General features: G+C 41.1%; 1 protein-coding gene and 1 pseudogene across 1 annotated transcript; one reads left to right on the forward strand and one right to left on the reverse strand.

The window, feature by feature from the left end:
• Window positions 1-8,882: 8,882 nt before the first annotated feature.
• Window positions 8,883-31,230, reverse strand: LOC103126474 (mitochondrial import inner membrane translocase subunit TIM14-like; annotated as a pseudogene).
• Window positions 31,231-50,072: 18,842 nt separating this feature from the next.
• Window positions 50,073-51,134, forward strand: LOC132538626 (serine/threonine-protein phosphatase 2A catalytic subunit beta isoform-like). Its single transcript, XM_060191453.1, has one exon. It carries the CDS (start codon window positions 50,102-50,104, stop codon window positions 50,447-50,449), a length of 348 nt encoding a protein of 115 aa, XP_060047436.1. The 5' UTR covers window positions 50,073-50,101; the 3' UTR covers window positions 50,450-51,134.
• Window positions 51,135-72,089: the final 20,955 nt, after the last annotated feature.

Here is a 72,089-nt window from a genome sequence, read left to right on the forward strand (position 1 = left end):
TGAAGATGTCTGTAAAATTTATGCGGAAAAGAGTTCTGCCAATATTTTCTTCAAGTATCTGATAGTTTGTGGTCTAACATCCAAGTCCTTGATCCACTTGGAATTTATTTATGTATTTGGTGAAATACAGTGGTTCAGTTTCATTCTTCTGCATGTTTCAACCCATTGTTTCTAACACCATTTGTTGAAGAGACTCTGGTTTCCCCATTTAATAGTCTGAGCCCCTTTGTCAAAGATTAAATGTGCATAGGTATGGGGGGGCACCTGGATTTTTATACTTGATTTAACCCTGAACAGATTGTTTGGGTTCTCTTGGTGTATGTCTTTCTGCATCTCTACTTGCCTGCCTGAATAGGTGTAGATGAGTGTATACACACATGCACACACACTTATATACAAATATCTGAAGTTTGGTTAAAAACATCGAGTCTCATCTGGAAGAGATTTTTAGAGGTTGTTTGGCTATTCTTATTTTCTGGAGGAAGGAGCCAGAGAGGCCCAGCAGGAATATAACTTATTACTGGTTGAATTGTTGGTTTATGATGAGACTGGTGGTAGCACTGAGGTCCCTTGCTTTCTCAATCTGCTTCAGAATGCCATGTTATTGGAATTAATAAGTATAATTCCTTGTTTACGAGCTACATCCATTTCTGCGAGAAAAACTTGTGAACTGACAACCATAAAATCTGCAGTAAATCCACATGCTTCAACAGTGCCATTGTGAAAAATTGTCCTTTTCTTTCCAAAATGGACCATCCCATAATGTCATGATCTATTTGATTTATATATATATATATAAAGATTTTATGTATTTATGAAAAAGGTAGAAGAGAGAGAAAGAACCAGACATTACTCTGGTATATGTGCTGCCAGGGATCCAACTCAGGACCTCATGCTTGAGAGCCCAATGCTTTATCCAGTGTGCCACCTCCCGGACCAGCTATTTGATATTTTGTTAGGACTCATTATAATGAGTTGCTTATTACCTTTTGTTTCACAAGTATTTCTGGAGAGACCATGGGGAGGCTTGATGTTGGAATGAAGTAAGAACATGAGAAGCAGCAATTGGGAGACATCTGAGAACACTGATTGACCAGTCCCTGTTATCTGTAGCATCTGATTTTTTAAAAGATGAACATATTTTGGTCCACAGGTTTCCAACACAAGCAAGTTCCTGCCAACATGATCCTTGGACAAGTTGTTCTGAAATTTGAACCTGCTACTGAAAAGGGGTTAATTCCAGGACACACACACACTCAGCTTCAGTGGGGGGTAAGCTATAGTTGGCTATGTTAGCACCTCATTATACAACATTTCAGGGTAAAGTGTTTCCAGATGTGCTCTCAGTGAGTATCTAGTACTTATGCCTTTAACCCATTAGGAGAAAATCCACTTTCTGCATTTTGGAGAAGCCAGAAGTTAGCTAATTACCTAGTCATTCCCAGCTACTTTATTAAGTTGATGCAAAATTGGCTATAATTTGCAGTATGCTTCAAGTTAGCTGATTATAACAATGTAAAACATAGACATGTCTTTACACTGATATATACCTTTTTTTTTATTTAAGAAAGTATTAATTAACAAAACCATAGGGTAGGAGGGGTACAATTCCACACAATTCCCACCACCCAATCTCCATATTCCACCCCCTCCCCTGATAGCTTTCCTATTCTCTATCCCTCTGGGAGCATGGACCCAGGGTCATTGTGGGTTGCAGAAGGTAGAAGGTCTGGCTTCTGTAATTGCTTCCCCACTGAACATGGGCGTTGACTAGTTGGTCCATACTCCCAGTCTGCCTCTCTCTTTCCCTAGTAGGGTGGGTCTCTGGGGAAGCGGAGCTCCAGGACACATTGGTGGGGTCTTCAGTCTAGGGAAGCCTGGCCGGCATCCTGATGACATCTGGAACCTGGTGACTGAAAAGAGAGTTAACATACGAAGCCAAACAAATTGTTGAGCAAAATTGTTTTCAATATATAGGCTGTGTAATTGATATGCAGACTCTCTCAAAAGCCTAGACCAAGTAGATCAGAAGCAACCAATAGCACAGCTATATACAAGATACTGGGTATTATACAGCAAACCCTAACAAAAGGACTTTTCAAAGTTAACCCAATTAACAAATAATGTGATGATAACATTAACTATCGATTGTCTTTTTGAACCCTAAGACAGCAGGAGCCTCACATCGCCACTATAGAGCCTCTATTTCCCCCAGTCCTGGAACCATTAGATAGGGCCCACTTTCCCGTATGGCTCTCCCAATCCATATCAAATAATATTGCATCTGCCGATCACAACCTAAACAACACAACGATTGCCACCTCAACATGCTTCACTTCAGACTGTGTCCAGAAACTTCACGTGTGAAATGACAACCCTTCAGCTTCATTACTTGGGTGAGACCTTTCCTTTCATAGTATACTCTTAATTCCATCTCAGGTGGTTCACTTTCTAACAAAGTCCCAAAACCTAGATATACACCAGTTTCTGTGAGAGAGAGCATATGTTCACACGTATCCGTAAACTACTGCAAAATAGATACCTGAAAGCAGAAGTACACTAGAGTTTGCAGTGAGTACCCCCCCCAACACTTCCTCTCCACTATTCCAAGCTTTGGGTCCATGATTGCTCAACAATTTGATATATACCTTTTGTAATGATTAGACATTCATTTTGAGTACTGGTTTAGTGACCATGAAGTTCCTTTGTTCTGGAACTTTAATTTAGAGAAGTTAAGAGAACATGTAAATACTCTTCTTTCTTTTGATCACTAAGTTGCTTATGAGTCTTCTGAGTAACTTCATGGGGAAGTATTGCTTAGAGAGTTCCCTGCCTCCATGCTTTTAAAGATATGATTTGAAAATTTTCACTTGATAAAGTTTGTAAACCTGAATTTACAAAGATGAGTTGAAAGGAAAAAATGCTGAACGCCTTCTCTGACAAATGAGATTATTGGTAAAGATATGAGATTCTTGCGTCACTTGGCCTTAGAAGGCAGGGTGCTGAGGATGAGCATTTTGTTTTGTTTCATAGTGCTTCAGATTTGCCTACAGAAATTATGCCTGCTGTTAAATGCAAAAGTAAATAGTCCCTAAAGTTAAACTTGGACTGTATGTGACGTATTGCACCAAAGGAAAGGACTCTGGGGAAGGAAGGAAGGGACACTGGGGTCCTGCTGTGTCTCCTAGATGCCTGTCAAAGGGAGGTGAGAGGTTGTGCCTATGTGTTAGAGACTATACCATAAACCATTAAACCCCCAATGACAATTTTAAAAGTAAAAAAAAAATATATAGTCTTGCCTGGAAAAATAGCTCACCTGGGTAGTGTGCTACTGGCCTGTGCTTGACCTCAGTTCGGTCCTGGTCCCTATGACACTGCAGGAAGAAGCTTCAGTGTGGTGGTCGCTGTCATGCTCTCTCTATCTCTAAAAGAAGAAGAAGATGAAAGAAAGAAAGGAAGAGAGAGGGAGTCAGGTGGTAGCGCAATGGGTTAAACATAGGTGGTGGAAAACACAAGGACCAGAGTAAGGATCCTGTTTTGAGCCCCCTGGCTCCCCACCTGCAGGGGAGTTGCTTCACAGGCCGTTAAGCAGGTCTGCAGGTGTCTATCTTTCTCTTCCCGTCTCTGTCTTCCCCTCCTCTCTCCATTTCTCTCTGTCCTATCCAACAATGATGACATCAAGAACAATAACAATAATAACTACAACAATAAAACAACAAAGGCAACAAAAGAGAATAAATATATAAAAAAAGAAAGAGAGGGGCAGAGGGTAAGTAGTATAATGGTTATGCAAAGAGACTCTCATGCCTGAGGCTCCAAAGTTCCAGGTTCAATCCTCCGCACCACCATAAACCAGAGCTGAACAGTTCTCTGGTTAAAAATAAATAAATAAATAAAAATAAAAAAATTTAAAAACTAAAAAGAATGTGTTGTTAAAAAAAAAAGAAAGAATGGAAGAAAGAAAAAGAAAAGAAAACTCAAACTTTCTTAATTAATTTTTGCTTACTTTAGTTGACAACATTACATCATCATATGCCCTTTGGATGTGATTTTAAAATATGTTTTTAGAAGTCTAGGTGTTCTCCAGCTTTATAGGCCTATTTTCAACTCTGACACCATCTTCTCAGATGATACTTTTAGTCTACCTGCATGTTAGCTCTCAGGCTCAAGCAACATATCTAAAATAGGTTTCCTAGTTTCTTCCCACATGAAAACCCCTAGTTTCATCTGATCTGTTCCTACCTTTGGGTTCCTGTTTATCAAACAATTTGTCCTGCTTTATATCTTATCACCTTTCAGCCACGAACTTGCAGACCCTACCATGACACCATCCTGATTTCCCTGGGCAGACGACCTTACCAATGTGTCCCAGAACATCACCTTCCCAAAATCTTACCCCATTAGGGAAAGATAGAAACAGGCTGGAGATATGGATTGACCTTCCACCTTCAGCACTCCATAAAGAATTTTGGTCCATACTCTCAGAGGGATAAAGAATAGGGAAGCTTCCACTGGAGGGGATGGGACACAAAACTCTGATGGTAGGAACAATGTTGAATGTGTACCTCTGTTATTTTACAGTCTTGTTAATCATTATTAAATCTCTAAAAAAAAAAAAAGTCTAGGTGTTCTACCTGGCTTTAAGGGTCACAACATTTATTTGCCAAATAGTGTAACCTAGTGCATAATCCACTGGAGGGGAATATTGGAAAACATAGTCTTCAGAGTTGCTGTTTTGTTGAAAATATAGCAAGACAATTTAATATGGACTCTGCATATATATAGATGATCTAGCTTGATTCCTGTTTTTTTTTTTCTAGCTGACTGCTTTGGTTTTCATAAATGTAAAGGATGTAGAAAGTGAATAATAATTGGAGAGGATTAAATTAATTCCACTTGTAAAGAATCATGCTTGACTTATTAAGCAATAGGTAACCATGAGTTTGAATAAATAAATCTCAAATTTTATCTTTGCCATACCAGAGATATCAATATCTATTGTCAGTTTAAGCAATAAAGTGCAAATTAAAATAAAAATGATCCTTGGGATTAACTTTGCAAAAAGCCTTCTAGGTACTTCCATCCAACTGGGGCTAAATGTCAGAGAACAAGAAGAAAATATAGCAGGGTATGAATGCTAGAGCTTCAGAGCCTTAGACTGGGGTCTTGCTAGATGAGGATTTGCTTATAGTGTTATCAGTTGGAGATAAAGTCTCTTGGTGGTGTCTGTCAGCAGGGGCAGACTACAAAGTTTGTCTGTGGATTGCTCACCATTTGTAGTTTTACATTGTGAATGGGCTGCCTTGAAACAGAGAAGTGTTTTTCTCTAAATCACTGAGGGAGGCTGTACTGAGCCAGTTAGCTTAGGGCCTGCTGTTTGGTGTCTCCAATAGCCTTGTGATGATTAGCCTTTTCTTTAAAGCTTTTGTTCGTTGATAGAGACGAGAACTAAATAGGGAAGGGCGAGATAAAGAGAGACACTTGAAGAAGCAATGCTTCGCTGCCTTTCCCACTGCAGCAGGAGACAGAGGACTTGAACCAGAGTCCTCCCGCATTGGAACATGTTTGCTCCACCAGTTTGCCACCGCTGAGCCCCTAACCTCTGCTTTTGCAGCATTCCAGGCTGGGAGGGGGGCATTTCTCTTTTCTGTGGGGTATAAGAGTAACTGTAAGCCCTCACCACACCCTCCTCCACACCTCAGCCTGGTACAGTATATGCACTACACATGGAGTGTAGGTTCCAAGGGCATGTTTTTGCATTATATGCTTCCCCTCTGAAGATTATGCTAATTATTCTGTTCACTTTAGTCTGTGAATATAGTTGGAGTTAGAATGGTTGGTCCAGTGGTTTTTTTTTTTCCATTGAATTCTTTGGTTAATTGCAAATTTACTCTTGAAGATAATCCATACACATCTTGCTGGTAAGGCCAAAAACAGTTTTCTGTAAAAAGTTTTATTAAGACATAATTGTGTCTTAATTGTGACCCTGTTGAATGTCATCGAATCTAAAAAGTGAGGCGTAAAGAACCAGTACATTGGACCCGTAAATCTTATTTCTGCAGTGCCTCTGTTCCTTACAATTTAAGATGACACATTGCAGTTTCTTTCCAATGGCTTGCAAGCTGTAACTGAAAGGCTGAGTGTTTGGAAAAGGCCTTCGCTAAAAACTGGTCTGTTGACATAAGACCATGTCAGCAGTGGCCTCACAAGATTTGTGGGTTTTGACCTATTTTGCTTCTCATCCAATATTTCTTTTCAGTATTTTCCATGGTTAAATTCCACACTGGACAGATTGAAGCCACATTAAAGTTTGGGCTTCAGCTCCACATAGCAGAAAGTCTTGGTTCTTTGACATTAATGCCCCAGATTCTTTCAATACAGTTTTAATGGTCCTAAACTTTTTTTAAAAAAAGATTTTATTTATTTATTAATGAGAAAGATAGGAGGAGAGAGAAAGAACCAGATATCACTCTGGCACATGTGCTGTCGGGGATCAAACTCAGGAACTCCTGCTTGAGAGTCAAAGCTTTTATCACTGCGCCACCTCACGGACCACATGGTCCTAAACTTTATAGACCACTGTTGTCTTCCATAGAGAAAGTTACCTGTAAATAATTGTTTCTATTTTCAGACTTCTGTTGAATAATAAGCAACATGCAGATAGCACAGTGCAGTTTCTAAAGTGCTCTTTAGAGGTATCCTCACATGTAATCACCCTGGGCTCTTTTTTTTTTTTTTTTTTGCCTCCAGGGTTATCACTGGGGCTGCCTGCACTATGAATCCACTGTTCCTGGGGGCCGTCTTTTTTCATTGTTGTTGGTGTTGCTACTACTACTATTGTTATTGAATAGGACAGATTGAGAGAGGAGGGGAAGACAGAGAGTGGGAGAGAAAGAGTAGACCTGCTTCACTGGAGGCTCGAATTGGGATCCTTGAGCTAGTCCTCACACCTCACACTATGTGCCCTCAACCTGCTGCTCCACTGCCTGCTCCACCCTGATCTTTATTTATTTATTTGCCCTTTTGTTGCCCTTGTTGTTTTTATTGTTGCTGTTGTTATTGATGTCATCATTGTTGGATAAGACAGAGAGAAATGGAGAGAGGAGGGGGAAACAGGGGGAGTGAAAGATAGACACCTGCAGACCTGCTTCACTGCTTGTGAAGCGACTCCCCTGTAGGTGGGGAGCCGGGGGCTCGAACTGGGATCCTTACATCAATCCTTGCACTTTGTGCTATGTGCACTTAACCGCTGTGCTACCGCCTGACTCCCCACCCTGATTTTTTAATATGGCTATTAATGATCTTTTCCATTTTTATCTACTGTTGTTTTCGACAGGTTATGTTGTTTTCGCCGGGCTGGCTTCACGGGCGGGTAACAGACGACCAGGGACTCATGGTTGAGCTGTAGGCAGTATCTCTTTATTCATGCAGGACGCAGCACAATCTAAGACGAGCTAAGTTAAACTCAAAGTACAGTACTCTAAAACACAATGCTGTCTTTATATATACTTGCCAAGTAAGGTGGAAACAGGATGTGACATAGAGAGGGTGGAGAGAAAAGTGACTGGTGAAAATCAAAGTGTGACAAAGAGGGGGCAGATTAGGCGAGAATCCTATCACTGAACCACAAATGCCCTGGAGGGAGGGTGGAACTTGTTAACAGTGGTTATGTAAATAGAATGAAGTGGTTATGTAAATAGAATAGTGTTAAGCAGGGGGGATTTAAGCCAAATGAAACAGAAGGGGTCTCATGCATACCAACAATCTACTGGATAATTGAAGCTTACAGAACCAAGTATGGTACTACCCACAGCATGTAGGAAGAGAATCAGACTTTTCACTTCCACCCCGGTTCCATGGCTGCCAGTTCTTAGCAACATCGCCCCGCCAGATATTCGTCGGGATGCGGCATCATCTAAGTTCATTTCCCACGTCTACGCTCCACCGGACCTGCCAATATATGTGGATATCTTCGCCCACCCTGTCCAACGCTTGACGTCTCGTCACCCAATCTGGTCCCCTATGCCTACTCTGAACTTCTCTGTTCCAGACTCTTGGAAACAGAGCTGGCAGTCAGCTGAGGTAAAGAACAAACACCTCATCACAGACCCCTGCAAGCGTCAACCCGGCTTTGACCTAGCACATTATGATTGGGCCCTCCTCAATCGCTATCGAACAGGCCATGGCCGGTGCGCCGCTATGTTCCATCGCTGGGGAGCCAAAGATGACCCGAACTGCCCCTGCGGCTCCAGACAGACTATGACCCACATAGTCAACGACTGCCACCTCTCCAGATTCAAAGGAGGTCTCGAAACTTTACATCAGGCTCAACCTGACGCTGTTGACTGGCTATGGAAGAAGGGCAAATGCTAGAAGAAGAAACAGATTAAAAAGAAGAAATTATCTCCTCCTATATTTCCAGTGAGGCTAACCAGACTTATAATTTAAATTTATCTTTTGCTTGCTTAATTTTGTGTAGTGTAGTTTGTGAGGTGGGAAATATCTACATTGGTAGTTCATCTGTGAATTTGCCCCAACTTTTTCAGTGAATCTTTTGAAATGGGTTAAAATTTTTAGGCTTTTCAATTCAGACTAGACCAAAGGGAAATAAGCAAAACTTGGGCAAAATATACAGTGGTGAGTTTATCTGCTGGTTTTCAGAATAATCAGAGAACCTTGAGTTTTTATTTTGCTTTTCTTATCATGTGCCCCAGAAAATTTGACATTTTCACCCGTCCTCCCCCAACATGTTGAGGCTCAGGCTAATTTCATGCTGCTTTAAAAACATCCAATGCCAGGCATTCAGTAGGCATTTCACACATTTCAAATACATGACTGAATTCCCTGAACTCAGGTAACCACACTGTGTGTATTCTTTTCACCTAGAAGATGTTGACATCATCTGAAATGGTGTAGGCAAAGGAGTAAGGACTGAAATCTGAAAAGAAAAACAAAACAAAACTTTTACTCAACTGTTGACTGGCAGCTACTGAATCATCTTGTGGCAATAATCTCTAGTCTTCAGTTTCCTCACCTGCAAGTTTGGGATTTTATTATTATCTATCTTGCACACGAGCTGCGAGGTGCTGCAAGGATCATCTGAAATGGTGTATGCAAAGTAGCCAGCTCTAGGCTTGCTGCATAGGATGTGCTCAGGGGTTAAGCCCAGCAGTTGAAGACAGAGATAACAATTAGGGCTCTAAGTTATTATAACTTAAACAAGTTTCTTCTGAGTGCTTTTAGGTAGCAAACGTGAAAGAAATATGGAGCAATCCAGAGCCCTGCCCTACTAGGGAAAGACAGACACAGGCTGGGGGTGTCCAGTGGAGAAGCAATTACAGAAACCAGACCTCCCACCTTCTGCACCCCGTAAAGTATTGTGGTCTGCACTTCCGGAGGGACAAAGAACAGAAAAAGTTTCCAATAGAGGGGATGGGATAAGAAACTCTGGTGGTGGGAATTGTATAGAATTGTACCCCTCTTGGGAGTCAGGCTGTAGCGCAGTGGGTTAAGCACACATGGCAAGAAGCGAGAAGCACAAGGACAGGCCTAAGGATCCGTGTTCGAGCCCCTGGCTCCCCACCTGCAGGGGGGTTGCTTCACAGGGGTGAAGCAGGTCTCCAGGTGTCTGTCTTTCTCTCTTCCTCTGTCTTTCCCTCCTCTCTCCATTTCTCTCTGTCCTATCTAACAATGACGACGACATCAATTACAACAATAAAAAACCAAGGGCAACAAAAGGGAAAATAAAAAAAAGAATTGTACTGAATCACTAAAAAAAAAAAAAAAAAAGATCTTTGGTCCATACACTCAAAGGGATAAAGAATAGAAAATCATCCAATGGAGGGGATGGGATATGAAACTCTGGTGGTGAGAATTGTATGGAATTTTATTCCTCTTATCCCACAATCTTGTCAACCATTATTAAATCAATAAAAATAAATTATAAATTAAGAAAATATGGAGCTACCTACAATAATATTCTGGTTCTGCAAGATTGCTACATTTGTACTGAGACAATAGCTTGAAGTTTCTCATGATATGCAAAGAGTAATTTGAATCCCATACCATAAGTGTAATCAACGGTGAGGATTCTGCAGGGCAAGCAGCCTGGAGGTACTCCGAGAGCTGTGTAAGCTAGGTGGGATATTTTTCAGTTTCTGCTCCAGTCCAGGTCAGTGAACTGGTGCTAAATTTATCTCTTGTGCTTTTAGAAGCTGGAGCTCCTGCAGGTGCTACTTGCTGGTCAGGAGAAAAATAAATTATTAGCCATTGAAGGCTGGTGGTAGGAGTATACAAAGCAAAGTGTAATAACTGAGTCTCTTTGTTGTTGTTACTGAGGCCTTGTTCCTAAGTAAGTGATTCTACTGCTCTGGTGGCTTTTTTTTTTTTTTTTTGCCTCCAGGGTTATTGCTGGAACTTCGTGCCTGCACTATGAACCCACTGCTCCCAGAGGCCATTTTTCCCATTTTTGTTACCCTTGTTGTTATTGCTGTTGTTGTTGGATAGGACAGAGAGAAATGGAGAGAGGAGGGCAAGACAGAGAGGGGGAGAAGGGGAGAGGGGGAAGAGAAAGATAGACACCTGCAGACCTGCTTCCAGCCCCCTTCTGGTGGCTCTTTTAATTCTTGTTAGAGAAGAAAACATTTTAAAGATATAAAATATATGTAAATATATAAAAATAATCTTTACATATAAATTAGGAAAAATAGACCAATGTCCTTGGTTCCCCCCCCTACAGGGGGAAGTTTCATGAGTGGTGGAGCAGTGTTGCAAGTGTTTCTCTTTCTCTTCCCCTCATTAGTTCCCTCTTCTCTCTAAATTTCTCTCTGTCCAATCAAGAAAAGGAAGAAAAAAAAATCAAAGGGAAAAAAATGACCATGGGTAGATTTGTCATGCAGGCACTAATCCAAGTTGCAACAGCAGGCAATGGAAAATGGATAAAGAGTATGAATGGGTAGTAAGAACATCTCAATGGCCAATAATCATGAGGACACAATGAACTGGGAAATGTACAATTTAAATCATAAGAAGATTTTGTTTATTTATTTTTTAAATTTTTGCCTTCAGGGTCATCACTGGTGCTCAGTGCCAGCACTCTTGGACTCTTGGAAACAGAGTTGGCAGTCAGCTGAGGTAAAGAACAAACACCTCGTCACAGACCCCTGCAAGCGTCAACCCGGCTTTGACCTAGCACGTTATGATTGGGCCCTCCCCAATCGCTATCGAACAGGCCATGGCCGGTGCGCTGCTATGTTCCATCGCTGGGGAGTCAGAGACGACCCGAACTGCCCCTGCGGCTCCAGACAGACTATGACCCACATAGTCAACGACTGCCACCTCTCCAGATTCAAAGGAGGTCTCGAAACTTTACATCAGGCTCAACCTGACGCTGTTGACTGGCTATGGAAGAAGGGCAAACGCTAGAAGAAGAAAGTGCCAGCACTATGAATCCAGTGCTCCTGGTGGCCACTTTTCTCTCCAATTTTATTTAATAGGAAAGAGAGAAATTGAGAGGGGAAGGGGCAAGAGAAAGAGAGACACCTGCAGACCTGTTTCACTGCTTGTGAAGTGCCCCAGGTGCAGGTGGGGAGCTGGGGGGCTCAAACCCTAGTCCTTGCGTGGGTCCTGGTGCATGGTAGGATGTTTAACTAACCAGGTGTGCCATCACCCAGCCCCCAGAAGATATGATGTTGTATCCACCAGAGACCAAGTGTTAGAAAGCCTGTAGAATAAAGGGACATCTTAGGTACTGATCACAGGAGGGTTTCACTAACAGCTGCCATTATTCTAGTGCAAAAGTAGAAGCTAAGTAAATAGTGATAGATCATCAAAGAAGGAAGGAGGGGAAGGAGGAAAGAAAATGAAAGGAAAGGACTTGAGAGAGAAAAAGGATGGTTAAATCACTGTGTTCTTTGTTTTGTTCTGGCCATTGTGAGACTACTTTTTTTCTTGCCACCATGAACCCCAAGTCATACTCTACTGCAACTCTGGGAATCTCAGATTACCCCCCAGATCCCGCCCTGCCCCCATCTCTGAGATTCAGCTGTGAATGGAATTCATGATTTTCATAATGGGTAAACTGCATGCATTCTGTCGAGCACTTCCTTACTGAATTCACAGGGGTATAAAAACCATGCTTAATGGCATATATAAAATAAGATGCACTATTATGTTAAGGCTGATGTGGGATTTTGGGCACTATAGAATCCTTAGAATTCTATTGGCAAAGAGAGATGAGGCCTTATGCACTGATGAGATAAAATGCCTTTTTAGGGCATAAAATTAAAAAAAAAATCCACTGGCTTATGGAGAAGTGGGAATTCTTTTCAGGTAGTAAATATTCATATGCATCAAGGCAGTTCTTTTACATTATATATTCTTTTACATTATATATATATATAGGAACATAGGCAACATGGCAGCTCTTCCCATAGCTGGAAGAATGTGTGGTTGCCCTGACAACAGCATCTTTAGTTTCTGTTTCCAAGTACCACCTGGTGATCTCAGGTCTAACAGCTGTGCAGCATCTACATTTCCATCAAGGAAATAAAATGCATTCATGCATTATCTCGTGGAGCAGTTAAGAAAAGCTTACAACGTTGAGGAAGGACGGAAAGAAATAAAACTACATGCTAGCAGAGTCGATTGAGGCTAACTATAGATTTGAAGCATGCCCCATGCACCCAAGCCATATTAGGTCCTTTGAATGAAAGGCAAATTTTTCATCAGAACTCTATCATTCATATATTCATATATTGCAGTATCCCTGTATTATTTTCTTTTCCTTTACTAAAAATATGTGCTTCCAGAGGAATTGGCACTCCCCATCCTAATAAGCATTTCTTTCTTTCTCTCTCTTTTTTTCTTTCTTTCTCTCTTTTTCTTTCCTTTCTTCCTTTTTGTTGCCCTTATTATTTTATTGTTGTAGTTATTATTGTTGTTGTTGTTGGATAGGACAGAGAGAAATGGAGATAGGAGGGGAAGAGAGAGAGGGCGAGACAAAGATAGACACCTGCAGACCTGCTTCACCGCTTGTAAAGCAACTTCCCTGCAGGTGGGGAGCCATGGGCTCTAACTGGGATCCATGGGCTCTAACTGGGATCCTTCCGCTGGTCCTCGCTCTTTGCGCCGCATGCGCTTAACCCACTGTACTACAGCCGGACTCCCCCTAATAACCTGCTGTGCTACCGCTGGACTCCCCCTAATAAGCATTTCAACAAAATGGTTGTGCATATATCAGTGATGAAGGATGGAATTATATGAAGAAAGCAGCATCCTTGGGCTGGGGAGATAGCCTAATGTTTTGCAAAAAGGTTTAATGCCTGAGCCTCGGAGGTCCCAGGTTCAATCCCCAGCACCACCCTAAGCCAGAGCTGAGCAGTGCTCTGGTCTTTTTCTGCATCTCTCTCGTTAAAAAATAAATAGGCCAGGTGGTGGTGCAGGGTTGAGTGCACACTTTACAGTGTGCGAGCCCCTGCTTCCCACCTGCAGGATAGAAGCTTCAGAAGTGGTAAAGCAGCGCTGCAGTTATTTCTCTCTTTGCCCCCTCTTGCCCCCTTCCCTCTCAATTTCTGTCTCTATTATTATTATTATTTATTGGATAGAGACAGACAGAAATCAAGAGGGAAGGGGGTGATAGAGAGGAAGAGAGACAGAGAGACAGAGAGACATCTCCTGCCCTGCTTCACCACTCATGAAGCTTTCCCCCTGCAGGTGGGGACCGGGGCTCGAACCTGGGTCCTTATGCATTGTAATACATGCGTTCAACCAGGTGCGCCACCACTTGGCCCCAATTTCTGTGTCTCTATCCAATAATAAATAATAATAAAAAAGATATACAGAAAAAGAAAGCAACATTCTTAGTTATGTTTGTTTCTCAGTGCTGTCAATTGTACCCAAAGTATCAGGACCTTCCTGAGATCTAGTCATTATTATTATTATTATTGGTGAGATTAATGGTTTATAGTAAATATAGTTGTTGGCACATGTATAAAATGTCTTAGTTTTCTGAAAAACCCTTTCACCCCCAGCTTAGGTCCTCTCCATCATCAAGCACTAGGACCTGAAAGTGCAACCCACACCAAAGTCCTGAGCTTTGGTGCAATACAGCAAATCCAGTCCAAATTCTACTTTGTGTTTCCCCTTCTTGTACTTATTTCTCAACTTCTGTTCATGAATGAGATCATGTTAAAAGCCAAGTTCTTAGTAATTCCCAATTGGATGAGTCTTAAGGGATAATCTAACTTGGCAAGTTGGAGGGAGAGTTTAGCATTGCTAGGCTGCAGGAGTTCAGTGGGTATTGCCTCAAAAAAAAATGAACACCTTCAGATGTGTATTATTTTTGTTTTCATTTAGCTCATTCTCTTGATTATGATGGTTCTACGCTAGAGAAAAGCTGGAAATAGGAAAAATGTGGGAGCAAGCAATATATCGCTGAATATGATAGCACTATTAAGATTTATTTTATTGATTACATGAGAGAGTTTCATATGACACAGAGAGGAGAGAAGGAAGCCAGTGCACATTTGGAACATGTGGTGCTAGAGACTGGACTAAGAACATCAGGCATGCAAGCCCAATGCTCTACCAGTTGAACCATTTCCCCAGTTGCCACTTGCTTTTCTGCAGCACCAGTTATGATGGCTATTGCTTCAAAGGAAGGCTTTAGTTCTGATATAGCATTTTGAATTTCCTTGGGTTCTTTTCTTAGCCAGTGGCTTCATAATTCTTTTTTTTTTCTTCTTCTTCTTTCATCTGAGTGTGTTCATTCTCGGATTTCCTTTTTCTTTTTTCATTAACGTCCTGTTTTCATATACCTCTGTTTAGGATAACAAACAGGGCTTTGACAGTTTTCCTTCATATTGTCAAATATTTTCAAAGACATCAGGTTTCTTTTGGCTTCACCTTTGGACAGGGAAAGATCTATCCAGCTCTGTACAGATAGATGTCTTTAGTCCTGTCCACATGTACTTTGACATATTCCCTTAGTTCTCTTTGGTTCTCTGAACTAAAGACTGGTTGTATGAACAGTCTCTCAAGTTTTCAGGGTTTAGAATTCCTTCCCTCAATCAGTCCATAAATATCTGAGTGACTACTATCTGAAGGTGCTGTTGTATGTGTTAGGGATAGAGCACTGAACAACAGTAGCAGAACACGTATAAAATAAGTATTCAATGCTGAGTGTACATATTCGGTTTATGGTAAGATAGATAGGAAATGAGCGAAGTAATTATTTTACCTAGGGTGTCAGGGATAGACCCCCAGACTGAAACAAGTAATATTTGGAAGTTTGGTGGTGGCACACCTATTAGAGTGTTCATGTTACAATATGCAAGGGCCTAGATAAGAGTCCCTGGTCCCCACCCGCAGGGGGGAATTCTTCATGAGAGATGAAACAATGCTGTGGGTGTCTCTCTGTCTGTCTCTCTTTGTATCTCCTTCTTCTTTCTCATTTTATCTCTACCCAATACATAAATAAATAAATATTAAAACAAAGGTAAATTAAAAATAGAAAATAGTAATCTTTGCGGTAATGGAATTGGGGGGAATGAGCTCTATGATTACCTGGAAGAAAGCTCTTCCCAGAGGAACACTAAAAAAACAATATACTTTTAAATCATCACTAGGTTTTTGGCTTTTATTCTGCGTGGAAGAGAGTGTCATCCTAGGGTTCTTGAACAGAATGAAATCCCAGAAGCCCAGTGAGTCAATTGCTTTCAATGAGAGGGAGTGATGGAGTGTGTGGGGTGGCAGGAGAGCTGAGAACTGGCTGTTGGGTGTAGCAATGTAGAGGTCATCCTGACTTCACCAGGAGCCATTCTGATGAAGTAATGGGGGACAGAGCTGTTTGGACTGAATTCCAGAAGGAATAGGAGGAGCAGGACAGGATGCTGACTAGAGGCTACTTATCAAAGGAGTTTTACTCTTAAAAGGAAGAGAAATGGGGTACCAGCTGTGGGAGTCTGAGGGACCAGGAAGCTTAAAAAGAAGTTTGTTTTTTTTTTGAAGGATAAATTATTTCAGCACATAATATGCTAGGAATGCTTCTGTAAAGAATAACAACTCAGTGATACAATGGCACTGGAGCCATGGCTGGGGCAGTGACTTAAAGGTGAGAAGGGCTGGTCCCAGCGCTCAAAAGGCAACAGCAGGAGCTCTCAGTCCTGCCTACACGAGGGAGGTTGGGGTCTGGCTACTAGAGGCTTGGACCATTTCAGGAGCAGGGGCATTTACTCAGTGTGACTCAGCTGGATGCTGGTTGTCAGGTCATATGCTGATTGATGGTGCAGAGGAGAACTGGGCCCAGACATGTTGACTGTTTCTGCGTTCTTCCATATTGTTACCAGTTGGATTGAAGACACAGACAAGGATGTTTTGCTTCCAAAGATGTTCCATGACTCTCTCTTGCTTTCAGCTATGTTGGAGTCCACTCAGAGATGACCGTGTGAATGCACAGACCACCAGGTGCACATGGGCACCTTTCTCAGGTGGAGGGGACTCCAGGTATGTGCACTGCAGATGGTCTCATACTTGACTCACTGAGCACAGGTGCAAAGCACACAGGAACCTTCTCCTCTCACCATAGTCTTGGAGGGACTGTTCTTGGACTACACTCACTGCCTGTTTATCTTCTGATAATCTTGCGGTTAACACTTTACCTTAACTAGACGTTAATAACATACTTCCCATCTCATTTATGAATTTAACAAAGATTGACTACTGGTGCAGGCAGACACATATATGCATGCACATGTCTTCTTTGCTCTCTTTTATAGGAACTCAAAATGAAAAGATGGGAAGGTTTAGCCCAAAAACAACTCTTCCTGCTTCAAAAGACTCATTGCACTCTTTGCAAGGACTTGGGGTCACTGCAGGTAGACATTTAACATGCATATGGCAGTCTCTCTATTCATGATGTGTTTTCCTAGCCAATCAACCATTTTGCTTTAGGTGAGATGGACATTCCTGTGACAGTTCTTTTTTTTTTTTTTTCTCCAGGTTATCGCTGGGGCTTGGTTGCCTGCACTATGAATCCACTGCTCCTGGTGGCCATCTTGTTTCCATTGTTGTTGCTGCTGCTGTTGTTGGATAGGACAGAGAGAAATTGAGAGAGGAGGGGAAGATAGAGAGGGGGAGAGAAAGACAGACACCTGCAGACCTGCTTCACCGCTTGCAAAGTGATCCCCATTGAAGGTGGGGAGCCGGAGGCTCAAACTGGGTTCCTTCTGCCAGTCCCTGTGCCTCACACTATGTGGCTTAACTCCATGTGCTGTTGCCTAGCCCCTAACAGCTATTTTCTACTGCACATACATACTATGCATTCAGTCTCTGTAAATTATTGTGTTGTACTATCACTAGTCCATTCAAACTCCTAATTATTTTAAGATGTCATTTAAAATGTTCATAGACATACATGGATGAAAAGCGTGTTTCAAGTGCTAAAATCAGATACATATAACCAAGGAGTATATTTAGATGGTAGTCAAACATGTCTTAAAAATTCAAGTATAGGTTAAGAAGTAGAAAAAATAGTAAAGCTTTAGACTATTTGAGGAAAAGTAAACATTCCAAATAAGTGGTATAGATAAAATTATGCATGTAAATAAAATATTTTGGGTTAACTTACTTATTTTCCAAATAACCATTAAGTACTTATAATTGATATTTTAGGCATTATGCCAAGTGTTAACATTAAAAAATATATTTGTTTAGGGATTTGATAATTGAAGTGCTGTAAAATGTCAAAACAGAACACATACTCTAGCCAAGAATAAAACGGGCCACTTAATAGTCATTTTATCAATTTATCTTGGGTAAACAAAACATGAGAGTGTTAGTAGAATTTCCTGTAAAATGAATTGAATCTATACAACTTCTCCCACTAGTGTGCTGAACTTTTAGGATTAGCCTGTATTAAATAAGTAAATTTAAAAAAGCACATAATTACACCTAGAGGAAGGTGGCAATTACTTCTGAATTCTAAGAAAATCTAGATTCAGTGGCACAAAGTGCAAGGACAGGCTCAAGGATCCCGGTTCGAGTCCCTGGCTCCCCACCTGCAGGGGAGTCGCTTCACAGGCGGTGAAGCAGGTTTGCAAGTATCTATCTATCTTTCTCTCCCCCTCTCTATCTTCCCCTCATCTCTCCATTTCTCTCTGTCCTATCTAACAACGACATAAAGAACAACAACAATAATAACTACAACAACAGTAAAAAACAAGGGCAACAAAAGGGAAAATAAATAAATAAATATAAAAAATAAGAAAATCCAGATTCAGCACACATGAACAGGTATTGTAAGAAGAATCAGATAACTGTGACTTTTTCTTTTTAATTCACAAGGCTTTTTTTAAAATAATTTTTTAATAGTAAATAAAATGTTTTTGGAGCCTACATGGATGCTTCCATAGTTCAGAAGATTAGCCCTGTGGAAAACAATGAAAGGTGTTTAGTTCTATCTTCTGATGGAAAGTTTTACAGAGTTCTTAACTTAATTTGCCCCCCCCACCCCCTTGTAACCCCATGGTCCCATCTAGCCTTCTTTTGTGGAAAAGCTCAGGCTTGGGAAGAGGAAAATCAATAATTTCCAAGAGGATGAGAGGATGACTTCACTAACATTGCCTTATATGTTGATTGTGCAGGGCAAGGTTAGGCCAAAGCTTGACTTATTCATATAAATTATGTGCTTGTTTGGACATTGGACCACTCCTGTCCCCATCACTGCCAGTAAATCCTGCAGACAGCTTCCACACCACTGCTCTACTCCTAGTCCACTCACATAAAATCCCATGCCAAAAACACAAACCACAATCCTCCTTTTCTTGGTTTCTTCATGCAAAAGCTATTTCAAAATACATTTAAATGTCAGACCTTTGAGAACTCTGAACAGAGCAGGCTTCAGCTCACAACATATCTAAAATTAAAAAAAAAATTTTTTTTGGAAGACCATCCTAAAATGTTAGAAGTCTGTTTTTTTTTTAAACTGAATTTAAGTTAGAGAAGGGAATCAAAATCACTACATTGGAAGAAAAAAAGATAAAATAAGAAATGTTAAAAGAAATATAAATATCACTAACAATTTCATACCCAGAAGAGGCCCATGGCCCCCCTGTGTGAATAGCTTTGCAATAGCTGATTTATGTTACATGTAAATAAACACACTTTCCACACCATTAAAAATATTCAACAATGATCTAAGTAAGCATAGACATCAATTGTCAGTCCATACAGACATTTATGAATATACACATGGCAGGAAGGCCCTGGTGCATTTTCCTCCAGATATTTTATTATGCACATACTTCAGATCAAATACGCATTCAGTGTTTGTGGCCTGAGCAATAGAAAACACATCTTTAATCAGCCCTAGACAGCAGGAAAGACATCCTGCCGGAGTTCTAGGAGGTTTATTCTTCATTTCACAGATGTTTATTGATTATAGAAGGCAGGAAGTTCTATGACTTGTCTCTAGCTTCAAAGAGCTCAAAATGTGGTTGAAATTTTTTCTTCTTTTTTTTTTTTTTTAGAGAGAAATGGAGAGAGGAGGGGAAGACAGAGGGGGAGAGAAAGATAGACACCTGCAGACCTGCTTCACTGCCTGTGAAGCGACTCCCCTGCAGGTGGGGAGCCAGGTGCTTGAACAGGGATCCTCATTCAGGTCCTTGCGCTCTGTGTCACATGCACTTAACCCAAGGTGCTACCGCTCAACTCCCTTAAATTTTTTCTTATTATTTCTTAGTGCAGTACTGGGGAATGAACTCAGGGCTTTTCACATATACAACTGACTGGCCTTTTGGGGGTGAAATTCCTTCCTTCCTTCCTTCCTTCCTTCCTTCCTTCCATTCTTTCTTTCTTTCTTTCTTTCTTTCTTTCTTTCTTTCTTTCTTTCTTTCTTTCTTTCTTTCTAGAGAGCGAACCACAGCACTGCTATACTATCTATGGAGCTCCCTGGTGCTGTCATGTGGTGCTGAACTTCAAACCCAGGGCCTCCCAGTGGTGAAATAGATAAGCTACTTCATGCACTCCCCCATTTTCATTTTTTAAATTTATATACATAATTTTAATGAGAGACAAAAATAGGGAAGGAGGGAGGGAGAGGGAGAGGGGGAGGAGGAGGGACAGAGAGAGGGAGAGGGATATACTCCAAGACCAGAGCACTGCCAGCTTTAGAATATTGTGGTGCCAGGGATCAAATCTGGGCCCTCAGTGCTATGTAAGCTCTGTGATTGTGAGTTCTTCAGGGAATTCAGCTCATCAGGGAAAGTAAGAGAGTTTTTTTTTTTAATGTCTGTGTGAGGAAGATATAGTGTCACAATGAGAAAATAGAAGGTCTGATTGTTTTTACTTCAGAATAAAAAAGAAAATCTTGAGGCTGAGATAGTTGAACCAAACACAACACTACCATTATTCCAGTGTTTCCTAAATTATGGAATATGTTCCACTGGATACTTTTTAAAAATTGTTTCATTTTTATTTTATTTTATTTATTTTTACTTATTTAAAAAAGGAGACATTAACAAAACAGCAGGATAAGAGGGGTACAACTCCTCACATTCCCACCACCAGATCTCTGTATCCCATCCTCTCCCCTGATAGCTTTCCTATTCTTTAACCCTCTGGGAGTATGGACCCAAGGTCATTGTGGGATGCAAAAGGTAGAAGTTCTGGCTTCTGTAATTGCTTCCCTGCTGAACATGGGCGTTGACAGGTCGATCCATACTCCCAACCTGCCTCTCTCTTTCCCTAGTAGGGTAGGGTTCTGGGGAAGCGAAGCTCCAGGACACATTGGTGGGGTTGTCCAGAGAAGTCTGGTCAGCATCATACTGGCATCTGGAACCTGGTGGCTGTAAAGAGAGTTAACATACAAAGCCAAACAAATTGTTGACCAATCATGGATCTAAAGGCTGAATAGTGCAGATGAAGTGTTGGAGTACTCACTGCAAACTGTTGTGTACTTTTGCTTTCAGGTATATATTTTGCCCTAGTTTATGGATACGTGTGAACATATGCTCTATCTCATGGGACCTAGTCTATATCTAGGTTTTGGGACTTTGTTAGGAAGTGAACCACCTGGAATGGAATTAGAGAATACTATGAAAGGAAAGGTCTCACCTGAGTAATGATGCTGAAAGGTTGCCATTCCATATCTGAAGTCTCTGGACACAGTCTGAAGTGAAGCATGCTGAGGTGGCACTCGTTGCATTGATTAGGTTGGGATCAGCAGATGCAATATTATTTGGTATGAATTGAGAGAAGCATGCAGCCACCGGATACTTTTAAGACTCCATTGGAAATTAGGTGGAAAGAAAGCTGTCTTTCCTCAACCTTATATAGAAAATGTCAGGGATTTGATTTTTATTTAATTTTATTTCAGTGGAACCTGGGCCTTGCACATGGACGATTTCACTGTTCCCCGTCACTTTCTTCATTCAGGCAGAAAAACAGAGAAATCTCATATGAAAAACGGCAAGAAGGGGAGGCACCAAAATACCAAAACTGAGGGCCTGGCGGTAGTGCATTGGGCTAAGTGTATATGGCATGAAGCACAAGGACCTGGCATGAAGCACGAGGATCTGGCCAAGAATCCCAGTCTGAGCCCCCAGCTTCCCACCTGCAAGGGGGGCGGTCACTTTGAAAGTAGTGAAGCAGGTCTGCAGGTTTCTATCTTTCTCTCCCCCTCTCTGTGTTCCCCTCCTCTCTCAATTTCTCTCTGTCCTATCCAACAACAGCAATAATAATCAGGGTAACAAAATGGGGAAAAAAAAAAAAAGGCCTCCAGGAGCAGTGGATTCAAAGCACAGGCACCAAGCCCTAATGGTAACCCTGTAGGAAAAAAAAAAAAAATTCCTTCACTGCCACAGCACCTTGTATGAATTGTGAGGACTCTGACCTGGCTACATGCATGGCACAACAAATCCACCATATCTGGAATTCATTTTTTTTTCCTTCCCCCACTTCTATTTTCTTTGATAGGACAGAGAAATTCAGAGGGGAGAAGAAGATATAGAAAGAGAAAGATAGGTATTGAAATAATGTTTTATTATTTGTGACTTAACTTTGGTTTACAGAACTGTATGATTGCAGGGGCATAGTTTCACACACATATATGTATGTACAACACACTGCACCCACTACCAAAGTCCCTTTGTCCCACTGCCCTCCCATAGTGATTACAATCTCACAAAATTTGGAGTACATTGGGAGCTACTCTCTGGCCTAATCTAGCTTTCTAGACCTATTTGCAACTCTGACACCATCTTCTCAGTTGCTACTTTTAGTCCACCTGAATGTTAGGTTTTGGGCTCAGGCAAAATTAGTAGTCATGGGCCCTTGGAACATACCTAAATAGAATTCCTAGCTTCTTTCCACACAAAGACCCCTAGTTTCATTTGATCTGTTCTCACCTTTGGGTTCTTGTTTGTTTATCAGATAATTTGTCTTGCTTTATATCTTGCTGCCTTTCAGCCACCAAGTTGCAGACTACCACGACACCATTCTTATTTCCCTGGGCAGACGATCTTACCAGTGTGTCCGGGAACTTAACCTCTCCAGAGCTCTACCCCACTAGGGAAAGACAGAAACAGGCTGGGGGTATAGATCAAGCGGCCAATGTCTATATCCAGCAGAGAAGCAGTTTCAGAAGCCAGATCTTCCACCGTCTACACCCCATAAAGATTTTTGGTCCATATTCCCAGAGAGATAAAGAATAGGAAATCCTCCAGTGAAGGGGATGGGACACAAAACTCTGGTGGTGGGAACTGGTTATACCCCATGTTATCTTACAATCTTGTTAATCATTATTAAATAACTAATAACGAATAAAAAATTGGGGTATAGTCTTGTTACTGTATTTTCTAGTTCATTTGCTTTAGTCATCTTTTTATGTTTTTAAAAATTATATATATTTTTAATATTTATTCCCTTTTTTTGCCCTTGTTTTATTGTTATAGTTATTATTGTTGTTGTTATTGATGTTGTCATTGTTAGATAGGACAGAGAGAAATGGAGAGAGGAGGGGAAGACAGAGAAGGGGAGAGAAAGATAGACACCTGCAGACCTGATTCACAGCCTGTGAAGCGACTCCCTTGCAGGTGGGGAGCCAGGGGCTTGAACCAAGATCCTTACGCCGGTCCTTGTGCTTTGTACCATGTGCGCTTAGACCTCTGCGCTACCTAAAATTATATTTATTTATTGGACAGAGACAGCCAGAAATAAAGAAGGAAGGGGGAGATAAATAGGAAGAGAGTCGGAGAGATATTTGCAGACCTGCTTCATTATTTGCAAAGCTTTCCCTCTGCAGATGGGGATTGAGGGCTCGAACCTAGGTCCTTGTGCATTGTAACCTGTATGCTCAACCAGGTGCACCACCACCCGGCCCTGCTTTAGTCATCTTTATTCCACATATGAGCAAAATCATCTGGTAGTTTTATTTTTTCCTTTTCTTTTGCCTCCAGAGTTATTGCTGGAGCTGGGTGCCTGCACTACGAATCCACTGCTCCTGGTGGCCACCCCCGCCATTGTTGTTGCTGTAGCTATTATTGTTGTTGTCATTGTTGCTGTTGTTGTTGGACAGAGCAGAGAGAAGTGGAGAGAGGAGGGGAAGGCAGAGAGGATGAGAGAAAAATAGATACCTGCAGACCTGCTTCACCGCTTGTGAAACAACCCCCCTACACGTGGGGAGAAGGAGCACGAACCCAGATCTTTGTGCAGGTCATGTAATCTTAACCCGCTGCGCTACCACCAGGCCCCTGTAATTTTTTAAAATATATTCTTTCTTCTTATTTTTTTATTTTCCCTTTTGTTGCCCTTGTTGTTTTATTGTTGTAGTTATTATTATTGTTGTTGTTGATGTTGTTGGATAAGACAGGGAGAAATGGAGAGAGGAGGGGAAGGCAGAGAGAGAGAGAGAAAGATAGACACCTGCAGACCTGCTTCACCGCTTGTGAAGCGACTCCCTTGTAGGTGGGGAGCCAGGGATCGAACCCGTATCCTTATGCTTTGCACCATGTGCGCTTAACCGGCTGCACTATGTACCAACCCCCTATAGTTGTCTTTTTTTTAACCTTTCTACTTATTTCACTGAGAATAATCTCCTCCAGTTCCATTCATTTGTCCTGAATCATAGTATAACTTTTTAATTGCAAGTGGTATTTCACTTCATATATGTCACACAGCTTTTACTTACATACTTATTATTATATAGGTCATTTTATTGAGGGAAAAGGGTGATTTGCAGGGCTGTTGCCGCAAGTGTATAGTTTCATATCGTTCCATAATAGGTAGCAACATAGCACACCCTCAATTAATTTTTTTCTTTCTTTTATTTTTGTCATGGCCAGACCTTTATTATTCTAGATTGACATTTACACACACACACACACACACACCCCACATACCAAGGTAGCACTAAAATATGTACTGATGGCTGTTTGCTATGGTAGATACATAGGTAAGAAGTAGGGGAAATTGTGTCAGATAAGGCTAAAATTGTGAGGCTATCATTCAAATGGCTAATATTTGAAAGATGCTGAACTAACCGAATACCTAAACATCACACTATTACCTAAACAAGCAGCCTACTGGCTGACCTTGGTCATGTTAATGGAAAAGGAGTGTGATCCAAACTTGTTCTAGAACTACTTACTTTCTAGTGTAAAGAAATCATTGTTAACAAGCGGTCTGCCGGTGGCACACCTGGTAGAGCACACACACTACCATGCAGAAGGACCTGGGCTTAAGGTCTCTACCCCCCACCTGCATGAAAGGAAGCTTCAAAGACGGGGAGAGTCTGCAGTTATCTCTCTCTACCTCTCCCCTAACTCTCAATTTGTCTCTCTGTCTTATCAAATAAAAGGAGAGAGAGAGAAAAAAAAAAAAGGAAAGTAAAATAGCCACCAGAAAGAGTGGACTTGTTTTGGCCCCTTCAGTACCTCTGGTGACAATAAAAAAAAAAAAAAAGAAGAAGAAAGAAAAGAAAGGGTATGGGAAGTGTTTGTGCACCTGGTAATACTAATACATGCAAGGATACATGTAAGGATCCAGGTTTGAGCAGGTGGGATGCTTCAGGAGTGGGGAAGCAGGTCCGCACGTATCTGTTTTTTTTTTCTCTCACTATCTCCCCTCCCTTTTCAATTTCTCTCTGTTCTATCAAAAAAAAAAAAAAAAAAAGAAAGAAAGAAAGAAAAAAGAAAAAAAAAAGCCACCAGGAGTAGGAGTAGTAGATTTGTAGTGTAGGCACTGAGTTCCATCAGTAACTCTGGAGGAAAAAAAGAAAGAAAAGCAAACAAAAGTGACTATAAAAAAGAAAGCATTACAAGAAAACTATCATAATGCATGTTAGAATAAAAAGATTCAAAATATAGAATTCTGATATTTTGGGGGCTGGGCAGTAGTGCAATGGGTTAAGTGCACATGGCACAAAGTGCAAGGACCATCATAAGGATCCTGTTTCGAGCTCCTGGTTCCCCACCAGGAGCGTCACTTCACAAGCAGTGAAGCAGGTGTGTGGGTGTCTTTCTGTCTCTCTCTCTGTCTTCCCTTCCTCTCTTGCTTTCTCTCTGTCCCATCCAACAACAGCAGCAATGACAACAATAAACAAGGGCAACAAAAATGGGAAAAATGGCCTCCAGCAGCAGTGGATTCATAGTGCAGGCACCAAGCTCCAGCAATAACCCTGGAGGCAAAAAAAAAAGAAAGAAAAAAAGGAAAGAAACAAGTAGTAGTTGTATGTAAGATATTTCCCCTCATATCAGATAGTCATTCATTCAACAGATTATTTTCCTTATGGGGGGTTGTTTTATTATTGTTGCCGTTATTGTTGTACAGGACAGAGAGAATGGAGAGAGGAAGGGAAGTCAGAAAAGAAAGACAGGAGAAGAGATAGAAAGAACCAGATATTAATCTGGTACATGTGCTGCTGAGGATTGAGCACAGGACCTCATGCTTGAGAGGCCAACACTTTATCTACTGCGCCAGCTCCCGGACCACTTGCTTTTTTTTTTTTTTTTCTTCCAGCGTTATCACTGGGGCTCAGTGCCTGCACTATGAATCCATTGCTCCTGGCAGTCATTGTTTTCTATTGTTGTTGCTGTTATTGTTGTTATTGCTGTTACTGTTGGAAAGGACAGAGAGAAATCGAGAGAGGAGGGGAAGACAGGGGGAGAAAGACAGATACCTGAAGACCTGCTTTACCGCTTGTGAAGCAGGTGGGGAGCTGGGGGCTTAAGCCGGGATTCTTGCACAGGTCCTTGCACTTTGCATTATGTGTGCTTAACCCGGTGGATCACTGCTCGGCCCCCTGTACTGCTTTTAATAACTACAACTTCTCATACAAGGTGTCTTGAGCCTCATAACTATATATATTGAGGGTACCATTTTGTCAGTCCTGAATAGATTGAGGTCTCAGACAAATTTTGTTCCAGAGGAAGGAAGACTGTGAGCACACTAGTATAAATAGATGTGTAGCTTGAACATGACCCTTTCAGAGGTGGGGACATTAGTTGGCAATAGGAAGGAAATGATGAAGTGCACTGATGATTTCAATTTGCTTAGCAGAGTCTCCAGGTGTGAGCCAGATGTTGCCAGTGTTGAATCAGATCAGCATCTTTGCAGGTTAGAGGTTTAACATAGATCACAGTTACTTTACGAGAATGAAAAGATAAGAATGGAACACAGGCACAGCTTGAATAGTCAAAAGTGAGCATGTGAAAAGTGAGCATAGGAAATTTCACTTTGGGAATCTAAGTAAAATGTATCAAAGTGCCTTACATTTTGTCATTGTGAACGCTTACAAACTAACGCATTGGGGACCATCTTAAGCAGTGAACTGAGATGTTATTACTAAATAGAATCTTCTTGGTGTGTGTGTGTGTGTGTGCGTGTGTGTGTGTGTGTGTGTGTGTGTTTCCAGGGCAGAGAGGGGGAGACAGACAGACAGACATCACAGCATGGGAGCTGAGTTCCCATGATGCCACCTTGAGCACTCATCGTGTGTATATTGGGGCTCCCATCTGGAGAGTGCACGTGACAGGACAGTGCTTTTCCTAGTCTATTTATTTCTCATCATCCTCAACAACATGACAACTCAGATATATATATATATATATATATATATATCTATTTTGATATTTGGTGCTCACAAATGTCCCTACGACATTGGCTTAGACCAGTTCAGTATTTGGGTTTAGATCTAAAACTCCCTGTGACCTAGGGAAAGAGAAAAGCAACAGCAATATCACCACCAACAGCAACTGCATCGAAGGTAATGACAAGAGTATTAGCCAGTGTACTTACACACACACACACACACACACACACACACACACACACACACACACACACACACACACTAATGCTAACCCTTTCAGTATGTTGCTTAAACAAGTTTTACTATAATACCTACCTAGTCAGGAGTCAAGAGTTCAGGTGGTGGGGTTAGGACTTGGGTAATTCCTCTTAGAATCACAATTTCTTCATTTGCAAAAGAGGAAGTAGTGCTGCTGTTACTTAGAATCATAATTATTCATCTTAGTAGTGCTTTGGAGCTCTTTTTTTCCTGAAGGTCAGATGAATAATGAGTGGAGACAACCTAGCACAGCACTTGCGCTTATTGCTAGTTCATAACGTTATGACTGTTCTCCTTATGAAGCAGTGTGGGGTTAGAGCTTTGACAAGCTGGGCAGTGGAAGGCAGGGACTAGACAAACAGAGTAGGCTGCTGAACATCACTGGTCATTGATGTGCCACTACCCTGTTGCACCAGGGAATATTGCTTTGTGGGAAAGGAGAGGAGGGCAAGAGAGTAGGGCTTTTGTCCAAGAAAGTGACTCTTGCTTTGGGAACAGATGATAGAGAAGGGGGGGCAGTTATTTATAGTTACCTTTCTTCTCCCTGAGGTATTCCTGTCTTCTTCATGTCTGTGCCCTCTCCCTGTGCTAAAGAAAGAGTGAAATGGGGCTGGCAAATTAGTGCACTTGGATAGAGCACTGCTTTGCCATGTCACAACCCACATTTGAGTCCCGATCCCACCACTTTGGAGGGATCTTCAGTACCATTGTTGAGGGAAAGAAGGACCACCCAGAAATGGGAGTGGTTACAGGTGTGGCTTGAGGAGTGTAGGCGGGGTTTTGAGTTTATAACCCAGAAAAAATGGGTTAGAGCTCGTTCTTTGGCTCAGACAGAGGCTGTTCCCCTTCATATTCCTTTAACACTATGGTCTCTTTAACGCACTTTCTCTCTGTCTTTCATTTTTTACTTTTGTGACCAGGATTATCGGTGGGGCTCACTGCCTGCGCGACAAATCCACTACTCCTGGCAGCCATCCCCCCACTTCTTTTTTTCTTTGGTAGGACAGAGAGACTTTGAGAAGTGGGGGGCGGGGGGGGGAAGATAGTCAGGGAGAGAGACCGAGAGACACCTGCAGTACTTGCTTCACCATTTGTGAAGCTTCTCCTTTGGAGGTGGGGAGCGGGTGCTTGAACCTGGGTCCTTGCACATGGCAATGTGTGTTCTTAACCAGGTGCACCACACCCTCCCCCACCCCTCCACCCCATCTCTCTGTTTCTATCTGAAAAAAAAAGGAGGAGAAGAAGAAGAAAAAATGAGAAATGATGTCATTTACCCAGGCTATTTCCCTGGACTCCTCAAATTCCCTGCATAACTATGAGAAGGGAAGGGAGATAGTCAGATATTCCCTCCCTCTTTGCTCTGTGTGGATCTCTAAAAGCTCGAGCCAGTCTACAGAACTTTGTTTGTAGTAATTTGCAGTAGAGGTAAAATAGGATTCATCACCAGAGGAGATAGTGCTTGATCATTCCTGTCTTTTGTCCAGTTTCTTTTCTACTAAAAATTTAAGCATCTGTGTGTCAGGAGACAGCCCCTGCATCACCTGGGAGTGCCACAGTTAAGGCTCCCGAGGAAGCTCTGGTGCCATGGTTTTCCTCTCCTCTCCTCTCCTCTCCTCTCCTCTCCTCTCCTCTCCTCTCCTCTCCTCTCCTCTCCTCTCCTCTCCTCTCCTCTCCTCTCCTCTCCTCTCCTCTCCTCTCCTCTCCTCTCCTCTCCTCTCCTCTCCTCTCCTCTCCTCTCCTCTCCTCTCCCCTCCTCTCCCCTCCTCTCCCCTCCTCTCCCCTCCTCTCCCCTCCTCTCCCCTCCTCTCCCCTCCTCTCCCCTCCTCTCCCCTCCTCTCCCCTCCTCTCCCCTCCTCTCCCCTCCTCTCCCCTCCTCTCCCCTCCTCTCCCCTCCTCTCCCCTCCCCTCCCCTCCCCTCCTCTCCTTTCCTTTCCTCTTCTCATTCATTCATTCATTCATTCATTCATTTTTTTTTTTTGCCTCCAGGGTTATCCTTAGGGCTTGGTTGCTCCTGTGACCACTTTTTCGATTTTTTGGATAGGACAGAGAGAAATTGACAGGGGGGGGGTAGATAGAGAAGGAAAGAGACAGAGACACCTGCAGACCTGCTTCACTACTTGTGAAGTGACACCCCCCCCATAGGTGGGGAGCCAGGATCCTTGCATGGGTCCTTGCTCTTTGTACTATGTGCTCTTAAAAAAAATATTTATTTATTCCCTTTTGTTGCCCTTGTTGTTTTATTGTTGTAGTTATTATTGCTTTTATTGATGTCCTTATTGCTGGACAGGACAGAGAGAAATGGAGAGAGGAGGGGAAGACAGAGAGGGGAGAGAAAGATAGACACCTGCAGACCTGCTTCACCAATTGTGAAGCGACTCCCCTGCAGGTGGGGAGCTGGGGGCTTGAACCAGGATCCTTATTCTGGTCCTTGCGCTTTGTGCCACCTGCAGTTAACCCGCTGCGCTACCACCTGACTCCCTAACTATGTGCACTTAACCCAGTGTGCTACTGCCTGGCCCCAGCGCTGTGGTGTCTCTCTCTATGTATCTCTTTTAAATGAAAAGATTGAAAAAGTCGGCTCTTGAGTGGTGGTAAATCACATGTGAAGGCCTCAGTGCCACAGGAGGTAAAACAAACAGAGAAGCGTTAGTTAGTATGGCACAGTTTATCTCTTACAACATTTTGAGGGAAAGATACTTGAAGATTTTGTCACGTGGCATCCAATAAATCTTGATTTCTTTCTCTTTTAAAAGAGCTTATTTTTTAATGAGAGAGATAAGAGTTGGAGGGGAAAGAGAGGTAGATAACATTCTGATCCGAGCATTGCCAGATCAAACTCAGTATCTCATGCTGGGGAATCCAACACTATCTGCTACACCACCTCCCAGATCTGTTTTGCTCTCCTTTATCTCTGTTATTTACCAAATTATCTTATGAGTAGTGAACATTACTATTCAAATGTGTGTGTGTATCCATAATTACTGGATATTAATTTCCAAATATTCTGATTTCCAAATAATCTGATTTTTAAATTCTTAAATTTAGACAACAAAAATATAAACACTTGAACTTAGTTTGTTAACAATTTATTTATTTATTTATTTATTTTGCCTCCAGGGTTATTGCTGGGGCTCAGTGCCTGCACCATGAATCCAGTGCTCCTGGATACCAGTTCCCCCCCCCCTTTTGTTGCCCTTGTTGTTGTAGCTTTGTTGTGGTTATTATTGTTGTTGTTGATGTTGTTTGTTGTTGGATAGGACAGAGAGAAATCGAGAGAGGAGGGGAAGACAGAAAGGGGGAGAGAAAGATAGACACCTGCAGACCTGCTTCACTGCCTGCAGGTGGGGAGCCTGGGGCTTGAAACAAGATCCTTATGCCAGTCCTTGAGCTTTGTCCCATGTGTGCTTAACATGCTGTGCTACTGCCCGATCCCCGGCAACTTATTTTTTAAAGAAATTATAGCTTTGAGGCGTTGGTATTATACAAAGTTAGTACTCATATGAATAAACTAATAAGGACTTAAATTTTATCATGAACTTGTTTCACTTTTTAATGACCTAGCAAATCTTTAGCTTCATTGATTCTGGCTGCTGCAAAAGGAGCTCCTCTCTTGTTTGGGTGACTTAAAACCATGATTCCTTAATGAGCATCTTTTATTTTTCCTTTGTTGACAGTAGGGCACATGCCTAGTACTAATGCTATTTTGAGTTTCAGCATTTTAGGTTCACACCCACCTCTGTAGTAGCCACCACTGAAGGCAGATTTGGGTAGACTTTGTAAAACTTGCTTCATTTGAGGCTCAGTAAGCTTCATGCTTGCAAAACACAACGACCTGCATATCCTGCAGTAGCAATGGTCAGTCCAGCTGCTTCCAATATGGTGGCCATGGCTCCACTAGGTACTGCTCCCTCCATAAAGAACTACTTTTTGTTTTCTCAGCCCAGAGGCCTGTGTCAGGAAGTAATGGGCCTCAACCAGCAGGCAACTGCAGCATAATCTCTTGACAAAACTGCTGGAATCACCCACTGACATTCAGTCAGTTTACCCTTTGTGTTTCCCTTTCTTGCATTCTCTGTTTTGGTACATTTAATTGTTTACATATCTGTTTTCCTCCTTTGGTACAAAGGCTTCTAGCAGGCAAGGACAAAACTCCATTCTCACACTACATCTAGCACACTCAGTAAACTTTTTTATTTACTCCTTTCAAAAGATTAGAGGACCTGATAGTCGTAGAATGAATGCCATGCTTGCATGAGGCCCTGGGATGATCCCTAGCATCACAGGATGACTAGAGCAGTGCCTTGGTTGCTCATTCCCTTTATCTCAGTTCAATAAATAGCACAACCAATAGGCTGGCTCTCAGTCAGAAAGAGGTCAAGGGTTGACATTACCTAAGCAGTGAAAAGTGTGTCCTTGTCTTCTTCCTCCAGTCAGGTCAACAGTTTCCAGCACTAGCAGGCATGGATGATAAACCTGAATACCTGACCTCCCTAGCCTAGAACAATGGATAGTGGTGGCTGAGATAGGAAGTACAGGAGGTAGGCTCAATTGTGTAATGAGGGGTGATTACATAACAGGTCATAATACTCTGGGGGAATTACACATGTTTTGTCCAGATGCAGGGTAAGGTAGTCCTGCTTCATAAAGTAAATATGCATCTCCCAGTGGTTCCAATGGGTCAGGCTCTTGCCTGAATACTGCTTTCAAAGGAAAAGCGTCTCCATTTCCTGTTCTTTCTTCTATTGTTTTCTTCTGTGCTCTTCCTCAACTAATTGAACAAAAGTTGAAAAACAGGAAATAGGGGGAATATTTGGCTGTGAAAAGAATAAGCAGGGAATAGGGTTAAGTGCACTTGGTATGAAGCACAAGGACCGGTCTAAGGATCCTGGTTCGAGGCCCCCTCCTCTCCCCCCAGCTGCAGGGGAGTGGCTTCACAGGCGGTGAAACAGGTCTGCAGGTATCTTTCTCTCCCCCCTCTGTCTTCCTCTCCTCTCTTCATATCTGTCTGTTCTATATAACAATGATGACATCAACAACAACAATGATAATAACTACAACAAAGAACAACAAGGGCAACAAAAGGTAAAATAAATAAATATAAATAAAAAAATTAAAAAAAGAGAAAAGAATAAGCCATTTCCAAATGCAAGTAATATTGTGTTAGCCCAAGGTTCTCATGCTCTAGAAAACACGCATCCTCAGATCTACTCTCGCTCTTTCCATTTTAGAAGTGGCTTTACTTAATTTTAATTCTGTTTCTAGTAATCATAATGACTTTAACAAAGAGGCTGAATTGGGTTTCCTAAACTTACTGTAAACAATAGGACGTTATTTTAAACTGTCTTTTTTTTTGTAATTACTGGGGCTTCACCAATTTAGGCTGAGCTTTTTAGATAGGAAGACCATGGTGGGGGGTGGGGGGAGACAGACAGAGAGACACACAGAGAGATGCAGCAACAGAAGAAAAACTTCTGCTCAGTGCAGTAGGGGGTCAGGCTCAAATCTATTTGCATGACAACGCACACGGAGCGAACTATCTTGCTGGCCTGGAATAACCTTATTTGAGACACTTCTGTAGCATTTCAGTGTTGACAGGTTTAAGACATGCATTTCCTTTTCTACAACATCCCTGAAGATAAAAGAAAGCTCGAGAAAACAGCAGCCAATGAGTAAAGTTAAGAGAACACTTGTTGTTGTTGTTGTTAAGAGAAATTCTGACAGCGATGAATAGAATCGATTTTTGCCAAAATGGAGAGTCCAGGAACTACTGCTTCTCCCTCCAGGTGATTACACTGCCATTGGCTTGCTCTGCTTGCACACAGTTGGAGTGGGTCCCCTGCCAGTATTTCAGAGAGGACTCCATCCCTACACTGTGGGGACAAGGATCATTGTCACTCTATCCTCTTGTCTCCAGTGTGTTTCACCTGGGACAGCTTCTGTGGGTAGTTTCCAACATGCTTGAAATAGTTTGGTTTTTTTTTTTTTTTTTACTCTTAAGGGTGGTGCTACATTGCCAGTGACAGGCTCTCCAGCTCAGTCATCACTAAAAGTGCTGTTAGTGTGCTATTAGAGGCTAAAATCCTGACAGGTGCAAGTTGGTAAAGCCAGTAATCTGTACAGATGGCAGGGCAAAAACCTGAGTTGTATTCAGCTTTGGGCAGGCTTTGTATTTCCATACTTTTTTTTCTTTTCCCCCTCTACGGTTATTGCTGGGGCTCGGTGCCTGCACCAAGAATCCACTGCTCCTGGCAGCTAATTTTTCCTTTTTTTTTTGTTGTTGTTGTATGGGACAGAGAGAAATTGAAAGAGGAGGGAAAGATTGAGGGGAGGAGAGAGATAGACACCTGAAGACGTGCGTGGTTCACTGCTTGTGTAGCAAGCCCCTACAGGTGGGGAGCTTGGGACTTGAACTGGGATCCTTGTGCTTTGTACTATGTTTGCTTAACCTGGTGTGCCACCGCCCGACTCCCACAAATCTCATTTTTTTTAGATTATTTAAAAAATATTTATTTCCTTTTGTTGCCTTTTTTGTTTTATTGTTGTAATTATTGATGTTGTTGTTGCTGGCTAGGACAGAGAGAAATGGAGAGAGGAGGGGAAAACAGAGAGGAGGAGAGAAAGATAGACACCTGCAGACCTGCTTCACCGCCTGTGAAGCGACTCCCCTGCAGGTGGGGAGCTGGGGGCTCGAATCAGAATTCTTCCGCTGGTCCTTGCGCTTTGTGCCACCTGGGCTTAACCCGCTGCGCTACCGCCCTTCTCCCAAGTCTCACTTTTTAAAAAACTGTCCTGGGAGAAGCGAATCTAGAATTCTATTTTTGTGATTTATCCTCACCATCTTTTTTTATTCTCCCTTGAAAGCTGTTGCCTGGTTGCTAAAGAGCAGCACAACAGGTCCTGGAGGTGAGCAAGCTCCTCCAAAACTTCAATTCCGTTCATGGTGACTGCCTGCCCTTACTAGTAGTGTTTCAACACTGGGGTTGTAGAGATGGTTGAAGGGCAGCTTCTGATCTTGTCCAGCTCACGGGTGAGGAGAGAAGGAAAAGACAAAGGGAACATCAACTCAGGTTGAGATGCTGTCCTCCCCCTGCTTCTTAACATTTTTTGGAGGAAATAAATCAGAATTATTGGCAACTTATTTTGGCAAGAAAGATGGAAACTCAGAGAAGGAGTAAGTAGGAGGGGTGGGGGAAATTGTTGGTAGTATTGCATTAAAATTACAGTGCTGGGAAGAGAATTTTCACCCTCTAACTTTTTATATTGCAAACCTTTAAGCTTATGGGAAATTAACAAAAACTGGACCACGTACCTGATACACTCTACATAGATTCGCTAGTTGTGAACATTGAGTCACATTTATTTACAGTATCTGCCTGTGCTTTTTTTTGAACTATAAAAATGTTGCAGATTTTACAACATTTCATCACTCAGATGCTTAATAGGCATGATCACAACTTTAATACAAGCAATAATTCTGTAGTGCAGTATAGAAAACATGTTGTAATTTCCCTAACTGCCATAAATATATCTTTTACTATTTTATTTTGTTATTATACTTTTTTGCTACAGGGTTATTGCTAGGACTTAGTGCTGGGACTATGAGTCCATTGCTCTGGGTGGCCATTTTTTTTCTTTCTTTCTTTCTTTCTTTCTTTCTTTCTTTCTTTCTTTCTTTTCCTTTCTGTCTTGTTGGACAGGATAGAGACAACTTGAAAGAGGAAGGGAACATAGGGAGAGAGAAAGATAGATACCTGCAAACCTGCTTTTCCACTCATGAAGCATTCCCCTTGCAGGTGGAGAGTAGCATCTCTGGGTACTATGTGAGCTTAGCCTGGTGCACCCCCTTATATATCTTTTATGAACTTGTTTCTCACCAGTGCATTGACTGATTAAGATTCACATATTGGGGGTCGGGCGGTAGCGCAGCGGGTTAAGCGCAAATGGTGCGAAGCGCAAGAACCACCTTAAGGATCCCGGTTCGAGCCCCCTGCTCCCCACCTGCAGGGAATTTGCTTCACAGGCAGTGAAGCAGGTCTGCAGGTGTCTATCTTTCTCTCTCCCTCTCTGTCTTCCCCTCCTCTTTCCATTTCTCTCTGTCCTATCCAACAACAACAAGAATAATCACAACAACAATAAGCAACAAGAGCAACAAAAGGGAAAAAGCAGCCTTCAGGAGCAGTGGATTTGTAGTGCAGGCACAGAGCCCTCGTGATAACCCTGGAGGCAAAAAAAAAAAAAAATTCACACATATCTAGTCAGTATGTCCCTTAGTCTCTTTTGATTTATATTGTTGTTTTGATTTGCTTAGTAGTAAAGAATTCTCCTTCTCCTTTCTGCTTCTCTTATTTTTTTTTCTTTCCTTGTTTTTTGGGTGTCAGGTGTAAGACCTCTATGATTCTACTGTTCTGGAGTGAGTGAGTGAGAGAGAGCAAGTGAGCGTGCACGTGCAGAAAGAAAGAGAGGAAAGAGAGACACCACAGCAGTGTCCTGCTGTTTGTGAAACTTGCCCAGGTGCTTTGTATGGTACTCCCACGTGGTGTCAGGGGGCTCAGACCCAGGGCTTTACATAGGATAGAGTGTGTGCTCTACTGGATAAGCTGTTTCCTGGCACAACACATTGAATTTCTTAGAAATTTAGGCCAATTATACTTCACAATATCTCACATGTTCTTTATGAATAAATTCAGGATAAACATTTTTGACAAGAAACTCTGAATGGAAGTGATTGTAGAATAAAAACCTTACACTTAGGGCTTATGGATTTCATAGATGTATGTGTGAGCATCTATCTGTATTCTACTAGAGTAATGACTTCAGTTTTTAATAAAATTCTAAAAGATTTTGTGAGACCACAAGAGTTAAAAATTAGGGTAGTAGAACCCCACCCCACAAGGGAAAGAGAGAGACAGGCTGGGAGTATGGATCGACCTGTCAATGTCCATGTTCAGTTGGGTTGCAAGTACAGAAGCCAGACCTTCCACCTTTTGCATCCCACAATGACCCTGGGTCCATACTCCCAGAGGGTTAAAGAATAAGAAAGCTATTGGGGGGGGGGATGGGATACGGAGTTCTAGTGGTGGGAATTGTGTGGAATTGTACCCCTCTTATCTTATGGTTTTGTCAGTGTTTCTTTTTTTATAAATAAATTAAAATAAAAAAATAGGGTAGAAGAAGAGTCACTGGGTATTTGACTTCCGGAGGCAGAGCTACGAGCAGCAGATTGCTTTCTCTCCTCTCCTCTCCTCTCCCAGATCAACTAGGAATACCAGAGGAGACCACCCGGACCGAAACAAGACAGGACTAGAATGACCACAGAAACCCAGTAAATCACCCGTGAGTACAAACACGTGTGGCTGGTGACAGAGAGGAGAGAGGGGCCTAAGGAGAGATTAAGTGACTGCTAACAGTTCAACAGTTTGTCAGTGGAGACACCACCTCCAGTCTGCTCCACCAACAAGGGGACAGCTGAAGGGAGGAAAGGACTCCCCAGAGACTCACCAAGTGCAACTCTGAGTCTTCATTGCTACTACCCTCAGAATCTGGAGCAGCAACAGGGAGGGACACCAGGGGACAGAGATCTAACCGGGAAACTCAGGAGAAGACCTATACCTCGGTGGCATAGCTGAGGGGCTGTGAAAGTCTCTTTGCATAACCACTGGATTATCTCTGCCACACCCTGCTTTATCTCTTGGTCAGGAGTCAGTGATTAAGCTAAGAAGCCTATTGATAGTTTAAAAGCCCTCAGGCTCCCATAGCCTACAGGGGAAAAAAAAAAGGCTTTTACACCACTGAACTCCAACTCAGGGATTGAAAAAACTGTTAACTTATATAAAATGGTTAAAACAACAAGAAAAAATATTGGAGACTCGAACCAGGACAAGAGTCCAGCTAAAAGTCCTCCAGAGGGTGAAGCACAAAACAACGAGTTCAACATCCAAACATTAGCCAAGGAAATAATAACAGGAGTGAGTAAAGAATTTGAAAAAATTGTAATCAGAAATGCAGGAACAACAAATGAGAATATGGAAGAAAATTCTAATTATCTCATGGTTATTAGAGAGCTGAAAGCTGAAATCGCTGAGCTAAGAAGGCAACTAGCTGAACAAGCTAAAACAGTATCAGAGCAGGGCAACAAAATAGATGAACTCCAGAAAGCAGTAGAGGGCAGAGAGAATCTATGAGGCTGAAGACAGAATTAGCAAGATTGAGGATGAATTAGAGACAACTAAAAAAGAAGTAAGAGATCTCAAAAAGAGATTAAGAGATGCTGAAAACAACAACAGAGTTCTATGGGATGACTTCAAAAGAAACAATATACGCATTATTGGCTTACCAGAGGAAGAAAGAGAAGGGGAGGAAGAAAGCATTCTCCAGGCCATAATAGCTGAAAATTTCTCTAGTCTAGACAACACCAAAGACATAAAGATTCAAGAAGCCCAGAGGGTCCCAAACAGAATTAACCCAGACCTAAAGACACCAAGACATGTCATACTTAGAATGGAAAGGAATAAGGATAAAGAAAGGATCCTGAAGGCTGCAAGAGAAAAACAAAGAGTCACCTACAAAGGAAAACCCATAAGATTAGCAGCAGACTTCTCCATACAAACACTACAGGCCAGAAGAGAATGGCAAGATATCTATTGAGTGCTCAATGAGAAAGGCTTTCAGCCAAGAAGACTATATCCTGCTAGATTGTCATTCAGACTAGATGGAAGAATCAAAACCTTCTCAGACAAGCAACAGTTGAAGGAAGCAACCATCACCAAGCCTGCCCTGAAAGAAGTTCTGAAAGGTCTCCTATAAACAACCAGACCACCACAAATAGGACATATATCAAAACACTCTAAAACTCTACAAGAATGGCGTTAAAATATCTTCAATCTTTGATATCAATAAATGTCAATGGCCTGAATTCACCTATTAAAAGACACAGAGTAGGAAGATGGATCAGAAAACACAACCCAACAATATGTTGTCTACAGGAAACTCACCTAATGCAACAAGACAAACACAGACTCAAAGTGAAAGGATGGAAAACTATCATTCAAGCCAATGGCCCACAAAAAAGGGCAGGAACAGCTATTCTCATATCTGACATGATAGACTTTAAAATAGATAAGATTAAAAAGATAGGAATGGACACTACTTAATGCTCAGAGGATCAGTCAATCAAGAGGACTTAACAATTATTAATATCTATGCACCCAATGAGAAGCCATCTAAATACATCAAACTTCTACTGAAAGAGCTACAGCAATATATTAACAGTAACACAATCATAGTAGGGGACTTCAACACCCCACTATCTCAACTTGACAGATCATCCAGGCAGAAAATCGGTAAAGACATAAGGGAGCTAAATGAAGAGATAGATAAACTAGAACTCTTGGACATTTTCAGAGTCATTCATCCCAAGAAACTGGAATACACATTTTACTCAAATCCACATGGATCATTCTCAAGGATAGACCATATGTTAGGCCACAAAGACAGCATCAGCCTATTCAAGTGCACTGAAATCATCCCAAGCATCTTCTCAGACCACAGTGGAATTAAACTAACACTTAACAATCAACAAAAGATTAGTAACAGTGCCAAAATGTGGAAGCTCAACAGTACACTTCTTAACAACTTCTGGGTCAAAGAGGAAATCAAGGAAGAAATCAAAATGTTTCGAGAGTTCAATGAAAATGAAGACACAAACTATCAAAATATTTGGGACACAGCTAAAGCAGTCCTAAGAGGGAAGTTCATAGCTATACAAGCACACATTAGGAAACAAGAAAAGGCACAAATAAACAGCCTGATTGCACATCTTAAAGACCTAGAAGAAGAACAACAAAGGAATCCTAAAGCAACCAGAAGGACAGAAATTACTAAAGTTAGGGCAGAAAGAAATAACATTGAGAATAGGAAAACCATACAAAAGATCAATGAAAGTAAATGTTGGTTCTTCGAAAGAGTAAACAAAATCAACAAACCTTTAGCCAGACTCACAAAACAAAAAAGGGAGAAGACCCAAATAAATCGGATAGTAAATGAAAGAGGAGAAATCACAACAGACACTGCAGAAATTCAACATATCATGCGAGGCTTCTATGAACAACTATATGCCACCAAGCTAGAGAACCTGGAAGAAATGAACGATTTCCTAGATACCTACCAACTTCCAAAACTAAGTAAAGAGGAAGTGAATAACATGAACAGGCCCATCACAGCTAATGAAATTGAAACAGTTATCAAAAATCCTCCCAAAAATAAAAGTCCTGGACCAGATGGTTTTACAAATGAATTCTACAAAACTTTCAAAGAAGAACTAATACCTCTACTTTTAAAAGTCTTCCAGAAGATTGAAGACACTGGAATACTCCCTGCCAGCTTCTATGAAGCCAAAATCACCCTGATACCAAAAGCAGACAGGGACACAACCAAAAAAGAAAACTACAGACCAATATCTCTGATGAACACATATGCTAAAATACTGAACAAAATTCTAGCCAACCTGATACAGCAGTATATCAAAAAGATGGTTCATCATGACCAAGTGGGGTTTATCCCAGGCATGCAAGGTTGGTTTAATATACGCAAATCAATCAATGTGATCCACCACATCAACAAAAGCAAGACCAAAAACCACATGGTCATATCAATAGATGCAGAGAAAGCCTTTGACAAAATACAACATCCCTTTATGATCAAAACACTACAAAAAATGGGACTAGATGGAAAATTCCTGAAGATAGTGGAGTCTATAGATAGCAAACCTACAGCCAACATCATACTCAATGGTGAAAAACTGGAAGCATTTCCCCTCAGATCAGGTACTAGACAGGGCTGCCCACTATCACCATTACTATTCAGCATAGTGTTGGAAGTTCTTGCCATAGCAATCAGGCAGGAGCAAGGAATTAAAGGCATACAGATTGGAAGAGAAGAAGTCAAACTCTCCTTATTTGCAGATGACATGATAGTATACATGGAAAAACCTAAGGAATCCAGCAAGAAGCTTTTGGAAATCATCAGGCAATACAGTAAGGTGTCAGGCTACAAAATTAACATTCAAAAGTCAGTGGCATTCCTCTATGCAAACACTAAGTTAGAAGAAATTGAAATCCAGAAATCAGTTCCTTTTTCTATAGCAACAAAAACAATAAAATATCTAGGAGTAAACCTAACCAAAGAAGTGAAAGACTTGTATACTGAAAATTATGAGTCACTACTCAAAGAAATTGAAAAAGACACAAAGAAGTGGAAAGATATTCCATGTTCATGGGTTGGAAGAATTAACATCATCAAAATGAATATATTACCCAGAGCCATCTACAAATTTAATGCTATCCCCATCAAGATCCCAAGCACATTTTTTAGGAGAATAGAAAAAATGCTACAAATGTTTATCTGGAACCAGAAAAGACCTAGAATTGCCAAAAAAACCTTGAGAAAAAAGAACAGAACCGGAGGCATCACACTCCCAGATCTCAAACTGTATTATAGGGCCATTGTCATCAAAACTGCTTGGTACTGGAACATGAACAGACACACTGACCAGTGGAATAGAATTGAGAGCCCAGAAATGAGGCCCCACACCTATGGACATCTAATCTTTGACAAAGGGGCCCAGACTATTACATGGGGAAAGCAGAGTCTCTTCAACAAATGGTGTTGGAAACAATGGGTTGAAACATGCAGAAGAATGAAACTGAATCACTGTATTTCACCAAATACAAAAGTAAATTCCAAGTGGATCAAGGACTTGGATGTTAGACCAGAAACTATCAGATACTTAGAGGAAAATATTGGCAGAACTTTTTTCCGCATAAATTTTAAAGACATTTTCAATGAAACGAATCCAATTACAAGGAAGACTAAGGCAAGTATAAACCTATGGGACTACATCAAATTAAAAAGCTTCTTCACAGCAAAAGAAACCACTACCCAAATCAAGAGACCCCTCACAGAATGGGAGAAAATCTTTCCATGCCATACATCAGATAAGAGTTTAATAACCAACATATATAAAGAGCTTGTCAGACTCAACAACAAGACAACAAATAACCCCATCCAAAAATGGGGGGAGGACTTGGACAGAATATTCACCACAGAAGAGATCCAAAAGGCTGAAAAACACATGAAAAAATGCTCCAAGTCTCTGATTGTCAGAGAAATGCAAATCAAGACAACAATGAGATATCACTTCACTCCTGTGAGAATGTCACACATCAGAAAAGGTAATAGCAGCAAATGCTGGAGAGGGTGTGGGGTCAAAGGAACCCTCCTGCACTGCTGGTGGGAATGTCAATTGGTCCAACCTCTGTGGAGAACAGTCTAGAGAACTCTCAGAAGGCTAGAAATGGACCTACCCTATGACCCTGCAATTCCCCTCCTGGGGATATATTCTAAGGAACCCAACACATCCATCCAAAAAGATCTGTGTACGCATATGTTCTTGGCAGCACAATTTGTAATAGCCGAAACCTGGAAGCAACCCAGGTGTCCAACAACAGATGAGTGGCTGAGCAAGTTGTGGTATATATACACAATGGAATACTACTCAGATGTAAAAAATGGTGACTTCACCGTTTTCAGCCGATCTTGGATGGACCTTGAAAAAATTATGTTGAGTGAAATAAGTCAGAAACAGAAGGATGAATACGGGATGATCTCACTCTAAGGCCGAAGTTGAAAAACAAGATTAGAAAAGAAAACACAAGTCGAACCTGAAATGGAATTGGAGTATTACACCAAAGTAAAAGACTCTGGGGTGGGTGGGTGGGTGGGGAGAATACAGGTCCATGAAAAATGATGAATGAAATAGTGGGGGTTGTATTGTTAAATGGGAATCTGGGGAATGTTATGCATGTAAAAAAAAAAAAAAAGAAGTAGAAACGCAAAGCAGAAATTGACTGAATTTGGAGTATGGCACCAAAGTAAGAAAGCAGAAGTACACTAGAGTTTGCATTGAGTACCTCCCTAATACTTCCTCTCCACTTTTCCAAGCTTTGGGTCCATGATTGCTCAACAATTTTTTGGCTTTGTATGTTAACTCTCTTTTCAGTCACCAGGTTCCAGGTATCATCAGGATGCCGGCCAGACTTCCCTGGATTGAAGACCCCACCAATATGTCCTGGAGTTCAGCTTCCCCAGAGACCCACCCTACTAGGGAAAGAGAGAGGCAGACTGGGAGTATGGACCGACCAGTCAACACCCATGTTCAGCGGGGAAGCAATTACAGAAGCCAGACCTTCTACCTTCTGCAACCCACAATGACCCTGGGTCCATGCTTCCAGAGGGATAGAGAATGGGAAAGCTATCGGGGGAGGGGGTGGGATATGGAGATTGGGCGGTGGGAATTGTGTGGAGTTGTACCCCTCCTACCCTATGGTTTTGTTAATTAATCCTTTCTTAAATAAAAAAAAAAAAAGAGAAAAAAAAAAAGAAGAGTCACTACTAGCAAGACATTAGTAAATGTTCAGCTTACAGTAAGTCTAAGTCTTCTTAAACAATTTGATGTGCACATTGTTAAACATAATAACCCTGTGGCTACAGACAGACTATGACCCACATAGTCAACGACTGCCACCTCTCCAGATTCAAAGGAGGTCTCGAAACTTTACATCAGGCTCAACCTGACGCTGTTGACTGGCTACGGAAGAAGGGCAAACACTAGAAGAAGAAGAAGAACTAAAAGGCGTTTTTAAAAAGGTAATATTATACAGAGCAAGCCATGCAAATAATAAAGAATATAACAGAGTAAAGACGCTTACTGATTTTAGTTCTTCAGGCCCTCTGTTGCTGGCAGAGTAACCTGCTATCTTGAGATGCTTTATGCATGGAAACATACAAGTTATGTGTCCTTTTATTTATTATGTACAGATGGGAGACCTTTAACAAAAAGGCATGCCACAGTGAATTTGATTTAAATTGAATCAACTGCAAATATCTGAAGTGAAACAAAAATTAATTGCAAAAATCAAAAAAGATATTGTGTCCTTTGGGACAAAATGGGTGGAACTAGAGGTGAGATTGATTATTCTTACTGAAAACCACCAGATGGTTTCACTGATACATGGAATCTAGAGAATTGAAGCACATCAACTTGCAAAACACCCAGAAGTAAACAATCTCTCAGATTTTGTTAGAACTATGGTCGTCATCATGGGGGGTGGGGTGGAGGGACAGTATGGAACTAGACCCTGCAATATTACAATCTTGTAACTATTAATCACACACAAAAAAATAGCTTGAAAAAAATCAGTTGCATATATGTGGCCAAAAATGTAGTGAACACACATGCACACACCCTAAACAATAAAAAAAATTAAAACAGGAGAGCTTGTGATCCCAACATCCTTACTATTTACTCTGAGCCCATTGTTCTATCAGCTGAAATCTCAGGTGTGCACAACCCCAAGCAGAGGGTGAGGCCTGTTTTTTGCTTTATTTCAGAGACAAAGGCTTTTTTTTGTTATTTATTTTAATATTTATTTATTTACTTGCCTCCAGGGTTATTGCTGGGGCTTGGTGCCTGCACTATGAATCCACTGCTCCTGGTGGCCATTTTTTTTCCATTGTTGTTGTTGCTACTGTTTTGTTGGGTAGGATAGAGAGAAATGGAGAGAGGAGGGGAAGACAGAGAGGGGGAGAGAAAGACAGACACCTGCAGACCTGCTTCACTGCTTGTGAAGCGACCTCCCTGCAGGTGTTGGGGAGTCCTTGAACTTCCTGCTATGTGTGCTTAACTGATGTTCTAGCCTGGCCTCCTATTTATTTTAATTTTATTAGCTATTTATATAAATTTACAAAGTTATAAAATAACAGGTTAAAACTCTGCGCCATTCCTACCACCAGAGTTCTGTGTCCCCATTCCTTCCATTGGAAGCTACAGTACTTCTCCCAAGGTCACAAATATGGGTTGACTCATATTTCTATAACTGTCTGTCTGTCTCTCCATATATAGTCTTTGTTTTTATTTTTAATTAAAATAATTTTATTACTGATTTAATAATGATTAATAAGACTGTAAGATAACAGGGGTACAATTCCACACAGTTCCCACCACCAGAGTTCTATGTCCCATTCCCTCCATTGGAAGCTTCCCTGTTCTTTATCTCTCTGGGAGTATGGACCAAAAACCTTTTTGAGGTGCAGAAGGTGGGAGTTCTGGCTTCTATAATTGCTTCTCTGTTAGATATGGGTGTTGACAGGTTGATCCATACTCCCAGCCTGTTTCTATCTTTCCCTAGTGGGGCAGGGCTCTGGAGAGGTGAGGTTAGAGGACATATTGGTAAGGTCATCTGCCCAGGGAAGTCAGGTTGGCATCATGGTAGCATCTGCAATTTCATGGCTGAAAAGTATTAAGATAAAGCAGAACAAATTGTTTAACAACTAGGAACTGAAAGTTAAAAATATAACAGGTGATATTTGGGGTCTTCATTCTGTAAGAAGCTAGGAAGTCTGTTTCAGGTATAGTCCAAGGGTCCCATGACTTTACTAGTTTTGCCTAAGTCTGACAGCTAACAAGTAGGTGGGCTGAAAGTATTGTCTGGGGAGATGGTGTCAGAGTTGGAAGTAGGATTAGAAATCTGGGTCAGACTCTGGGTTGGTTGTCGGGGAGAGTAGAGGTCCTGGAAATGGATGATAGAGGACCCACTGGGGGTTGTATTGTTATGTGGAAAACTGAGAAATGTTATACATGTAAAAAATATTCTATTTAATATCGAATGTAAAACATTAATCCCCCAATAAAGGGAAAACAATGAAAGGAAAGAAAAAAAGAAAATGGGTTGAGCCCCTGGCTCCCCACCTGCAGGGGAGTCATTTCACAGGTGGTGAAGCAGGTCTGCAGGTGTCTGTCTCTCTCTCCCCCTCTCTGCCTTCCCCTCCTCTCTCCATTTCTATCTGTCCTATCTAACCATGACATCAATAAAAACAACAATAATAACTACAACAACAATAAAAAACAACAAGGGCAACAAAAGGGAAAATAAATAAATATATAAAAAAGAAAAAAATGGTAACCTAATTTTCTTTTTTTTTTTCTTCTGCTTTTTAAAAATTTATTGGGGGGAAATAGTGATTTACAAGATATGTGTTATCACATGTGTACTGTTTATCTTTTAAAAAATTTTTATTTATAAAAAGGAAACATTGACTAAACTATGGCATAAGAGGGGGTATAACTCCACACAATTCCCACCACCAGAACTCCGTATCCCATCTCCTCCCCTGATAGCTTTCCTATTCTTTACCCCTCTGGTATGGACCAAAGGTCATTGTGCGATGCAGAAGGTGGAAGGTCTGTCTGGCTTCTGTAATTGCTTCCCTGCTGAACATGGGCATGGGCAGGTTGATCCATACTCCCAAGCCTGTCTCTCTCTTTCCATAGTGGGGAAGGGCTCTGGGGAAGCAGAGCTCCAGGACATATTGGTGGAGTTGTCTGTCCAGGGAAGTCTGGTCGGCATCATGCTAGCATCTGAAACCTGGTGGTTGAAAAGAGAGTTAACATACAAAGGCAAACAAGTTGTTGACCAATCATGGACCTAAGGGTTAGAATAGTGCAGATGAAGAGTTGGGGGTCCTCCATTTTGTAGACAGCTAGTAGGCATATTTTAGGTATATTCCAAAGAGCCTGTGGCTATACTAGTTTTTTTTTCTTTTTCTTTTCCCCCCCTGAGCCTGAAATCTTATATGCAGGTGGATCCAAGTTATTGTCTGGAGAGATGATGTCATGGCTGGAAAACGGACCAGAAAGGTAGATCAGGGAAGAGAGTATCTCCCTAATTTGGAAAAGGGATGTAAATATTGTTGACTGTAAACCCTATTGATTTGATGAGATCTTAAGATGAAAAAAAAAAAAGAAATCTGGGTCAGATCTAACAAATCCTTCTCTCCATTGTCACTGCTCATCTCTGTCAAGAACAGCATCATGGACCCTCTTGTGGACTTCTACATGGCCTTGCCCTCAATGTGAAACAAGAATGGTAGGAACTGGGTCAACATACTCTGCCACTCGAGGAAGATGGGCCCTGAAATGAGTGAAGCCTAGAATATTCCTAGCTATGACCACGGAATGTGAGCTCCAATGGGGCATGCAGAGGCTACACAGGCTCCTGTGCTGAATATGGGCTCCAGGTCAGATCGATGGGGTTTACAGTATTTATGTACTTTTTCCATACTTGTGAGCTACTCTCTTCCCTGATCCAGCTTTCTAGTTCTCTTTCCAACTCTGATATCATCTCCCCAGATAATACCTTTGGTCCACCTGCATGTTAGCTGTTAGGCTCAGGAAAAATTAGTATGGGGCCCTTGGAATATACCTAAAATAGACTTCCTGACTTTTTCCAAAATGGAGACCCCAAATCTCATCTGCTATATTTTTACCTTTAGGATCCTGATTATTAAACAATTTGTTCTGCTTTATATCTTAATGCTTTTCAGCCACCAAGTTGCCATGATACCATGATGCCAACTTCACTTCCCTAGGCAGACAGTCTTACCAGTGTGTCCTGGAACCCCACCTATCCAGAGCCCTACCCCACTAGGGAAAGATAGAAATAGGCTGGGAGTATGGATTGACCTGTCAATGCCCATGTCCAGTGGAGAAGCAACTACAGAAGCCAGGCCTTCCACCTTCTGCACTTCATAATGATCTTGGGTCCATACTCCCAGAGAAATAAAGAATAGGAAAGCTAGCTTCTAATGGAAGAGGTGGGATATAGAACTCTGGTGGTGGGAACTGTGTGGAATTGTACCCCTCTTATCCTATGGTCTTGTTGATCATTATTAAGTCAATTAGAAAGAAATCTAGGTCAGGATAGAGAGTAGCTCCAAAATATGGGAAGAGTATATAAATACCCTTGATTTGATCCAGGGCCCATATCTATTCATATTTAACACAGGAGCCTGTGTAACCTCCTAGTCCCTGTCAGTCTGAGCTCACATTGCATGGTCACAGCTAGGCTGTACTCATGCACATGGTCACATTCTAGGCTGCACTCATTTTAGGACCAGTCTTTCTCAAGTGACAGAGTATGTTGACCCAGCCTCCCTTAAGAGAGTGAGGCAATTCCTATCACTGTTATTCTACACTGAGGACAATTTTCTGTAGAGGCCTACAAGAGGGTCTGTGATGTTGTTCCTGTTGGAGATTATCAGTGATGATGGAGAGAGGGATCTGTTAGTGGTCTAGGCCCATCATATCTATGTGGGAAACTTTCCCATTGTATCTCTCTTGAAATGTGGACCAACATTTTTCTTTAAAAAAAAATTTTTTTTAAATTAGCTTTATTTATTGGCTAGAGACAGCCAGAAATTGAGAGGGAGGGGGTGGTAGAGAGGGAGAGAGACATCTGCAGCACAGCTTCACCACTTGCAGTTTTCTCCCTATAGGTGGGGACTGGGGGATCCTTGTGCATTGTAACATGTGCCCTCAATCAGATGCATCACCACCCAGCCCCCAGAATTCTTTATAGTGTGCAGAATGTGGAAGGTCTGGCTTCTGTAATTGCTTGTCTGCTTGATATGGGTGTTGGCAGGTTGATCCATATCCCCAGCCTGTTTCTATCTTTTCCTAGTGGGGTAGGGATCTGTAGAGGTGAAGTTCTGGGACACATTGGTGAGGTCATTTCTCCAGGGAAGTCAGGACAGAATCATAGTAACATCTGCAAATTGGTGGCTGAAAGATGGTAATATACAAAGCAAGACAAATTGTTTAATAAACAGGGACCCAAATGTAGGCATAGAGCAGATGAAATTAGGGGTCTTTGTGTGGGAATAAGCTAGAAAGTTTATTTTAGGTATGTTCCAAGGGCCCATGACTGGTAGCCAACATGCAGGTGGACTGAAAAAAAGTTTTGTCTGGGAAGATGGTGTCAGAGTTGAGAATAGGACTAGAAAGCTGGGTTAGGAAGATCGCTTTCTCTCCTCTCCTCTCCTCTCCTCTCCTCTCCTCTCCTCTCCTCTCCTCTCCTCTCCTGGATCAACTAGGAATACCAAAGGAGACCACCTGGGACCGAAACAAGACAGGACTAGAATGACATCAGGAACCCAGTAAATCACCGGTGAGTACCACCGGTGTGGCTGGTGACAGAGAGGAGAGAGGAGCCTAAGGAGAGATTAAGTGACTGCTAACAGTTCAGCAGTTTATCAGTTGAGATACCACCTCCAGTCTGCTCCACCAACAAGAGGACAGCTTAAGGGAGGAGAGGACTCCCCAGAGACTCACCAAGTGTAACTCTGAGTCTCCATTGCTGCTACCCTCAGAATCTGGAGCAGTGACAGGGAGGGACACCAGGGGACAGAGATCTAACCAGGAAACTCAGGAGAAGACCTATACCTCGGTGGCATAGCTGAGGGGCTGTGAAAGTCTTTTTGCATAACCACTGGATTATCTCTGCCATACCCTCCTTTATCTCTTGGTCAGGAGTCAGTGATTAAGCTGAAGCCTATTGATAGTTTAAAAGCCCTCAGGCTCCCATAGCCTACAGGGAAGAAAAAAAAAAGTCTTTTAAACCACTGAGCTCCAACTCAGAGATTTAAATACTATTGAAACAACTGTTAACTTCCACCACTGTGAACTCTTTAATTAACTTACTTAGACACAAGTCAATCCAGGCAATAGTGATCAATAATTTGAAAAGTACTGATAAAGGGAACTCATAATATAATATATAAAATGGGTAAAACAACAAGAAGAAATATTGGAGAATTGAACCAGGACAAGAGCCCAGCTAAAAGTCCTCCAGAGGGTGAAGCACAAAATAACGAGTTCAACATCCAAACATTAGCTAAGGAAATAATAACAGGAGTGAGTAAAGAATTTGAAAAAATTGTAATCAGAAATACAGGAACAACAAATGAGAATATGGAAGAAAATACTAATTATCTCATGGTTATTAGAGAGCTGAAAGCTGAAATCACTGGGCTAAGAATGCAACTAGCTGAACAAGCTAAAACAGTATCAGAGCAGGGCAACAAAATAGATGAACTCCAGAAAGCAGTAGAGGGCAGAGAGAATAGAATCTATGAGGCTGAAGACAGAATTAGCAAGATTGAGGATGAATTAGAGACAACTAAAAAAGAAGAGATCTCAAAAGAGATTAAGAGATGCTGAAAACAACAACAGAGTCCTATGGGATGACTTCAAAAGAAACAATATATGCATTATTGGCATACCAGAGGAAGAAAGAGAAGGAGAGGAAGAAAGCATTTTCCAGGCCATAGTAGCTGAAAACTTCTCTAGTCTAGACAACATCAAAGACATAAAGATTCAAGAAGCCCAGAGGGTCCCAAACAGAATTAACCCAGACCTAAAGACACCAAGACATATCATACTTAGAATGGAAAGGAATAAGGATAAAGAAAGGATCCTGAAGGCTGCAAGAGAAAAACAAAGAGTCACTTACAAAGGAAAACCCGTAAGATTAGCAGCAGACTTCTCCATACAAACACTACAGGCCAGAAGAGAATGGCAAGATATATATTGAGTGCTCAATGAGAAAGGCTTTCAGCCAAGAATACTATATCCTGCTAGACTGTCATTCAGACTAGATGGAGGCATCAAAACCTTCTCAGACAAGCAACAGTTGAAGGAATCAACTATCACCAAGCCTGCCCTGAAAGAAGTTCTGAAAGGTCTCCTATAAACAATTAGACCACCACAAATAGGACATATATCAAAACACTCTAAAACTCTACAAGAATGGCGTTAAAATATCTTCAGTCTTTGACCGCCTACAAGAAGTGCCTCATGAGGGCCCAATGTGTGACTTGCTGTGGTCAGATCCAGACGACTGTGGTGGTTGGGATGTGTCTCCTCGAGGAGCTGGTTATACTTTTGGGCAAGATATTTCTGAGACATTTAATCATGCCAATGGCCTCACGTTGGTGTCTAGAGCTCACCAGCTGGTGATGGAGGGATATAACTGGTGCCATGACTGGAATGTAGTAACGATTTTCAGTGCTCCAAACTATTGTTATCGTTGTGGTAACCAAGCTGCAATCATGGAACTTAATGATACTCTAAAATACTCTTTCTTGCAGTTTGATCCAGCTCCTCGCAGAGGTGAGCCACATGTCACCTGTCGTACCCCAGACTACTTCCTGTAATGAAATTTTAAACTTGTACAGTATTGCCATGAACCATATATTGACCTAATGGAAATGGGAAGAGCAACAGTAACTCCAAAGTGTCAGAGAATAGTTAACATTCAAAAAACTTGTTTTAACATGGACCAAAAGATGTGCCATATAAAAATACAAAGCCTCTTGTCATCAACAGCCGTGACCACTTTAGAATGAACCAGTTCATTGCATTCTGAAGCGACATTGTTGGTCAAGAAACCAGTTTCTGGCATAGCGCTATTTGTAGTTACTTTTGCTTTCTCTGAGAGACTGCAGATAATAGGATGTAAATATTAACACCTCGTGAATACAATTTAACTTCCATTTAGCTATAGCTTTACTCAGCATGACTGTAGATAAGGATAGCAGCAAACAATCATTGGAGCTTAATGAACATTTTTAAAAATAAGTACCAAGGCCTCCCCTCTACTTGTGAGGTTTAAAATCGTTTTGTTATTTTCAGGGATACCGTTTAATTTAATCGTATGATTTGTCTGCACTCAGTTTATTTCCCTACTCAAATCTCAGCCTCATGTTGTTCTTTGTTACTGTCAGAACCTGGTGAATTGTTTTGAACAGAACTGTTTTTTTCCCCTCCTGTAATATGATGTTACTGCACAAGAGCACTGCGGTGTTTTTCATAATAAACTTGTGAACTAAAAAAAAAAAATGAATATATTACCCAGAGCCATCTACAAATTTAATGCTATCTCCATAAAGATCCCAACCACATTTTTTAGGAGAATAGAAAAAATGCTACAAATGTTTATCTGGAACCAGAAAAGACCTAGAATTGCCAAAAAAACCTTGAGAAAAAAGAACTGGAGGCATTACACTCCCGGATCTTAAACTATATTATATATATATGTCATCAAAACTGCTTGGTACTGCAACATGAATAGACACACTGACCAGTGGAATAGAATTGAGAGCCCAGAAATGAGGCCCCACACCTATGGACATCTAATCTTTGACAAAGGGGCCCAGACTATTACATGGGGAAAGCAGAGTCTCTTCAACAAATGGTGTTGGAAACAATGGGTTGAAACATGCAGAAGAATGAAACTGAATCACTGTATTTCACCAAATACAAAAGTAAATTCCAAGTGGATCAAGGACTTGGATGTTAGACCACAAACTATCAAATACTTAGAGGAAAATATTGGCAGAACTCTTTTCCGCATAAATTTTAAAGACATTTTCAATGAAACAAATCCAATTACAAGGAAGACTAAGGCAAGTATAAACCTATGGGACTACATCAAATTAAAAAGCTTCTTCACAGCAAAAGAAACCACTACCCAAACCAAGAGACCCCTCACAGAATAGGAGAAGATCTTTCCATGCCATACATCAGACAAGAGTTTAATAACCAACATACATAAAGAGCTTGCCAGACTCAACAACAAGACAACAAATAACCCCATCCAAAAATGGGGGGAGGACTTGGACAGAATATTCACCACAGAAGAGATCCAAAATGCCGATAAACACATGAAAAAATGCTCCAAGTCTCTGGTAGTCAGAGAAATGCAAATCAAGACAACAATGAGATATCCCTTCACTCCTGTGAGAATGTCATACAGCAGAAAAGGTAACAGCAGCAAATGCTGGAGAGGGTGTGGGGTCAAAGGAACACTCCTGCACTGCTGGTGGGAATGCAAATTGGTCCAACCTCTGTGGAGAACAGTCTGGAGAACTCTCAGAAGGCTAGAAATGGACCTACCCTATGACTCTCCAATTCCTCTCCTGGGGATATATCCTAAGGAACCCAATACATCCATCCAAAAAGATCTGTGTACACATATGTTCTTGGCAGCACAATTTGTAATAGCCAAAACCTGGAAGCAACCCAGGTGTCCAACAACATATGAGTGGCTGAGCAAGTTGTGGTATATATACACAATGGAATACTACTCAGCTGTAAAAAAATGGTGACTTCACCGTTTTCAGCCGATCTTGGATGGACCTTGAAAAAATCATGTTGAGTGAAATAAGTCAGAAAAAGAAGGATGAATATGGGATGATGTCACTCTCAGCCAGAAGTTGAAAAACAAGATCAGAAAAGAAAACACAAGTAGAACCTGAAATAGAATTGGAGTATTTCACCAAAGTAAAGGACTCTGGGGTGGGTAGGTGGGGAGAATACAGGTCCATGAAGGATGATAAATGACATAGTGGGGGTTGTATTGTTAAACTGGAATCTGGGGAATGTTATGCATGTACAGACTATTGTATTTACTGTTGAATGTAAAACATTAATTCCCCAATAAAGAAATAAATTAAAAAATAAATAAATAAAATAAAAAAAAAGAAAGCTGGGTTAGGGAAGAGAGTAGCTCCCAAATATGAGGAAACTATATAAATACCATTAACTGTTAACTCCAATGATCTGACCTAGGGCCCATATGTATTCATATTTAGCACAGGAGCCTGTGTAATCTCTGAGTCACAGCTGTGAACATTCTAGGCTGCCCTCACTTCAGTGGCAGAGTAGGCTGAGCCAGCCTCCCTTTGGAGAGTGGGGCAGTCTCTACTATTGCTGCTCTACAGTGGGGGCAAGGTCCTGGAGAGTCCAGGAAGAGTGCTTATGGTGAATTCCTTATGGAAGTTACCAGTGATGGTGGAGAGAAGGATTTGTTAGAGGTCTAGGCCCATTGTACCCAAGGGTTCCTGAACTAGATCCCCAGATGAAGGGGTGTATATACCCATTTTTTCCCTATGGTCCCATCTTCTCTTCCAAGTCATACCTACACCTATTATTACTACTTCCAAATGTCCTTCCTTTTTTCTCTTCTCTCTCTGGATCCTGATAGAATTGGAGTTCAGAACCATTGCTCTAGTGTGCTCATCTGCCCAGGGAAGTCAGGATGGAATTATGATAGCATCTACAACTATGGTGGCTGAAAGGTGGGAAGACATAAAACAGGATAAAGTGAATAATGAATAGGAACCAAAAAGTAGGAATAGAGAAGACGAGAATCTTAGGGTGGAAAGAAGTGAGGAAATCTACTTCGGGTATGTTCCTAGGGGCCTATGACTTTCGTAGTTTTTGCTTGAGTTTGATAGCTAACATGCAGTTGCGTAAAAATATTGTGTGAGGAGATGGTGTCAGTTGAGCATAGGGCTAGAAAGCTGGATTAGGGCAGAGAATAGCTCCCAAACACGAGGAAAGTATATAAATACCATTAACTATTTACCCCATTAATCTCACCTAGAGTGCCTCTATATTCATATTTAGCACAGGGGCCTTGTAACCTGAGTCCCTGTTGGTCTGAACTTGCAGTTCATGTTCACAGCTGGGAACATTCTGGGCTGCAATCATTTCAGGACCAGTGTTGCTTGAGTGGCAGGGTGGTATGATCCAGCTACTTTATATGGAGGACAAGTTCCTGGAGTGGCTCATGAGAGGGCTTATGATGATGTTCCTGACAGAAGTGACCAGTGAGGGTAGAGAAGGATCCATGAGAGATCTAGGCACATCATATGTTGTGGGAATCCAAGGTTCCATAACTAGGGCCCCAGATTATAGGGTGACAATCTCTTGCTCTTATCCAGCTTTTGTAGTCTTTTCTTTATCTGATGAGTTTAGACTTTCTCCAGTTATTAAAGCATTGAGTGTCATTTATTATATCCAAACCAGTATTATGTTTATGGTATCTTTCTTCTTTAGGCCTTTCTACTAGATTTCCAAGCTTATTTGGGCTTTGTAGGTCACCAAAATATCTCCAAGGGATCACCCAATGGTATTTGGGCAGTGACACTTCCAACCTTATACTCTGACTTGGAAGCTTTTGGTAAGAAGAGCTCCATTACTCCACATTCAGCTCCTTGCTTTTAAACAGATACAATAATAATAATAATAATAATAATAATAATAATATTAATAGTCTTGAATGCTTTATGTGAACATTTGGAGGCCCATCTTTTTAAAATATCCACACAGCATTCTATTATTAAATGTTCAGAATTAAAAAAAAATAAATCTACTGATCACTAGTTAGGTGATATTTAGAGTTCACTACTATTATCATACTTCTTCACCTTTTTAAAATAAAGTACATTTAAAGGATTTTATATGACCTAGTGACCAAAGGGGAGAAACTAAAATACTATTACTATCTTTATTTGAAAATAAAAAACTCTCTTTTCTTTTCTTTTCTTTTCTCTTATGGTTACTTACTTTTTTAAATTATTATTATTAAAGTAACATTAACTTAAGACATTATGTAAGTGCAAGGTATACAACATTGTTATTTGACATTTATGAGTGCTACTAAAAAGTCTAATTTCTATTCAGTTAACTTCTTAGCTCCCTTGTCCCTTTTCCATGTGATAGTCACCATTTAGTTCTTAAAATCTAAGACTCCTTCTTTCCTAACCCCTCCCCGCTTCCTTTCTGCCTCCAGGATTGCTGCTGGGGCTTGTCAATCACTTCTGGTGGCCATTTAAAAAATTCTTTTTTGGCAATTCTAGGTCTTTTCTGGTTCCAGTTAAACATTTGTAGCATTTGTTCTATTCTCCTAAAAAATGTGCTTGGGATCTTGATGGGGATAGCATTAAATTTGTAGATGGCTCTGGGTAATATATTCATTTTGATGATGTTAATTCTTCCAACCCATGAGCATGGAATATCTTTCCACTTCTTTGTGTCTTTTTCAATTTCTTTGAGTAGTGACTCATAATTTTCAGTATACAAGTCTTTCACTTCTTTGGTTAGGTTTATTCCTAGATATTTTATTGTTTTTGTTGCTATAGAAAAAGGAACTGATTTCTGGATTTCAATTTCTTCTAACTTAGTGTTTGCATAGAGGAATGCCACTGACTTTTGAATGTTAATTTTATAGCCTGACACATTACTGTATTGCCTGATGATTTCCAAAAGCTTCTTGCTAGATTCCTTAGGTTTTTCCATGTATACTATCATGTCATCTGCAAATAAGGAGAGTTTGACTTCTTCTCTTCCAATCTGTATGCCTTTAATTCCTTGCTCCTGCCTGATTGCTATGGCAAGAACTTCCAACACTATGACCTAGAATTGCCAAAACAATCTTGAGAAAAAAGAACAGAACTGGAGGCATCACACTGCCAGATCTCAAACTATATTATAGGGCCATTGTCATCAAAACTGCTTGGTACTGGAACATGAACAGACACACTGACCAGTGGAATAGAATTGAGAGCCCAGAAATGAGGCCCCACACCTATGGACATCTAATCTTTGACAAAGGGGCCCAGACTATTACATGGGGAAAGCAGAGTCTCTTCAACAAATGGTGTTGGAAACAATGGGTTGAAACATGCAGAAGAATGAAACTGAATCACTGTATTTCACCAAATACAAAAGTAAATTCCAAGTGGATCAAGGACTTGGATGTTAGACCAGAAACTATCAGATACTTAGAGGAAAATATTGGCATAACTTTTTTCCGCATAAATTTTAAAGACATTTTCAATGAAACGAATCCAATTACAAGGAAGACTAAGGCAAGTATAAACCTATGGGACTACATCAAATTAAAAAGCTTCTTCACAGCAAAAGAAACCACTACCCAAATCAAGAGACCCCTCACAGAATGGGAGAAGATCTTTACATGCCATACATCAGATAAGAGTTTAATAACCAACATATATAAAGGGCTTACCAGACTCAACAACAAGACAACAAATAACCCCATCCAAAAATGGGGGGAGGAATTGGACAGAATATTCACCACAGAAGAGATCCAAAATGCCGATAAACACATGAAAAAATGCTCCAAGTCTCTGGTAGTCAGAGAAATGCAAATCAAGACAACAATGAGATATCACTTCACTCCTGTGAGAATGTCACACATCAGAAAAGGTAACAGCAGCAAATGCTGGAGAGGATGTGGGGTCAAAGGAACCCTCCTGCACTGCTGGTGGGAATGTCAATTGGTCCAACCTCTGTGGAGAACAGTCTGGAGAACTCTCAGAAGGCTAGAAATGGACCTACCCTATGACCCTGCAATTCCCCTCCTGGGGATATATCCTAAGGAACCCAACACATCCATCCAAAAAGATCTGTGTACACATATGTTCTTGGCAGCACAATTTGTAATAGCCAAAACCTGGAAGCAACCCAGGTGTCCAACAACAGATGAGTGGCTGAGCAAGTTGTGGTATATATACACAATGGAATACTACTCAGCTGTAAAAAATGGTGACTTCACCGTTTTCAGCCGATCTTGGATGGACCTTGAAAAAATCATGTTGAGTGAAATAAGTCAGAAACAGAAGGATGAATATGGGATGATCTCACTCTCAGGCCGAAGTTGAAAAACAAGATTAGAAAAGAAAACACAAGTCGAACCTGAAATGGAATTGGAGTATTACACCAAAGTAAAAGACTCTGGGGTGGGTGGGTGGGTGGGGAGAATACAGGTCCATGAAAAATGATGAATGAAATAGTGGGGGTTGTATTGCTAAATGGGAATCTGGGGAACGTTATGCATGTAAAAAAAAAAAAAAGAAGAAGTAGAAACGCAAAGCAGAAAATGACTGAGTTTGGAGTATGGCACCAAAGTAAGAAAGCAGAAGTATACTAGAGTTTGCAGTGAGTACCTCCCTAATACTTCCTCTCCACTTTTCCAAGCTTTGGGTCCATGATTGCTCAACAATTTGTTTGGCTTTGTATGTTAACTCTCTTTTCAGTCACCAGGTTCCAGGTGTCATCAGGATGCCGGCCAGACTTCCCTGGATTGAAGACACCACCAATGTGTCCTGGAGCTCAGCTTCCCCAGAGACCCATCCTACTAGGGAAAGAGAGAGGCAGACTGGGAGTATGGACCGACCAGTCAATGCCCATGTTCAGCGAGGAAGCAATTACAGAAGCCAGACCTTCTACCTTCTGCAACCCTCAATGACCCTGGGTCCATGCTCCCAGAGGGATAGAGAATGGGAAAGCTATCGGGGGAGGGGGTGGGATATGGAGATTGGGCGGTGGGAATTGTGTGGAGTTGTACCCCTCCTACCCTATGGTTTTGTTAATTAATCCTTTCTTAAATAAAATAAATAAATAAATAAATAGAGCTGGGGAGACAGCAAAAAAAAAATAAATAAAAATTCTTTTTTTCCTTTTCATTTGATAGGACAGAGAGAAATTGGGAGGGGAGGGGGAGATCAAGAGGAGGAGAGAAAGACAAACACAGACCTACTTCACTGTTCATGAAGCATCCCCCCTGCAGGTAGGGAGCCGCGACTTGAACCTAGGTCCTTGCATGCATCCTTGTGCATAGATCGTACTATGTGTGCTCAACCAGGTGCACCATTGCCTGGCCCCTTTTGCTGTATGGGGCAAAATGCTGTATTTTATGCTGTATCTATGTGTAAGATACTTCCCTTCTCACTGAACCTGTTTTGGTCTAATTTTCAATAATATCAACTTTTCAAAATTGATTTAAAAATAATGTCAATTCTTTAAAATCCCATTTAGTATAGTGCTGAGAGTCTATTTATTAGAATATGAATTTCAAAACATTTACAAAACATCTCTAGTTGTTACTGTTCAACAAATATCTCTTGAAGCCTTTATGTACCAAGAATAGTATAAAACCAAGAGCTATTCATTAAGTAATTTCTCACTCACTCCATTAAGTACACAAGACATTTATATAGCAGGAGGGATGAAAGGAGGAGGAAAGTAATAGATTTGTGGGTGGGGGCACTCCTGGTTAAATACACACATTATGATGCGCATGGACCTGGTTTCTAGCCCCTGCTCCCTGCCTGCAGAGGGAATGCTTCACAAGTGGTGAAAGCAGGTATGCAGGTGTGTCTTTCTTCTCTTAATTGTTATCTGTTCTATCTAATAAAAATAGAGAAAAAATAAAAGAAAAAATGCCAGCTAAGAGTGATGGATTCATAGTGCTAGCACAGAGTCCCAGCTATAACTCTGGTGGATATATATATCCACCAGATATATAGTGACCAGAGTCACTTTGGTGACTCAGGCATGAGAATCTCTTCACATAAGCATTATGCTATCTACTAAAAGTCCCAGATTCAATCCCTGCATTACCATGAACCAGAATTAAGCAGTGATCTGGGAAAAAGTGCTAGAAAAAATGAATCTTAAGGTATTTCTTAGGTAGTAGATGTAAAAACCAGTTTCTTTCTTTGGAGAAAAACATGATGATACTAAATGTTTCAGGTTAAATGGTCTTAATAAGCCTTGACTGTTTTAGTGTCTTGAATGATGTTTTCAAAACGCACCACTGTATTTTCTAATATAGAGGTTTAAATAGTCCCTGATTAAGATTTTAAACTTAATATACAAACACATTTTCTTGATATTTAAGTACAATTAATATACTTCTCTTAATTTTATAGAACATAAGTTCTTTCTATTCTTTTTTGTTTCTTTATTGTTGTTGTAGTGGTGGTAGGGGTGGTAAGGATAGAGGGGTTAGGGAGTTGAGGGCATGAGGCTCAGTGCCATATGCAAGATTTCACTCATCCTGTACTTATATGACATGCCATGCCATTACATGACATTGTACTATGACTACCATGTTTATCTCTGGGCCTTAGTGCCTCCATGATGATTCTATCATTTCTGGAAGCCATTTTTTTCTTTTTTCTCATTTCAGTTGAGAGATAGAGAGATATGGAGAAAGAGACACCTGCAGCACTTCTTCACCAATTAGTGAAGCTTCCCCCATGGAAGTGGGATCTGGGGTCTTGAACCCCCTGTCTTTGCATGTGGTAATGTGCATCCAACTGGGTGTATCATCACCAGTCCCCCAACTTTTTCATTCATACTTATTTCAGACAAAGAGACACTCCTCCACCCCAAACTCCAGAGCACGAGAGCTTATCCAGGACTGTGATACTGCATGTGACAGTGGGGTTTGAACCTTGGCTGTACACCCATCAAGGCACACACCCTGCTGGGTGGGTTATCTTCCAGGCCAGCGAAAGTTATTTCTGTCTTCATTTGTCCAATTAATATCTGCACATTAAAGTTTTCTTATTTTAATGTTTTATGTATGTATGTGATCTAGAAGTTTAAAATAGTACAAAAGGCATCCAATCCTATCCTTTGAAGCCAACTGGTACAGTTGCATTCTGCTGTGGTATTCAGTGCAGACACTGAGTGTCTGTAAATTTACATTTCCTCCTTCCCTCCCCTTCTTTCCTTCCTCACCTCCTTCCAGTTTTAGTAACAGGTCTGTTCAGTCCTTCCTCATTCTTTTCATTTCCTCCCCTAGCTGCTTTTTCCTGATTCTCTTTTCTTTTTTCTTTTCTTTTCTCTTCTCTTCTCTTCTCTTCTTTCTTTCTTCCTTTCTTTTCTTTCTTTCTTTTTTTTTTTTTTTTTAGAAATTTATTGATCTTTTGATTTACTTTAGAAAAAGACAGAGAGGTAAAGTGAGTGAGTGAGGGAAAGAAATCACAGTACTGAAATTTCCTTCAGTGGGCTGGGGACCAGGTTTGAATCTGAGTGGCACACATGGCGAAGCAGTGCACTTAGTCATGTAAGTTGTCTGGTGTTTATTTTTAGTTTTATATAGGAACTTTAGAAATCAGTGTGTCTGGCTTGAAAAAAAATCTCAATAATAATTTTTGGAGGAGGATGCTCAACATTTGTAGATTAATTATGAGAGAATTGATATCTTACAATACTGAGACTTTCAACCCTAAACTTGATTTTTCTTTCCATTTGTTTCAGTGTTTTTTTTTTTTTAATTGATTCAATAAAGATTGACAAGACCATAGGATAAGAGGGTTATAATTCCTATCACCACAGTTCTATATCTCATCCCCTCCATTGGAAGTTTTCCTGTTTTTTATCCCTCTGGGAGTATGGACCAAATATCTTTATGGGGTGTGGAAGGTAGAAGGTCTGGCTTCTCCACTGGACATGGGTGTTGGCTGGATCCATAGTGCTGGCACTGAACCCCAGTGATAACCCTTGTTGCAATAAAAAAAAAGATTTATATCACTGTCATGACTAACCTTCCATTGCAAATCATTTGTGTTCCTTAAAACACCTTTTTCAACCTTACCATAAATATATGTGACATATTGATAACATATTCTAATTAAAGATAATTACCTGTTTTTAAATTGTAGGTTCATATGGTATTTCATGTGAAAATGAGCTTCATTTGCAGGGAAGCTGATTTACTTATTTATTTTTATTTGAAAGAACAGAATTGGGTTGGGGGATGATAGAGGGAGACAGAAAAAGAGACACCTGCAGCACTGTGTCTTCACTGCTCTTGAAGCTTCCACTCTTCAGGTGAGCTCTGGGGACTTCAGCCTGGGTCCTGGTACGTGATACTGTGTGCACTCAACCAGGGTCACCACTACCCGTCCCCATGCAGAGACACTGTATTTACTTCTGCTGGCGTTTTCACTTTATGGCTCAGCACTTGTCAGTGTAGACCTGGTGTCAGGCTGTCCTGGCCCCACAACTCCTGCCTTAGGTGCTCCATGAAACTGGGGACAGGGAATCTTAATTCTTGAATATGAAATTCTTAACGACACTGAATATTTGCCTACCTGCCATGTAGGAACTGTTCAGATACAGTAGGGTAAGAACTTGACCTACCCAGGCATATCTTTCACTTGAACACAGAGGAAATGATTCATTGACTTCCAACCTGCGAAAGCTTGCCTAGAAAACACAGCTTCTGATTGCATCATCCAGTGTTTGAAAACCAAGTGTCCGAGAAAGCAGTGTGGAAACCAGTTCCCATCACTTTCTCTCATTAGTGGAACCATTTGTTTCTTTGTTTGTGTTCCTGGTATTCACCACCAGTGTGTATGTTGTAGTTGATGAAGTGGATTTGTGGGCTCCCTGTGAGGTGCTGAGATGGAATCACTCGTTTTACAAGGGAGGGAAGTGGGGCTCAGAGGTTCATGACTTGCCCAGAGATGTGTAGGCAGGAAGCCTTGGAGCCAGCAGTGACTAAATGTAGACCTGCCTGAGAAGTGGGTGGATGTGGATTATATAACTTGCACTCTCTAAAACTCGATTTTCTGATCTTTACAATGAGTAGAATACCCTTTGTGTAGAATCACTCTGAAATTGAAGCAAGACATTATAACTGTGTGTAATTCACAGTGTTTGTTTCATTTTCCTTTTTACCTTTTACTCTCAGTGCCATGCCTGTCTACTAACTGGAGCCACCTTAGCACCTTAAACTTTCCACTGCCCAATTTCTTAGACATGACAACAGTAGATCAGTGTTACTATAGTGAATCCTCAATATGATAGGTGTTCTGGGACTCCGTTAGAGCAGTTTTCTTTTGGTACTTCTCATGACTAATCTCTTCCCCCACTTTTTGGCAAAGGGCCAAGAGAGTTTTGAGTGGATTACGATGAACCTCCACTTTTCTTAAATCACAGGGTTAAACAGAGCTGGAGCAAGGCTGTAATACATTTACAAGGTGACATATCTGAAGGGGCAGTAAGCAGCGGGCGTAAGCAAAATCATGAAAGTCCATTTATCTGCCAACACATTTATGCAAGCGATTACGATACTGGTTAGGAATTTCCTGCCATCTGTCATATATATATATATATATATATATATATATATATATATATATATATATATATTTTTTTTTTTTTCTATGGAACTTTTCCATAGCTTGTAATGGGCTGTTGTGTTTCCTCTTCAGGCCTGGCTGTTATCAGTTCCACTCAGATATTCCTTCCTATTCAGCTGAAGTGTTTTGTGACACTTATGAGTGAGTGCCTTTATTTTTTAACGATTAGAATGTTGATTTATATCAGAGGAGAACCATTATTTCTGCTTCCCTGCACCTAGGGCTCTTATAAGAATTCATTTTTTTTTCCTAGCACACATTACTTCTGTGAACCTTCAGGAAAAGGGTACTATAAAATCAAAAGCCGTAGGTAGGTTTTGTAAGAAATAATTTCCTATGAAAATACTTTGTGAAGGTAGCAACTGAGGTAATTTCCTCAAATGAAGAAGCATATTTAGGCATTTCTCATTAGAGAAAGCACAGCCCGGTGAACCCCTGTTTATGCTATGGCATAAAACCTGATTCGTGCAGTCATATTTCAATGTGGCTGGATAGGCAGATCAAACTTTCAGCTACTGTAATGCTTGCACAGATAATTGGTAAAGAGAAAGCAATGCCAGGGCCAGGCAGTGGCACACCTGGTTAAGCACACATATTACAGTGCACAGGACCCATGTTCAAGCTACTGGTCCCCACCTGTAGGGGGAAAGTTTCAAGAGGGTGAAGCAGGGCTGCAGGTGTCTCTCTGTTTATCTGTCCCCTTCCCTTTTCAATTTCTGTCTATGTCCAACAGTAAGTAAGTAAAAATATTTAGAAAAGAAAGCAAAACAGAAGAAGTGAGTAGATAATATGTTTTTTAACTTTCAATGGGGAAACGTGGTTTATATTTTAGTAAAAAGTTAGACTTAACAGTAGTGGGTACATTGAACTGCTTAACCTCCTGGATAGAAAACTTCAGCTTCCTTTTTTATTTGTCATTTTTACAACCAGCATTCTACCAGGGAAGGAAAAAAGCTTATCGTTTTCAAAATGATTTGTGTATTAGTTACACACAATTGATGTCAGTTATATCATAGTAGATATTTTAATCCACCTGAATTAAAATTGTTAATATATTTTTGCGGGCCTAAAATATTTTAAAATTTATTTATTTTAATTTATTTTCCTTTTTTTGCCCTTGTTGTTTTATTGTTGTTGTTGTTATTATTGTTTTTGCTGATGTCATCATTGTTGGTTAGGACAGAGAGAAATGGAGAGAGGAGAGGAAGACAGAGGGGGGAGAGAGAGACACCTGCAGACCCGTGATGTTATACACCAGAACAGGTAGCAGCAACAAATGCTGGAGAGGTTGGGGAGGGGGGCAAAGGAACCCTCCTGTACTGCTGGTGGGAATGTCAATTGGTCCAACTCCTGTGGAGAGCAGTCTGGAGAATTCTCAGAAGGCAAGAAATGGACCTATCCTATGAACCTGCCATTCCTCTCTTGGGGATATACCCTAAGGAACCCAACACACCCATCCAAAAAGACTTGTGTACACCTATGTTCATAGCAGCACCATTTGTAATAGCCAAAACCTAGAAACAATCCAGGTGTCCAATAACAGATGAGTGGCTGAGCAACAGATATATATATATTTTAAATTTTATTTACTTATTTTCCCTTTTGTTGCCCTTGTTGTCTTTTTATTGTTGTTGTAGTTATTATTGTTGTTGTTATTGATGTAGGATAGGACAGAGAGAAATGGAGAGAGGAGGGAAAGACAGAGAGGGGGAGAGAAAGATAGATACCTGCAGACCTGCTTCACCGCCTGTGAAGGGACTCCCCTGCAGGTGGGGAGCCGGGGGCTTAAACCGGGATCCTTATTCAGGTCCTTGCACTTTGCACCACGTGCACTTAACCTGCTGCGCTACTGCCCGACTCCCGCAACAGATATTTTTGAGGATATTTCCTGTGGGTGGTAATACTGTAGGCTCAGGTATATGGAAATGAATAAAGCAGACATAAAGCCTGTTCTTGTGGAGCTAGATAATCTGATAAACTTAGTTAAGAGGTAACAGATACCATGATAAGAGTTAATAATAAAATCCATAGGATGTCAGATACTGTGTTGAGTGAAATAAAGCAAAGAAAGGACTAGATGGTGGTAGGCAGTGTACTCCAGGCTGGAGTTAAACAGAAATTGCAGTTATAAATAGGACACTCAGAGAAGAGCTCACTGAGAAGGTGGTATTTGAGTGAAAACTTGAAAGGGGTGATTCATGAGGTTATCTGAGATAGTAAAAGCCATAGTGATTAAAACAGTATGACCTTAGTGCCAGAGAGTCACTGAAAAATGGAATATTGAATTTATGAATTGGTACAAATATATATGAAAATTGAGCTTGTGACTAAGTGACTCAGAAGACAGACTGTGGACATGGTATTGGAAAGAGTTGCTAGCCGTTAGGAAAGAAAATATTGAAACCGTATCTTACACAGACAAAAACTTATGAATAGGGTTGAAACCTTTTCATGTTATTAAATAAACATTTTTATCCTTATACATTTTGTCTAAAGAAACTTGACAAAGTTTGATAACAGGGTCAGAAAACATAAATAAAAGCAACAAGTAAGACCATCTGAAAATATAATGTGACAAAACCAAAATAAAACAAATGCAAAATCACAGCTGTCACCCAGAAAATTTTAATTAAAAACTACATATCATAGAACATATCTACTTTTACATTTGTTATAGTTATGTTGGACAAGTGGCTAAAGCTATATGAGAATTTTTATCTCAGCACTGTTTGTGATAGTCAAAAAGCAGAAATTACCTTAATAGGAAGTGGGGAAATAAACTCCAGTATTTGCAGAGTATGGAATACTGGACACTTGATTTATGTGGGAAGATGTATACAAGAAATTGTGAACTAGAAAGCAGACTACTGCCATACTTTTGGAAGATGGTTGGCTTTTGCTTCTAAAGCAAACACATATTTACATAACCATATTGCATTTCTAGGGATTTATCCAAAAGAGTCGAAAGCTTATGTCCAAACTGTCAGTAACACCTGCACAGGTATATGTAATAGCAGTTTTGCTCATAGATAACCCAATTACAAGTAACTAAGATGTCCCTCTGGACAGTAGACTGTCAGTGATAAAAAGAAATATTTTCACACAAAAGACGCCAAAGACAGTGAGGAGCCTTAAGAAAATCTTAGATGTATAGACCTTGAATGAGGAAATGTTCATTGAAAGAAACTAACTTGGGGCCAGAGGGTACCATGATCATGCAGGCGACCTGCATGCTTGAGGCTTCAGAGGAGGCAGGTTTAATCCCCGCTACCACCATAAGCAGGGACTGAGTACTGCTCTGGTCTTTCTCTGATGGAAATAAATCTATAATTTAAAAAACGTTAAAAACATTTTATTAGTGATTTATTAATGACTAAAAAGATTGTAAGATAATAGTTGTATAGGTTTTTTTTTTTTTTTTTTGCCTCTAGGGTTATTTCTGGGGCTCAGTGCTTGCACTACAAATCCACTACTCCTGTGGCCATTTTTTAAAATTTTTCAGATAGGACAGAGAGAATTTGAGAGGGGAGGGGAAGATAAAGAGGGAGAGAGAAAGGTAGATACCTGCAGACCTGCTTCACTGCTTGTGAAGAGACCTCCCTGCAGGTGGGGAGCCGGGGGCTTAAACCGGGATCCTTGCACGGGTCCCTGTGCTTTGTACTATGTGCACTTAACCTGATGCACACTGTCCATAGGGATATAATGCTACACAGTTCTCAGCAACAAAGTTCCATGTCCCATTCCCTCCATTGGAAGCTTCCCTATTGTTTACCCTTCTTGGATTATGGACCAAAATTCTTTCCGCCATGAGCGCTTAACCTGCTGTGCCACTAGCCCGGCTCCCAGATCAAAATTCTTTATGGGTTGCAGAAGGTGGAGGGTCTGGCGTCTGTAATTGCTTCTCTGCTGGATGTGGATGTTGGCAGGTGGATTCATATCCCCACCCTGTTTCAATCTTTCCCTAGTGGGGCAGGACTCTGGAGAGGGGAGGCTCTGGGACACATTGGTGAGGTCATCTGCTCAGGGAAGTCAGGATGGAATCATTGTAGTGTCTGCAACCTGGTGGCTGAACATGGTAGATATAAAGAAGGACAGACTGTTCAAAAAACAGGAACCCAAAGGTAGGAATAGAGCAGATGAAATTAGGGGTCTTTGTGTGGGAAGAAGCTAGGAGGTCTATTTTAAGTATGTTCCAAGGTGATCATGACTTTTAGTAATTTTGCCTGAGCCCTTATAGCTAACATGCAGGTGGACTAAAAATATTGTTCCAAGGTCCCATGCCTTTAGTAATTTTTCTCCCAAGGGTTAGTATTTTTTGCCTGAGCCCTTATAGTTAACATGCAGGTGGACTAAAACTATTGTCTGGGAAGAGTTGAGAATAGGACTAGAAAGCTAGATTAGAGCAGAGTGTAGATCCCAAATTTGAGGAAAGTATATAAATACCATTAACTATTAACCCCAATGATCTGACCTAGGGGTCATATCTATTTCTATGTAACCTCTAAGTCCTTGTCAGTCTGAGCTTGCAAACCATGACTTTTTTTTTTTTTTTTTTAGTTTCACCCCTCATAAACCACTTTCAGAGCAGGAGCTCTGGGCAGCAGAGCTGAAGGCAGCTTTAGCCATGGCACCAGGCAGGGCTTGAACTCCAGCTACCTGCAGCCTGGAGTCAGTCACAGGCTCAGCTTGTCTCATCGCCACCAAGGACAAGGGTGGCCCATAGTCCCTGGAGCCACCCCCTGGCCTCGGGCACCCTCAGCGGCTGTGGTTTCTTGTCTTCTCCTGCACCACTGGCTCCTGCACTGTTTATTGCTGTCTGCTCTGCTGTCTTCAGTCCCAGTGTCTATCTGTCCCCTCAGTTCTCCACTGGCTATTATCTGGGAGCCTTGCAACCAACCACTTTAGAGCAAATTTACCTTCTAGTCTTCGAAGATCCTGCTTATAGGTGGAACTTAAGAAACAAGGACAGAAAGGGAAAACACAAAGTAAAACTTGGACTGAGTTTGGTGTATTGCAACAAAGCAAAAGGTTCTGGGTAAAGAAGTCAGGGAAGGGTTGGGGTGGTGATTTGGGATCCTAGTGCATAATGGTGGAAAAAGACCTAAGTTGGGGGTGAGAGCATTCTATAGACCCTTGTCATGGGGAGCTGAGGAACTGGACATATGTGTCAACGACTCTACTGTAGTAAACTATTAACCCCCTCCCCAATAAAATGATAGAAGGAAAAAAATGCTGGTTCAGTGGCTGAGTATGACTGTCATGTGTGAGGTCCTGGGTTTGAGTCTCAGCAAGACATAAAATGATAGGGGGTCATTTGGTCCTTTCTCCTTTTCTCTATGTATGCACATATATACGTATAAATACACACTAAGTTTAGTATATAATTTTATTATATGAAAGAACTCCAAATATGTATGGTGCCTTTATGAAAAATGATCCTCCCAATGAAAATATGAACTTGTAAACATATGCTGTTGAGCTGGCTATTCAGTTTACAGGAGAACATGATGCACAGTTAAGATACCACATTTTATTTTGCTTTCCCCCCTCCCCCCAGGGTTGTCGCTGGGACTCGGTGCCGGCACTACAAATCCACTGCTCCTGCAGACTATTTTTTAAACCCCAGTTTTATTGAATAGGCAGAAAGAAATTGCGAAAGGAGGGAGAGACAAAGATAGACATCTGCAGACCTGCTTCACCGCTTGTGAGGCAACCCCCTTTGGAGGTGAGGAGCCAGGATCCTTACACGTGGGTCCCTGTGCTTCATATGTACTCTGTGAGCTTAAACCAGTGTGTTGCCACTCGACCTTATTTTGCTTTTTTAGAATGATCACACTTAACTTTTTAGGGTGTGTGTGTGTGGAGAAAGAGTTGAACCAAATACCTTCTAGAAAGTCTGACAAAAACGTTAGGAGGAAGAGGATGGGAGGGCTCTGAACTCCAGCTCCATCGGACCTGCAAAGAGAGGAGGAAAAAGATGTAGTAATAGGGTTGTGTGTGGCTTGGAGGGGAAGAGAGGACTGGACCTGGAAGAAAAAGGGGAGCAATTGTGTACAGATGTAGACAGATAATTGTAGAGATGATAGCCCATGTCTGCAGCCTTAGGAGAAGTGCTGGTTTGCAGTGGAGGGATTGGGAATTCAGAACTCTGGTGGTAGGAATAGTGTGGAATTATATCCCTGTTGACATGTAATTTTGTAAATCACTAAAAAAAAAAAATCTCACAAAAACTAAGGCCCTATCACTCATAACAGGATCTGTGCACAGATAATTCTCTCATATATTTTTATTATACTCATATTTAAAAATATTTTATCTCATTATTGTGTTTAGGATAGAGACAGAGTAAGTGAGAGGGAAGAGGGTGCTAGAGTGGGAGAGAAAGAGAGATAGTGATACTTCACTGCCTGTGAACCCTCTCTCCAGCAGGTGGGGACCGGGGAATTGAACCCAGGTGCTTGCTCATGATGACAGGTGAGCTCAGCCAGGTGTGCCAACACCCAGCTCCTGATAGGCTTATAGTTTTGTATATGGAGTTGAACCTAACATTGGTTCCTCAGGGAGATGCTGACTAGTGTCCCTCCAGTAGCATTTGAACTTGACTCAGGACTTTGTTCACTTTAGTGTTTCAGACAACATCACTTTCATTTACATATTACTTTATAAAATCCTTTCCTAGGCAAACTTTCATTCAAGCATTCCAATTTATTAAATATTGAAAGGGTTTAATAGTTTAGTATTAATAGCAGAAAAATTAAGATACCAAAGAGAAATTAAATGATTTGTTCAAGGTCCCTGAGTCACAGTGTTTACACCATGATTCATGTCTCGCTCTTTTGACATTAAACCTATTTTTATGTTCTTTTCATTAAAAAAATGTTTATTTATTGACAGGAGAGGGAGGAGAGGGAATGAGAAAACTAGTGTATCTCTCTGTTACATATGGTATCAGGGATCAATCTTGTGACCTCATGCTTTTAATTCCCAAGTTTCAGTTCTTTATCACTTCCTGGACCTTGATAGGTGTATTTTTTATTGTTGATTTTTTTGTTGTTGAATTTTATTCATGAAGAATGTTAGGGGCAGCAGGAGAGCAAAAATGTATGCTCTCAGTGAGTTGAGTCTGGTGAGTTGTGGTGTCTTAGCAGAAAGTTTTTGGTGATGCCATATTTTCTTTCAGTAAGTGAACCCAAGTTTGCTTTTGTCTATTTGACCTTTCTGAATTAGTTACTGCTTTCTGGAAAAGCATCCCTGATTTAAGTTTATTCAGGTCTTTTCAAAGGGCATAAAATTCTTTACCAAAGAAATTATTCTACTGAAACTCAACACTTTAGAGAATTCCTTTTTTTTTTTTTTTTGTCTCCAGGGTTATTGCTGGGGCCTGCTATAACCACTACAAATCCACTCCTCCCAGAGGCCATCTTTTTCCCATTGTTGTTGCTACAGCTGTTGTGGGCTAGGACAGAGAAAAGTGAAGAGAGGAGGGGAAGACAGAGAGGGGAGAGAAAGATAGACACCTACAGACCTGCTTCACCACTTGCAAAGTGACACCCTGCAGGTGGGGAGCCGGGGGCTTGAACTGGGATCCTTGTGCTGGTCCTTGCACATTGTGCGCTTAACCCAAAACACTATGGCCTGGCCCCAGAGAACATTCCTTTTTATTATCATTTTATTAATGATTATGGATTAGCAGAGTGTACCCCTGAGATTAAGTGGGTGGTGGAAAGAAAACATGACTTGAGTAGAGGTTGAGGAAGGAGTGTTGGAAAGGAGCCGGTGTAGCTTGGAAGGTTTCCTTGTGCTTTCTAGATGCTAAGTGCTCTCCACACACATTCTCATTATTCTTTTAAATAAGCAGTGTGGTGGCAGATAGTGTTTTTCATACTTAAAAAATGAAGTAGGGCCAGCAAAGTAGCTCACCCGGTTAGAGCACCTGTTTTGCTATGTGAAGGGCTCAGGCTCAAGGCCATCTGCTGTGACTTTCCCTTGTGTTCGGTCTCTCTATTTCTGTCTGATGAAGGCCATCTGGAAATGTGAAACCCAGAGGATTCGACTTCCGGAGGCGGAGCTATGAGCAGCAGATCGCTTTCTCTCCTCTCCTCTCCTCTCCTCTCCTCTCCTCTCCTCTCCTCTCCTCTCCTCTCCTCTCCTCTCCTCTCCTCTCCTCTCCTCTCCTCTCCTCTCCTCTCCTCTCCTCTCCTCTCCTCTCCTCTCCTCTCCTCTCCTCTCCTCTCCTCTCCTCTCCTCTCCTCTCCTCTCCTCTCCTCTCCTGGATCAACTAGGAATACCAAAGGAGACCACCCGGACCGAAACAAGACAGGACTGGAAATGTGAAACCCCAACAACAAAGAAGGGGGAAACTAGTCTGGGGAAGTTCATGGAAGCCACCCAGTTTTTTCCAACCAGTTACCAGAGCTGGGATTTGAGCCTATGAGTGTTTGCTGCACAAGCTTATGTATCCTGCCATGATGCCTCTAGTCCTTAAAATAAACACTGATATTACAATAAACTCTCCTACTTTGACTTTTGGTTAACTACCCCGAACTTCTTGTTTCAACATAAGTGGCACATGCTCTAGTTTATTTTTATTCAAAGATAAGAGTATGTAGAGATAGAAAGGTCCTTTTATGGCTTGTTGAAGTCCATTTGGTTTTTAATTCTTATGCATTTGGCACTACTTTTGTTAAAAATACACTCCTTTGTGCCTGTGTCTATAAATTTCTAATTTCACCTTTCCTTGGAGTGTAACAATTTACACTTGTTGCTAGCCCCCTGCTTTTGACTTGTAATCAGAGCCTTTAAATATTAAACATTGAGGAGCTATTGTATGTGAGTTTCTTTGTATTGATAGGAAAATGAGTCTAGAGAGACCAGAGTGATGTGAGATTCAGGGGAAGGTGGCAGCCACCTGAACCTGCTTAAGATGGCACTGTTCAGGGCTGGGTGGTGGTGCAGCAAATAGAGTGCACTTGTCACCATACACAAAGACCTGGGATCAAGCTTCTGGTCTCTACTTGTATGAGGGAAACTTTAGGAGTGGTGAAGCAGGTCTGCTTCTCTGCCTCCCCCTTCCCTCTGAATTTCTCTCTGTTCTATCAGATAAAGAAACAAAAAGAAGGAAGGCAGAAAAAAAGAGAAATAATATTCTCTTGGAGGACTTGTAGTGCAGTCACTGAGTCCCAGCAATAACCCTACTGACAAGAAATAAAATCCAACTCAACCCAACCCAAATCAAACCAAACCAAAAAACAAACCAGAAATGACATTATGCAACTATCAGTTTGCTTGGCAATGTCTGGCAAAGAGCACAAGAGGAACACAACAGCAGGAGAATGTGGGCTTTATTTATTTAGTTTCAAGAGAAAAAGGTTCATAAAGCCAGAAAGTTTATGAATATACTACATGCCTGCCAGTCATTTGTTGCTCACATATTTGCTGAGCACTAGATGTTAGAAATAGACTGATCAATTTGACAGTGTGTCTGCTTTCAAGGGAAACTTCAGGCCAGAAGGGAAGACAGTACATAAATAAAGTGGAATAAAGGGCATGGTTGGCAACAGCCATGGGGCTTTAGGACAACACCTGGAACAGCTGGCTTTATCTATTACAAGCAGAGCCATTTACTGCAACTTGTGGAGTACAGTGCAGAATAAAGGCAAGTTTCCTGGTTAAAAAAAAAACAAAACTATTGAGAGTTTCAACATGGCAGCTACAGAGCATTATATCAAGCACAGACATGCTTAATTGAATTTCTTCTCACTTACACTGATGGGAAAATCATAAGCCATTGTTTAACAGAAGGAACTCAGTCCAGGCACTTATGCCATTTGTTCCTTTTGAAGTGTTCTTATTTTGCAGCTATCATGGGAAGATCTAAGGGAATTTATTTAAATTAGTTTGGTGTAGTCATAACAATTTTTAGAAGGACTGTAGGGTATTAGACAGAGCTGCAAGTTTTATTATTTATTTAATTTCCTCCATAAATGTACAGATAACTTTCTGGGAACTTCAGCGATAATATTTAACTACTTTCTCCAGCAACTTC

This window comes from Erinaceus europaeus, chromosome 5 (genome assembly GCF_950295315.1).
Source record: "Erinaceus europaeus chromosome 5, mEriEur2.1, whole genome shotgun sequence".
Classification (NCBI taxonomy): Eukaryota; Metazoa; Chordata; class Mammalia; order Eulipotyphla; family Erinaceidae; genus Erinaceus; species Erinaceus europaeus.

Bases quoted from the DNA above. Each gene is read 5' to 3' on its own strand.
- LOC132538626 (XM_060191453.1), top strand. From the start codon at position 50,102: ATGTGTGACTTGCTGTGGTCAGATCCAGACGACTGTGGTGGTTGGGAT.